This window comes from Anoplopoma fimbria, chromosome 17, assembly GCF_027596085.1.
Source record: "Anoplopoma fimbria isolate UVic2021 breed Golden Eagle Sablefish chromosome 17, Afim_UVic_2022, whole genome shotgun sequence".
Classification (NCBI taxonomy): domain Eukaryota; kingdom Metazoa; phylum Chordata; class Actinopteri; order Perciformes; family Anoplopomatidae; genus Anoplopoma; species Anoplopoma fimbria.
Genome location: NC_072465.1, coordinates 743,539 through 797,410, shown reverse-complemented (window position 1 = coordinate 797,410; position 53,872 = coordinate 743,539). Strand labels below are relative to the sequence as shown.

The 53,872-nt window shown below is 38.1% G+C and overlaps 5 protein-coding genes across 6 annotated transcripts; 3 read left to right on the top strand and 2 right to left on the bottom strand.

Annotated features, from left to right (window-relative positions):
* Positions 1–596: 596 nt before the first annotated feature.
* LOC129105272 (natural resistance-associated macrophage protein 2-like) lies at positions 597–15,902 on the bottom strand. Of its 2 annotated transcripts, XM_054616202.1 has the most exons (17): positions 15,751–15,902; positions 12,673–12,757; positions 10,835–10,971; positions 10,507–10,626; positions 9,884–10,003; positions 9,534–9,640; positions 9,370–9,440; positions 9,216–9,283; positions 8,948–9,103; positions 8,359–8,517; positions 8,127–8,213; positions 7,306–7,425; positions 7,067–7,216; positions 6,849–6,922; positions 6,270–6,423; positions 5,781–5,834; positions 597–3,363 (listed from the first exon to the last, which is right to left on the bottom strand). In XM_054616202.1, the coding sequence occupies exons 2-17, from the start codon at positions 12,704–12,706 to the stop codon at positions 3,292–3,294; spliced, it is 1,683 nt and encodes a 560-aa protein (XP_054472177.1). In that variant the 5' UTR covers positions 12,707–12,757; positions 15,751–15,902; the 3' UTR covers positions 597–3,291. The 2 variants fall into 2 exon arrangements, with proteins under 2 accessions (XP_054472177.1, XP_054472178.1); XM_054616203.1 differs by lacking the exons at positions 12,673–12,757; positions 15,751–15,902 and adding an exon at positions 12,047–12,137.
* Positions 15,903–17,071: 1,169 nt separating this feature from the next.
* On the top strand, positions 17,072–31,333 carry LOC129105548 (serine/threonine-protein phosphatase 6 regulatory ankyrin repeat subunit C-like). Its single transcript, XM_054616623.1, has 28 exons — positions 17,072–17,236; positions 18,316–18,399; positions 18,567–18,660; positions 18,815–18,885; positions 18,989–19,189; positions 19,558–19,645; positions 20,780–20,922; positions 21,460–21,672; positions 21,837–21,915; positions 22,069–22,183; positions 22,419–22,501; positions 22,633–22,735; positions 23,255–23,326; positions 23,414–23,554; positions 23,686–23,739; positions 24,007–24,118; positions 24,213–24,284; positions 24,390–24,591; positions 24,824–24,911; positions 25,579–25,696; positions 25,823–26,042; positions 26,799–26,886; positions 26,979–27,062; positions 27,340–27,485; positions 27,673–27,755; positions 28,154–28,236; positions 28,885–28,976; positions 29,091–31,333. Exons 1-28 carry the CDS (start codon positions 17,210–17,212, stop codon positions 29,279–29,281), a joined length of 3,147 nt encoding a protein of 1,048 aa, XP_054472598.1. The 5' UTR covers positions 17,072–17,209; the 3' UTR covers positions 29,282–31,333.
* Positions 31,334–31,919: 586 nt separating this feature from the next.
* npepl1 (aminopeptidase like 1) lies at positions 31,920–39,339 on the top strand. The gene is made up of 12 exons (XM_054616851.1): positions 31,920–32,139; positions 33,615–33,800; positions 34,035–34,205; positions 34,343–34,432; positions 34,541–34,622; positions 35,492–35,634; positions 36,531–36,608; positions 36,702–36,802; positions 36,940–37,063; positions 37,267–37,443; positions 37,889–37,999; positions 39,027–39,339. Exons 1-12 carry the CDS (start codon positions 31,990–31,992, stop codon positions 39,183–39,185), a joined length of 1,572 nt encoding a protein of 523 aa, XP_054472826.1. The 5' UTR covers positions 31,920–31,989; the 3' UTR covers positions 39,186–39,339.
* Positions 39,340–40,480: 1,141 nt separating this feature from the next.
* ctsz (cathepsin Z) lies at positions 40,481–45,677 on the top strand. The gene is made up of 6 exons (XM_054616621.1): positions 40,481–40,705; positions 41,502–41,665; positions 43,121–43,300; positions 43,386–43,536; positions 43,725–43,887; positions 44,639–45,677. Exons 1-6 carry the CDS (start codon positions 40,584–40,586, stop codon positions 44,762–44,764), a joined length of 906 nt encoding a protein of 301 aa, XP_054472596.1. The 5' UTR covers positions 40,481–40,583; the 3' UTR covers positions 44,765–45,677.
* A 51-nt stretch (positions 45,678–45,728) lies between these two features.
* On the bottom strand, positions 45,729–53,192 carry nelfcd (negative elongation factor complex member C/D). Its single transcript, XM_054616620.1, has 15 exons — positions 52,948–53,192; positions 52,243–52,349; positions 51,976–52,085; positions 51,749–51,858; positions 51,502–51,609; positions 50,705–50,857; positions 49,025–49,155; positions 48,696–48,861; positions 48,478–48,612; positions 48,107–48,246; positions 47,358–47,472; positions 47,177–47,272; positions 46,943–47,083; positions 46,242–46,371; positions 45,729–46,061 (listed from the first exon to the last, which is right to left on the bottom strand). Exons 1-15 carry the CDS (start codon positions 53,005–53,007, stop codon positions 46,027–46,029), a joined length of 1,737 nt encoding a protein of 578 aa, XP_054472595.1. The 5' UTR covers positions 53,008–53,192; the 3' UTR covers positions 45,729–46,026.
* Positions 53,193–53,872: the final 680 nt, after the last annotated feature.

Sequence of the window (53,872 nt, the reverse complement as noted above, 5' to 3'; positions counted from 1 at the left end):
ATGATAATTATTTGATGTAAGACCATGTAAAAAATGGGAAGTTTTGAAAGTCAGACACTATTCATAAAGTAATTGCTGGTAGCCCTATCCCAACCCTGCATCATGCTTATTTTGTGCTGTGATGCTTAATGACAATTACCTTCGAGCTGTCAAATCAGAGGGACTAATGTATGTGTTCCCCAGCAATAGGAAAAACAAAGATGTACAACATGAAGTAGCTAAATGGAATTCAACTATCATTAATTAAAAAAAGCATATTGGGTGGCAGGATGGATAACCAAAAGCAGTCCAACAGCATTAATAACCACTACTGATAAAATTACTTAGAACACATTTAATGAGTCCATCAAGAGGCAATAGCATTATAATATAAGTATTAAATACATAACAAAAAAGTTAAAAACAATGTAAAACTGATAGTAAGTCGGTATACTATATATTCCTTTGTCCTAAAAGAGAAACATGGGGTTTGGTCTTCAGAACCTATATTTTCTACGTAGGTAGACATTTTTATAAATAAGACCCAAATACAGTTTTTCAATGATCTTTTTCACTAAAAGAAGAATAAATTGAGATTCAGAAACAATAAGGATTTATAAAAGTATTTTTACTTTTTATATTCAACAAGAAAAAAAACAACATTAAAAAAACATAACAGAGACGGCAGATCAGATCAACAACAGATCTGGTGAGAAAAATAAAATATCATACTGTATCATACTGTTCACTTGAATCAAATAAAATAACACATTTCATCTATTTTACAATACAGCACAGTGCCAATTTACTTTCTGGCAATGGAACCAGATAATGGTCTCTGGCAATCGCAACAGGCGTTCCCATATTCAGACACTTTACAATGCAACACATTATGCAGTAATCAATAAAACATTTGGTATAACTGAGGACATTACCATGTTTTGCATACATTTCACTAGAAGCTATTATATAAAACAGCCAGACTTACATTCTTGGACCAAATGCATGTGTCCTGCAGTGAGATATGTTCACTGAATGTTGAGTCCTCCCAACATCAATCGCTCACTGCTGAGCATTGATTTTTTTTGCTGTGATTTCATCAATGCTCCTCCAATATGTGAAAATATTCGATAATTATTCACTATATATTCAGTTTTCATGTATTTAATAACACCATGGCCCATTTCTTTTGTAATTAAGTGCTGGTTCTTTTATTATTTTTAATTGTTTGTTTACGTTGCTTTGCAAGCATGAAATTACCAAAAAGGTATTTTGCACAAATGTATAGAAAGTATGATGACAAATGCAGAACACAATGGCTAAAAGAAAACACATTTAAAAACATGTTTCACTTTAAAAAAAAGCACTCTGTACCTCAACCCTACCACACATATTATTATAATGATTCTAATTGTTTTACTTGTGTACAACAATATGAGATTCTTGTATTGGTTTGTAATCGTTTTTGACTGGATCGTGTGCTAGAGATCAAAGAAATAAGGCACAATGGTGAATACAGGAGGCACTGTGGTCATCTGCACAGTAATGATATCATACAAGTGCAGTTCAGTGTTTGGTCAAGGAAAAAGTTTGGTTTATTTATAAGCCCAAACCAGCAATGCACAATCTTAACACTCAAGTTTTTTAATTGATTCTTTTGTTGTTTGACATTATTATTATATATCACTTTCTGTCTTTTTCTCTATTGTCTTTCCTGCACTCTTTTTAGTTCACATTATAACTACTTGTCTTATTTTCTGTAAAATGATGTGTTATATTAGCATTCTGTTGCTAAGCTAACACTTGTCTCCCATATTTGAAACAGTCTTTTGTACAATTACAATCTCCCATTATACTCCTGGTACACCGGAGTCGAGTAACAAAAGCATCTTGTTAGGACACAAGAAGCCCTGGGATACAATGAACATGACAATGCTGCTTCTCATGATGCAACACATCATCACGTCATATTTAGCATTTACTGTACCTCACATATTTGCACCACTGCCAACTTTTTCTTCCATATTCATTTCAGAAAACAAATGTCATATTATTCTGTAATAATATGCACTTTTTCTCAACAAACCCTCTCGCAAATTTTGCTAAATGAAAAAAGGCTGAGGATATAAATCCCCCAAAAGCTGAAGTTAAAGAAAATGAAAACATTTGAAACCAATCAGACATCCACTAAATAATTTATGAAAAAATTAAACTACGCATAAATAAAAATATTTAAACAACCTGGTCTAAGCTTAACTGAGAAGGAACTTTAGGAGAGAAAAAAATAAATAAAAAATAATAGAAGATACCAAAATATTAGATTACAATGTGTGAGAAATCGATAAATAAGATGCCTGCGACTGCCTCAAACAGCATTAAAATGAGTGTCTGCTGCCACAGTGTCTTTATGAGATACTAGCACAAAGTAGTCCTACACATGTTGACTTAATTCAAAAAGAAATTATGACTGGCCCTTTAAAGATTTTGGAAACACAAAGGCCTTATGTTTCAGACCTTATCTCCAGGAACGGAACTTTGCAGCATCTAAAATAGATGCATAACTGTGCATGTAATGACATAAAACTGTCATTCTCTTTATTATTGTATAAAACACAGAAAAAAAGTTTCACATAAATATTTAATATATTTCTCAAGTGTTAAATTCATATTTTATATATTTATTATTTATTTGACTTTTGTTAACATCTAGATACATTTTTTACATCAATTAAGATTTTGTCTGAATGTAAGAAGGAATAAAGGGCAGCTGTTCAGTCCCCAACAATTTAAAAAAAATATTTTAGCATCATGCTGCAGCTTTGGTTATTTTTAATAATAAAACATACAGCATTCACATCAGACTTTTTACTTGGTCTCAACACAACTGTGCCTCTGAGATCAAGACTCTGGCTTATCAATGATGTGGAATAGTAAGTTAGTTATTGTGGGATTTCTGAATGGAAACCGATAATTGAATCACTATAGTGTGAAACATGATATACTGGACCTTAAGGTGTGATTGTTTTGCCAAAAACGTCAAATAGTTCCCTGTGTCACAGTCACTTAATTCTTTCAGACATATTAAACCATTATTTGCGTAAACAATAGTTAGTTGAGGTGGCTGAGACATTTGCGATGGAAAAACATCCATCATTGGATTAGACATGGGTGTGTGTACTGCACTGTGTACTAAAAGGACACTTTAAAAAACGTGTTAGGCACAGAGAGGCGAGGACAAACACATACTGGCCGAGCTTCAGTGGTCCCACGCTTCGGTCGGTTCATCAGGTCAACATTGGCTCATAATATATCCTATCTCTCAACAAGAGTATCAGTGTCCATGTCCGTCAGTAAGTAAATGTCTGTGTGCCGTGACAGCTGCATCTGAAAGAGAGAGAAGAGATGGAGGTCGTGTCAGTGAGGACAGAGCTGCACACAGATGGTCAACCAAACACATAAATCAGCAAAAAAATGTTGAGGACAAAAAGAAAACAATTTTTCCATTGAATTTTCCATTATTTGCAGTGTTATGAAATTTAGAAACTGCTCCCCCATTCTGCTTACTTGAAAAAAAATAAAACTCAGCTATCTGCTAGCTAGTTGTGGTAATAATGACCTGTGAAAGCCTGTGTTACTGCAGCTCTTTTTATAGAACTCTAAATATACAGTAGCTTTATTCTTTTTTTTTTTTAGGGAATTAAACTTAGAGACTGCAGATACACAGAATGAAAAATGGTTTACTGTATTGCAGTTTAGAATAAATATGCAAAATGAAATATATAATATTTAATAATTATAGGAAAATCAATGCTGTGTTTTGATTTGTGGTAAATAGAAGGCAATCAGGTCACAATTTGAATTAGATTTTTTTTAGAATTACAGAAGGGTCTCACCTTGGGTCAAAGTGATAATCTTCAAAATTCAACTTTCCTCATTTAATCCTGGAAAGTCCTGCAAAAGAGCGTTTCTATAGACTGCCATAATGTTCTATCATCGTAAATTAAAAATAGAACAAAAGGATTTGGCCCCTTTGACCCTTTAATGATTACTTTATAATTAGCAGGTTGTACAGTAAGGCAAGTTATCAAGTTTAATACTTTATTTACTACATTTACATTTTTATCACGAAACTGCAACAAAACAGGAATCGTTACTGTATTTTAAAACTCAAATACATTTTTTTTTCAAATATGAGGTTTGATTACTTCATCATTTGTTTAACATTATTAATTCATAAACATTATATGGCTCAGACTGTTCGTTTTTCTTTATTTAATGTAGACTAACAGGTAAAACACAAATCAGAAATTCTTCTTCTTTAGACAGTCAGACAGAAGACGCCAACAAATGTCCATATATCCAGTATTTCCCATTTATTTTGAACACATTGGATGCTTTATCCAGTAGCAAGGACAGAAGCTTATTCATTCAAACCCAAAGAGCAGAAATGAGTGATAACTTCAGTGAACACATTGACATTTTCAGTTCAAATGTGCTTGTCAGTGAGGTATTGATATGAAGTAACCGTAGCCTTAAAACCTTGAGAGAAACTTTATGAAAGCTTTCTAGAACTCTGAACCAGAAGGCTGCAACTGTACCACTGTTAACGGTTAATACGATAACCTGAGGTCTTTACTGTGATCACTGTATGAACTGTGAGCTACACAGCTCATGTCCAACATATTAGTTAATATGCACATTTTACTTGCATACTTTGATTAGACAAACAGGACAGTGTTGTGTCGTTGTCCACTATTAATTTCCACATCAAACAACTTGCTCAACTTATCTTGATTTAAACCAAGTTGGACAGATTGATACAAAACTGAAGGTAGATTGGGTTTAGTCTCAGCTGAAAATCTACTAATGAGTCTGAGAGTGGACATGATGGCACTTGTCTTACATTAAAATATGAGTTGTTAATTAAAAGAGGGCTCACGGAGAGCAGAGTGCTTGATGCAGCTAGCATTAGTGTGTGTCTTAGGGAACATAGGAAAGATTTAAAAAACTATTATGTTAACAATAATAGTAAATAACAATTTAAAGAAATCAAACAGTTAGAAACATTATAAGCTCAACAGCACAGAAGAAATGCAAAAGACATTATTGTCGTGCTGCAAATGTGGGATATTTTACATCTTTCTGAGCTGCTCTGCTTCTCCCACACTCAAGTTAACCAACTTGTGGTCTGGTTAGATTAAGTTTGATATCGTTAACTTTTAACTGATGTCAGCCATCATCATCCTTGTGACGACCAAAGTATGTGAAGTGTGTTTTCACAAATGATGCGGTGAAAATACAAGCTGAACTGCTGGTTTGTCTAGTGTAGCTAACTTTTTATAAAAATTGAAAATCTTGTTTAGAGATACAAATAATTGGGTTAATCATCAATAGAGGTGCGTTTTATAAACCACTCATGTCACAGTATGTTGCTTTCTAAGCAGAGGTGTATACAGTTATTGCGTTTTTAGGATTGTAACAATTATTGATTTGCCAATGATTTGTATTTGCTTAGTAGTCAAACACTGGCCTTAAAATAATCTGTGCTATTGTGCTATCGGTTTTGTTTATTGGGTACCTAGATAGCACCAAATTCTGATACCCAGCCCAACAAAACAAACATGTGACATTAGCAGCAAAAAGGTGCTTTCATCATCCTACATGATCTAGAAAAGTATTGGTTGTGTACAGGGCTCAGAGTGTCCAAGAGGAAACAGGAATGCTGGTGGTTACTGTCCTGTTCGGCTCTAGGAGTCGTACTCAGACTGCTCCTCAATGAACACAGCAGGTGGATTGCTTACCCTGCTGCCAAAGTCCAGGCATGAAACCCCCAAGGCAACCAAACAATGCCACACCTGTAAACAACGACAAGAGGAGAGAGCAGTCAAGACACAGCCAGGTTTGAGCACACTGCAGTGTAAAATATGTTTTTAAAAAAATGCTTGAGATAAGAAGTTTAAATACAAGGAACAGTCCTATTTCAAAATTAAACTTTACAAACAAAAGTTTACTCCAACACTGAAATCCTGCAAACAAATAACTTATTGCATCTGAATAGGAAACCAATAGAATAAATCACAACTAATCTTACATCTGTATCTGTAATTTAACTATACTGGTAATGTTAAGGGCTTAAAAACACCTTTAAGCATGCTCACACTTCTTAAGTTGGCACCTTATTGTGTCTGTGCGTGTGTGTGTTTTATAGCACTATAGTTTGTCATCAAAAATGTTCTAAAGCCAAAACATTGTCTGAGAAGTGAACGTAAAGTTTTAGTAATTTGACTCACCAGGTAGCCTACAAAGCAGAGATAGGCTACGGTGAGCAGAGCAGCAAAAACGTAGAGCAGGACACTGTTCAGCGCCGTCACGTAAACCACCACAAAGTACATGTTGATTGCACAAACCACCAGGATGATGACCCCTCCGGAAATCTTCCACACCCTAAAGAAAGAGGCAGTTTATTTAGATCATTAGTCTCCTGGAAATACTTTCTTCTAACAGTTACACTACTGAGTAAATTCCTAGTTTGTTTTTGGCCTTTCTACAAACAACATTGGATATTTTTCTCATAAACAGCATCCAACGAAATTATTTGCCAGAAAAAGGACGAACATTCGGTAAACATCAATTTAAAAATAACTGGAACAGAGTCATTAACATGAGCAAACAAGTTGCATTTTAGTTCTCAATGAATAACTAAACAGAGACCTCCACCACAACAAATGCACCAGCTGGCTGTCAAACTGAAATAGATCATGCCTTTCACTTCTTCATTTTCAAGCTGAAATTACTTTGATCCTAAGACACATCCTGAAAATACAGATACAGGTATTACTGATTAAAAAAAAAGTAAACAATTCACTCACAGTCCGTTTGCAAAGTCGTTCATTATTGATGTCAGACTGGTGAAGGTCAGAATTGGGATCAAAGCAAATGGTAGCTGTTGAACAGAAAGAGAAGGCAAAGCGATTATTTCTACAGTATTATGCACTAAATAATAGGGCAGAGTAAATGGCTGGTTATGTTAAAGTACTTTTTTGGCCGATGGATTTGGTAAGGGCTTTTAGAAATGATTCTTCCTGACCTGCATGCTTTGAAGTACGTTGAGGAAGTCATTCATCCCCGTCAGATGTTGAACGTCCTGAAAAATGGCTACCAGCAGTGTAGGCGTGATGGCGATGGAGCGGGTCAGCAGCACACGAGCAAAACGGGACCACCGCAGGTTCAGGAAACCCTTTGTAAAACACAAAATTAAAAACATGAGCATACACACTTCTCTTTTTTCAACACATTTCCTGCTCAATAACCAATAGGAACTCTTACCTCCATGACAAACTGCCCAGAGTAAGTGCCTGTCATGGTGGAACTCTGTCCAGCTGCAAGGATCCCGATAGCCCAGATGTAGAGCGCTGCAGGGCCAAAGAAACAGCCCAGGACCACTCCCTGAACACACAGACATACCCACAGAAATAAATGATAAATCACACATCTATCTATTATCACTTAAAAGATAAAGAGACTTGGTTCATTTAAGTTTGTTATGTTCTTAACGAGATATAATCCTTATTGTTATTAGCTGCACCCGTTTGCTGTGACAAAGTAAATTAATAGCATACAATATGTGTACTACACTAATTGTCACAATATCTCGTTTCTGGTGCACATATTGCATAATTTCTATAAAATGGTTTAGTGTGTTGATTTATTGTATACTAACAAGAATAGTATATAATATAAACTATATACAATATGTATGTAGTATGGAAATAGGACACAGCTCAAATGTGGATCATAAAAAGGTCTACAAGTAAATGTACTGTGTCCTTTTTTCTGTGTCCCTATTATATAAATGGTGTAGAATTTGTACTATACACTAAAATAAATGTGCTTTGTCTCAATTTGGATACTTCCGTTTGTACATTTCTATGTAGTACACTGTGAACACTATGTACTTACTTGCGGGTATGTATAATACTCTGTATTTTGCCATACTTTTCAGTGCGATCCTGCTCATGCACTCAAATAGCAAGTATAGTTAAGGAAGAGCGCAAATTGTGATTTGTACTAACAGGAAGTGATTTAATATGTCCTCCAACGTCAATGCAGCTATAATTTATTGTTGTTGTGGTGAAGACCAAACGTACCCCTTTGTAGATGTCCACCTCCAGTGTGTCGTTGTTGAGAGGGAAGAGCTGTGTGTGAGGGCTGCCGGTTGCATTGCACTGACTATGCTGCAACCAGGAACACAAACATGTTGAGCCACAACTTAAGGCTCTGAACACTTAGTGTCAACAGTAGTAGTCAGAAAACAATTATTACACTGTGTTTAAGCATCGGCAGTAAAGAGATAAAAGATTGTTTATACTGTATACCAACCATTTCAATATTGGTTTTATTGAAGAAGGCCTGAGCAAACACTGCTACGACGAAGACGTTGATGAGGAAGGAGATGAAGAGAGCAATAGTTGACTCGATGAAGTAGTACTTGTTGGCTTCCTTTACGTCGTTCTTATTTTTGCGATCAATATCCCGAGACTGATAGATATGAAAATAAACAGAACAGCACTTAACTTTCATTGAACACCCAAAGTCTGCGTTAAGAATGTTTTAAAATGGCATTCATACTAATGAGCTTATGGTATAATTTATACGGTTTGTCAAACGCTGACAAATATGCTACAAGTTTTCTATAAGAAATATGCATGAGTCCACTTATCAGTTAATCATAGCTAAGTGAAGGGTCAAATTGATAAAAAAACATCTAAATTTAGAACTATTGTAAACTCAATGTAAACTTAAATTCTTAACTGGGTTCCTGGGGTTGTGACAAGTTCTACCTATTTTGTAACACTTATATTCCATGTTGTTATTAAAAACTCTTCACTAACCTGTACAATTCATCTGTCAAATTACTTCTAACTAGAAAAATTCACATTTCTCAAGATAAAACAAATATGCCTCTAACCTTGACCAGCGCTGAGTGCAGGTAGATGTTGTGTGGCATGATGACGGCTCCTACAATTCCCACCGCCTGCTCCAGCTGCACAGGCCCACAGTCGGCACAGTAAGGTGTGAACATCCCCTTCAGCAGCTCCGCTTGGTTTGGCTTGACCAGCACATACTGCAGGCAAAATACAGTCAAACATGTCATGGTGCAATAAACGCTGTGGCAAAAACCCTATCAGCTGTCAACAAACACTTGAATTATATTGCAATTGGTAAGGGACTATTACCTCGTAACCAAAGCTCAGAGCCATTACAGTGATGAGAAAGCCAAAGAAAGCTTCAAGTTTCCTCAAGCCTGCGAGGAGATAAAAACTGTATCAACACTGGGATGCACAGCTTTCTTAAACATTGATTGACAAGTAAGTGATGGTGGATCCATACCGTATTTGTCTAGAAAGAGAAACACAAACGTGTCTGTGATGGTGATGAGAACTCCTGCCCAAAGTGGAATCCTGAAGGAGATAGAGAAAACCTACAGTAACTCAACAACATTACAGAAATACATTCTTTGCAATCTCTCAAAATGTTTGGAAGACAGACGGTACCTGCCCACAGAGAGAAGGTTGAGAGCGATGGCACAGCCAATGACCTCCTGCATGTCTGAGCCAATAATCGCCAGCTCTACCATCAGCCAAAGGATGACCCGAGGAACCTGAAAAAGAAAGAAAAGATTGAAGATACTATCAGTGAGCAGATTTGAATCATCTCTTTTGAAACTGAAACTTTACTGAAGCTGATATATCCTATATGTTTGCTTCTCATTATCCAACAAAATGTAGGAATTTGAAATCAATAATGGACGGCTCTTATTGACTACAGTCACATTCATTAAATAAGTTAATGTCCAACAAGAAAAGGGAAGTTAAGATATTTGATAAGAATGAGGAACGCTTACTGTGGGATATTGGCGGTTGCAGACTTCAGCCAGGTGCATCCCAGTGACGACCCCAAGGCGTGCAGCTAACCTCTGTAACAGCAGCCCAATGATGGTGGCTCCAAGGAGAATCCACAGGAGCTGTGACAGAAAGATAAACATTAAGTCAAATTTGATACTTTCTTTCTATATGGGACATTTACTTGGGCAGACAATATCAAAAAAGCTGCACTGCATACATTTTGGTCTCTGTTATGCTCTAAAGCTGACATTAAAAACTGGTAATTCTTTTTAATCATACAATGAAAAGTGATAGCATAGCAAAAAACCATTTCACATATGATGCTTTGTGAAATATAATGATGCAGCTCATTGTGTCACTGCCACACCAAAAAATGAAACTTTTAGCAAAAACTGGAGAACATATATATCGGCATGAAGAGAACAGGAAGGAAGGAACTGTGAAATCACTTCCTCAAATATGGAATAGAAAAAGCTCAAAAAGATACTAATAACCATTATACTGTATAATGGTTAATGTTTTGTCATTAATCAACAGCCATTAAAAAAGCAAAGTAAATTGGCAGAACAAACGTGTTTTGTTTGGATGTCTAGATCAACATTTCTACAGTTTTGTTTATCACCTTAAAGCCAGCTTTAGCTCCAGACTGCAGGTCAGACTCGATGTTCCCTGGATCCAAGTAAGCAATGCTCATCAAAAACCCTGGTCCAGTAAACGCCCAGAGCTTACGGAAACTGAACACCTGAATAGAGAGACAGCATGACGGATTTGATTAATATGGAATGAAATGAAATTATTTTGCTTCCCAAAAACTAACAAATTCTAATAAACTGAAAAGGGTAAAATCATTATACTTGATCATTCAAATTGATAATCACAGCTACATGTATGTGATTACATATGACTTCAGTTCCTTATTTTTCTATGACACAGCGGCTGTGAGACAGTACCTGGCTGACATTGTCTGGAATGGCCACCTTGTCTTCAAAGTATGTGGAGAAGGGTTCGTCCTGGGCCTCTGGTGAGGCAGGAGGAGAGATGGAGCTGTACTGGTCTGTCTGGACTCCATTCTCCTCAGGGGAGTCCTCTAACAAAACCACAGAGAAGAAAAACTAAAGTTAGTGACGAGAGAAGAGTAAGAAGAAGAAGTTATGCATTGCTGGAACACCAATAGGCTTTTCCATCAGTTGACAAACGCAGATAAAGTCTCTCAGCAACTCGTGTGCCATCAAGAAGTTTTGCTTTATTTTTACCAAGAGCTCATTTTTGTAGTTCTGATCATCATTCTGATTAGTTATGATAACCTTTTACTGACACGTTCATTGGTGAAATTTGGGGATGTGGCGCAATCACGACAACAATGTTCAATTGGCCACGCACCAGGATTTGAGTAATCTTATTCTATATCATGGTGCCATCAATGTAGAAGAACCCTAAGGTGGCCAGATATTTAAAAAAAACAAAAAACATTTGCCTAATTAAACCTTTTGGTCTCATCAAAAAAAAGAATCATTTCTAGACCTTTACTTTGCTACGAGCCTAATACTCCTGCTTTTCCGCAAATCCGTAAACAAACTTTCAAAACAGTCACAAACTTTTCTTCTGAGCTAAACTCAAGTTTTATAACGTTAATATTTATTTTAAAACAAATTGAAAGTGGGTTCTGACAAAACATGATTTTTTTTATCTGCATAAAGAAAGACCAGTGAGATTTTATATTTGAACAGAGGTACAGCAGATACACAGGAAACAGCAGCTTTGCCATAAAATATAAACCAAACCAGACATTTCAAGTTTTATTAATAACTTTAGAGAGCACAAAACACAGCTTTAATAATACTTTACTCTGGGAAATGTTTATACCAGTCTCTAAGACCTGTCTGTAGAGGTGCTTTAGTCTAAACACGTAAAGATTAAGTCATTTGTGGCAGTTTAATGACCAGAAGCAACCAATGTGAAAACCTCACTGCTGTTAAGCTAAAAGCAATTCAACCTCAATTTCAAAGCTGTGCACTCAGTAGTACAGTAATAACCTGCAATTAGGGCCACCTTATTCAAATAAACATGTATTATGAGAAACAGAGCTAAAGGAAAAGGATTATATACAAAAGATCATAAACATTTCTGACAATTTATACCAGTAAACAATGTGTACTACTCACTGAGTTTAGACCTTTCATTCTTCCCTTCCTTCATTTCCAACTCACTGCTGGTCCCAAAGTCCACTGTTCCCTAACACGGACTCTGCTTTTATATGACTCAGCCTTAATCAAGCATTTTTTGTCCTTAGATGTCACAAGGACATACTGGCATCACGCTTCCAAGAATAACCCGCAAAGAGAGAGAAGCAAAAACCAACACCCAGGCAGACACTCAATAATACACAACCGTAAGAACAAATAATATGCAGAGTGATCTTTTGTGCCTTTAACCCTTTAATTATTCACAGAGCATCACACAAGCAGTAATAAAGTTGATAAAAGAAGCAATGAGAATTAATAGCACTTTGATTCTCAAATAATTCCAAGGAATAAAGAAAACAAATTTTCCTTTTTGTATATATGTTGTCAGAGTTTGAATTTTCAAAAGGTTAAATCATGGCGCTGTGGTTACATGCATTGAGATAAAATGTACGTTTATTATTCTTTTAAGCTGCTCTGTCGGAATGGACACCGACACAGAATGTCTTTAACAGCCTTAACCAAAAGCCAAGAAGGTTTAATGTTGGAGAACATGGCAGGCGTGTCTGTAATGTGATGATCATGTTTCTGTTATCTTAAGCAGTTACCTTCGAGGAGGTCTCCTTCTTGCTCGGCCTTCATCAAGGAAGGCTGAGGGATCCCTGGGAACTTGAGGGATGAATTTTAGCCTCCCTGAAACAACAGTTAAATAATATGAAGGAGCATGAAAGACATGATGTTGAGGGTAAAACAGTAATTATCACGTAAGTGACGCTTTGCTTTCTTAAAAACAGACAAGCATTGAGCTAAAAAAGACTTGAGACTGGATTGATAAAGAAAATAACTTACTTTTTTCACAATAAGCAACTTAAACATGAGACATGAGTCATGACGGTGCAAGATTTTGTCATCCTTTCCCCCAAACAACATTCAAATTCACGAGTCATAAAAATTGACTAAGCAATATATTAACAGCATGTGAAAGGTCACTAAATTAATGGAAACCTTTAACAAGAAACCTTAAGTTGATCACTGGCGACGGAGTTTCACTTCTACCACATACATCCTTCCTCTCACACTCACAGTTTCAGAATAACATTAGTACTTCTTGAATTTCCCACCCAAAAGATGAAATAGAGTCCAGCTAGACAACTGTGTTGTAGAACACAATGTTCTGTGAGACAGAGAGCGTAGCCCCTCAGAAAGCACATGACTTTGGATCATGTGAGGCAAAGGACCAGCTTAGGCTGCAGACAGAGCAGCTTTCCCAACAGTCAAAGTTTCCATCAAAGTGCCACTTTCCTTAGAGCACAACTGACCACTGCTTTGAATAATTTAAATTATCAAATTGATAAGGCCCTCGGTACTTCGTTCAGTAGCAACAATGGATCTTACAAGATTATAATTTGTAATAATAATAAAGAATAATAAAATCCTTTTGGTGGATGGTGAAAGTGATCTCACATTGATGTTGTTTATATAAGTCATATCTCACTGTATGTTTGTCTGATGAATATGTGTACAAAAAAACTACAGGTGAACTACAGGTGTCTCGAGACATACTCAGGTTCTTTACGTACACATGAAGGAATAATTCTTTAGCTTTATTAATATTTAGTCCACTATTATGCTTATCTACCCTACATCTGACATACTGGTCCATGCACTGGTCCAAGCATGAACGCGGTTCCAGTCCTGGATTATGCAACTGTCTTTTACTGTGTCAGCATTAATCTTGTTAAACTCCAAGTCAACCCTGTGCGTGTGGTGATAAAAGAGATTTAGATAAAGTTTCCCAGCAGCTAAGAATTTGGTAAAACGGTATACATTATCCTCAACATTATTTAATGACTGCAACAGCACCATGAAGTTCAGGTATTACAACATATTTTATCAACTGAATGATTCATTTTGACTTTACCAAATGTTGTAAAGTTGGATTGGCCCATGTTGAACATGTAAAATTAAAATTAGAAATCCAAGTTTCCAAGAAACCACTACTCTTAGTCATTCATTCATCTGACTTCCCCAAAAAGCGTCTGCATCAACGAACACATAGTGACTTAATCAGCACAGAACAGCTTTAATAATCACTAAATCTATGACAACTCCCAAACTGGCAAATAATCTCTAATGTTACACCCTAGAATTATGGCCCTTGCAGGCTTTTATACCAGACACCAAAAAAAACTCAACACCCTAACACTGAAGTAAAAATCAAAGGAAACTGATTCTAAATGTTAACCAAGAATCATACATGACAAACTAAAATGTATTCCTGAATTAATGTTGACACGTTAGCTTATGATGTTATTGTCTGTGACAACTAAGTACAAATATTATTACAATTTCAAATGAGGACTCAGCAGCTCCAAAAAAATAGAAGACACATCCAACGCCAACACGGCTCTGCTCAACACATAAAACATTCAGCTGCTATGACGGTTTAAAGAAGAGTAATCTGTGGCTCTGTCCAACCAGTAAATCAAATATTCAAAGACTTGACTCGCCAAAAATTGGTCCATCAAGAACATACACACACCTCACAAACAGTACTACCAAAATGAACCATTCATTCCTACATGTAGAACCAAGAGCTTGCTTTGTTGCCCATCTTGACTCAAGTGATTGGTTTCTGATGTCCAAATGCAAATAATGAGCCATACTGAGGCTTGAAATTATTTAAAAGTAAAATTCAATACACATGCACAGGTCACGTTTTATGCCAAAGCAATTTTCTTTCCCGCTGACAACAGGCACATTTAAACCGACTTCCCAAATAGAGCGGCTGTGACTACAGATGGCAGTTAAGTTGTTGTGGCAGATTCAAGGTAGGTGAAATGAGGTGATAAATAAATATGTAAAACACAATTATGCATATAAACACAGAGTACACAGTTGATCAAGGTCTAGTAAATGACTGTAAAGATCCTAGAATATCCTAGAACTGAATGAACCTGTGATTTCAATAATACTGTAGTTTATTGGTGAATCTGAACAACAGTAATGACGACATGACGACTCACCTCTTCAAGAAGTGCTACCCTGAGACTTCCACTTAGCACTTATTGTATTCGTATTAGTTTGTTGCAATTATTGTTCTCGTAGTAATTTGCCTCTGCACTATACTTTTGCTCTGGTTTATGCTTTAAGATGCTTGTTTAAGAAAGGAGATGCACTTATGACTTCTGGTGACTAGTAGTTCTCTTGAATACCTATGTTGAATACACTTATTGTAAGTAGATTTGGATAAAAGCGTCTGCTAAATGACTGTAATGTAATGTAAATGTAATAAAAAAAACGTTGATTTTACTGCTCACGACTACTGGAATCCCAAAATAAATGATGTTTAAGGCTTGAGTTTGCCTTTAAGTGCAACACACCGGTGCACTATGAGAATGAAGTCTACCAGCAGTCAACCCTGTGTGCAAGTCATAATGTTGAAATAGTTTTAATGCATTTCACAAACTGCCAGTGTTTGAGGTAACTGGGGACGTTTGACCAAGCCTGCCAGATAATGAACACTGTAGACATGTGAACCAGAGCAGCCTCCATCAGATATGAACCCCTACACGGTGGATCTCCTGCTGCTACATAAGTGTGATCAAGCTAGCAAGTGTCCATGCTGTGTTAGCTGCCTGCTTGAATCAGATAGTTACCCTATCAAAGTGTGAAAACGGCCTTACCTGGTTACACGTTATGGGAGGGTTGTGTTTTGGCGATTAAATCAGCTTTTAAATTGACACCATGTGTGTCAATTTGAAGGAAGCAAAGTCGCACATTGTCAAGCTAAATCCTGTCAAAGTCGTGTCTTTCCATCTGAACTGTAAGTTCAAGAAGACTCAATGCGCATGTGCAGTAAACCGACTGTTCTGATTGGTTGATGCATTTCTCGTGTGACGCGCTGTACCCTGGGTTTAACCTGCCAGGCGCTGCTGACGGTCTAAGGCTCAACTCTGAACAATACAAACTGTAGTATTTATAATTAAACTGTTTGCTTCCATAACGTTACTTTTCACCCCTGGCTCTTATGAACATTATGCTTTATTTATTCATTTTTGCCATGACCACAACTTTTCTAATGGGTTAATGTTTTTATGAATTAGATGGATATATAGATTATTATATTCCTTTATTATATTCCTTTATTGATCCCCATGGGGGAAATTCAAGTGTTGCAGCAGCTCAACTACACAGACAATAAATACACATACTATACAACTACACAGACAATAAATACACATACTATACAACTACACAGACAATAAATACACATACTATACAACTACACAGACAATAAATACACATACTATACAACTACACAGACAATAAATACACATACTATACAACTACACAGACAATAAATACACATACTATACAACTACACAGACAATAAATACACATACTATACAACTACACAGACAATAAATACATACTATACAACTACAAGACACATACAATGAATATACACATACTATACAACTACACAGACAATAAATTATATACAACTACACAGACAATAAATACACATACTATACAACTACACAACAATAAATACAACTATACAACTACACAGACAATAAATACACATACTATACAACTACACAGACAATAAATACACATACTATACAACTACACAGACAATACATACACATACTATACAACTACACAGACAATAAATACACATACTATACAACTACACAGACAATAAATACACATACTATACAACTACACAGACAATAAATACACATACTATAAAAACAGTTAAAATAGTTGTTTTTTACAACTACACTGTAAATAAATACACAACTGCTAAAAATACAAAAAAAAAAAAAATAGATAGTCCTTTACAAGGCATATACATGAATATGGATTTAATAAAGTAATATCTAGATTGATTTGATAAACAACCTAAACCCATACAGAAAAGTACCTTAATACAAGGACCAATACTTGGCAACTTAAAGTCCAAATCCCGTTTCTTCAACTTCTCTCGCGATAGTTTGCCAACTGTGGCGGACGGTAACTACACCTCACACATCAGGAGCTAACTAAGCTCAGGCTAGGCTAACTAGCTGCTACACAGTGACATGTAGTCAGCTTCACACTCAGTCTCAATGAAGGAGCTCCCAGAGTGATTGGGACATGGAGTTAAGAAAGATCAAGGACCAGGTAGTAAATAAAACACAACGTTTGAGCTCACGGTACTTTGTTAGCCCTGCAAACAGAGCCGGCTAAGCGTGTTAGCCACAGGTCGAGTAAAGTTTGCTACGAGGCTAACGGTAGTTCATCTTGCACATTCTTTCCCATGAAAACAATACGTTTCAGTGTGATGTTGGATGTTTGAGTTGTTAAACCAGCTCATCAAACCCTGAGAAACTTTTTGATGTGTACATGGATCCACACTTCTCTTCTTTATACGTTTACTGAACGATAACTTAAAGATGCATCTTTGCTGATAATTGCAACACTTTCTAACAGTGCAGGAGCTTTGCATGAATCAAACAAGTAACGTTAAGTCAAAGTTTTCCGGTTCTTTTGTCAAATACATGTCAATACTTAAAAATGCCTGAGGTCGAAGGTGGTGTCCTAATCTTCTCTAAAGCAGATTGCATCATTCCAATCAAAAAATATTTGTTATTAAGTATTTTGGCAATTTTGTAATCTCACTCTGACAGCGAGGAACGAGACAAACATCTCTTTTAAAGCTCAGAGCATGATACACCAAACAGGAGTTAGGTTAAAATGTGCACCCTGGTGTGAAGTTGATCTCCCTCTTTACACTTTGGCTTGGTCGTCTGTTTCTGGTTGCTTCTTTTAGTTGGTAATCTGCATGTCTTTGCTTAAGTCTAATCAAGGGCTGATTAGCCTTCTGATCATCTTCTTCTGACATCCAGGTGGGAAATCAGGCCAGGATTAATTCAGTCAAAGGTTACATGATCAGATTCAGCATGATCAAACATAGGTGAAGTTAACATGATTATATAGTGCATGATCAGAAGAATTTCCCTAACACTCTCTACTCAAACATGTAACAATTTGTGGGCATCTCAGCAAAGGCATGAATGTATTTATTTTCCCAGTGGGTTTTAACAAGTTTGCTGATGAAAGCTGTTCTGTTAGAACTGTGTTTAATCACTGCTCCTATTGGTCATGTTATGCAAAACTATTATCAAAGAAAACATAATGACCTCCACCTATTTCTGATGTCATTTTAAACCCTTGTCCGATTTGTCACATCTCTCTTTCAGTCTCCTTTGGTCCAGGCTATATTCAGCCGTAATGCAGAAGAAGTGACATTTTTGTTGAACCATAATGAAGATGTCAATTCACTGGTAATATTTTCCAACAATTAAAGACATTTCCTGCAATAGTTGTAAAAAGTTGCAAGTGCACATTAACTGTGCAAACACTTTTGTGGTCACAATATAACACAAATATTGAATGTAATGCAATGTCAAGCTTATAAAATAGAGGAACATTTGTTTTTCTTTCCTCTCAGGACCAAGACCAAAGCACACCACTTCATGCTGCTGCTTATTTGGGTGATGTCCACACGATGGACCTACTTATTACTTCAGCTAAAATATGTCAGAGTAAGTTGAAAGCTTATCATCAATGAACATACACTTTTTTACAAATAAGACTTTCTAGTAATTATGACAAGGAGTCAATCAAGAACAGAGGAACTGAACATTATCCAAACACTCAAAAATGAATGACTTACTCTGTTTTTGCTTTCTGTTACAGGTGCGAATGTCAACGCCAAGGACCAGGGTTCACTGACTCCTTTGCATCGAGCAGCTGCCTCTCGAAATGAAGTATGCTATTATCTCAAAACACAGAGGGAGAAGGAGTTTTCTAAGGACTTAACCACATGATAGTAATGTTTGAGTTTGTCTTTGAATATTGTGTTTTCCTCAGAAAGCCGTTGAGCTGCTACTAAAGCACAAAGCAAAGGTCAACGCACAGGACAAATACGGGCATACACCTTTACACATGGCAGCTGCAAAGTGGGCCACGAGCTGCGCTGAAGCTCTGATACCACATGTGCGCAGCCTGGATGTTGCCGACAGGTCAGGAAGGACACCACTGCATCATGCAGCGCACAGCGGTCATGGAGAGGTAAAGTTGATAGTATTAACCAAAGTCTTCCTCCTGATCTTAAGTTAATATCAAACTTATATGTTTGATGCTGAAAAGAAGATTTGCTTTAGGAAAGTTAATGATGACTGGGGGAACGCTTTCTTGTTTTTTGTGTTGCATTATTATGGGAAAATACATTTGTCTAATAATATATTTACCAAGTTTCACACAATGTTTGCTCATCTGTGTAGCCAAGATATAACCAGAGCCCCGTTTTAGTAAGTGTTCAAGGATGTTACGAGAATGTTTTCAGGACAAAATGACACAATCCGCTGGACTATAGTTCTCGATAGAAACAAGATGAGCTGATAGACAAACTGATTGACCCACTTTTTATGTTTCTGCAGATGGTGAACTTGCTCCTGAGAAAAGGGGCCAATGTGAGTGCCAAAGATGAGAAAGAAAGGCAGGCAATCCACTGGGCTGCATACCTTGGTGAGTAGTGTCATTCTCCTAAGAAATACAAATATAGTATCACTTTTTACTTTACTAAAAAAATGTTGGTTGCAAGAATTAGAAGAAAAACAGATGTCTGTCATTAAGCACACAGTGATATACAATAAGGAACACGCTGCCAAAAAAATAATAACCACCTAAAAAAACAAAAACAGTTAGAAGGTGGAGCCTATTATTTATTAACTTTATAACATTTTGTTGCTTGTATGGGTTATGGATATGAGGTTTTTGAACAAAAGGCATATAATGCATGTGTATATTGTGGTTGTGGGCTGAAAACAATAATCTAAGCATTTAACATCACGCCCTGTGCAGAACTGATTATTTTTCATAAAGACTCAAGCAAAAGTTTAATTCTCTAACGAACAATAATTAATCAACCTGTGTACCAGGGAATGTACGTGCTGTCTCTGCTAATTCACACCTTTGTCTGACTGGGTGGCTCTGACCTCATTGCACAATTGATTGGTCAAGCTGTGAGTTTGATTATATAGTTGAAACTTAAGTTATGATACATAATCTTTATTCTGACTTAAAAACATAAAGAGACTAGGGCTGCAACTAACGATTATTTTAATTGTCGATTTATCTGTAGATTATTTTCTCGTTTAATCGACAAGTTATTTGGTCTATAAAATGTCGACCCAAGCTTCCCAAAGCCCAAGATGACGTCCTCAAATGTGTTGTTTTGTCCTAAACCTCAGAAATATATTCCGCTAGCAGTCACAGAGCAGTCTAGAAAGTATTCACATTAAGAAGCTGGAATAGGATAATTTAAACTTTTTTTTTGGTCCAAGCAAATACTCCAAGTAACTGAATATCAAATTCAGCCCATAAATAGACACATACAAATATTGCACTTTTTGACTCCATTTCTGCTTACAATATACAACTGGCTTAGCATATCAGCACCACCTCAGTCTATTTGAGTTAGACTGGTCATTCACAAAAAAAGTCTGTCTTACCAAGAACAAAATCTGGTGAATAGTTTATCAAAATTGTCTTGTATGCTAACTCAGCTATAGTCCGCAAACAGGACAACAGGAGCGATTGGTGCGCTGTGATGTGTGTGCATGGCAGAGACTTGTAATAAACATTGAGCTCTTCTTTCAGGACATGTGGAGGTCTTGAAGCTGCTGGTGTCTCACAGTGCTGATGTGATGTGCAAAGACAAATGTGGTTACACTCCGCTCCACGCTGCAGCTGTCAGTGGACAGTTAGACGTGGTCAAATATCTATTGAAGCTGGTGGTGGAGGTAAAGTGGCTGAATCACATCACTATAAGAAAACTCAGATCCTAATAAATCAGCTGTCATGTATTTTCTGCACTGTCTGTTCTGCTGCAAAGGGTTTGTAGAGTATTTGTATAAAATTGTATTTGCTTTAAAGTCAGAATCAAGATCACAGCACAGATCAAGATCGCAGCAGTCTGTAGTTATGAGTGGTCTGATATAAGATTAGGCCTCAATAACATGGTGTTCTGCAGAGCTCCAGCCTTGGTTTCATGTTGATCCTGGATCATGTCACTAATCATGCTGCAGCCACATCAGTAATCTGCTTATTGCTGATGTTACCAACATCTGGTCAGATAATACATCTCTACACTCACAGCTGAAGCTAATATACGTTTAAAAATCTCCCTTTGAACAAGCCACATCTTTCCAACCAGACAAATTTCTTCCATTTTTTTTCTGAAGATGCTGCCAGGCATCATGGGCAAACTCTCTTGACTCTTATCACTGGTAATAAACTTCAGTGTATAATCATCTTTGTTTTCCTCCTCTATCTCTCAGATTGATGAACCTAACAGTTTTGGGAGCACAGCGCTCCACATGGCCTGTCACATGGGTCAGGACGCTGTGGCCACTGAGCTGGTGAACTGTGGTGCCAACATCAATCAGCCCAATCACCACGGCAGCATGCCGCTGCACCTGTCCGCCGCCTCCTCCAGCGGGGTGTTGTGTCTCGAGCTGCTCATCAACAATGGTGCTGATGTCAACGTGCAGGTAAAGAGCTTGTTTTTATTGAGTGGATTTGAAAAGAACAATTAGAAGGAATCCTCATTTTTATAACTGAAGTCATTGTTAAGATTAAATGAAAAATGTGCAGATTATCATAATGTATGTAATTTTTTTTAACTAAACATGTTAACTTTTTCTCTGTTCAACAGAATAAAGAAGGGAAGAGCCCTCTTCATGTTGCTGCTATGTACGGGCGCTTCACGGGCTCCCAGATTCTGATCCAAAATGGTAGCATATTTACACTATCGCCATCATTGTCTTGTAACGCATGATTGATTCTAAAAAAAAAAAGTCAAATCGTGCCCTTCCAGTATATTCTGACTTAAGATATCAGAGCAAGTCCTCAATTCACATCTTTTTTCCTTGTTCCTCTGTACACAGGGGGGGAGATTGACTGTGCTGATATGTTTGGAAACACTCCTCTTCATGTTGCTGCCAGATATGGTCAGGAGCTGCTGATCAGCACTCTGCTTACAAACGGTGCTGATAAGACCAGGTGAGACTGTCCAAACCAGACTGTTGCAAGAGAAAAGCATTATTACACACACACATGCTGACCCAATTATTACCCATGATCCTGTAATAATCTGCTTCCTCTTGACAAAATATTAAGATGCAAACTCACCGTTTTATACTTCAACATCCAAACCAACAAATTCCAATTTCATACAGAAAGTTGTTCCGATCTTTGCACACACTAAATAAAATCCTCTTTGTACTGATCTCTAAAGACAGGGGATTCATGGGATGCTTCCACTGCATTTGGCGGTGCTCTACGGATTTCCAGACTGTTGTCGAAAGTTACTGTCAAATGGTGAGAATCAGTTTGAGGCATTAAACTGTGGTCCTCAATTAATCCTCCCCCTTTTTTTACATTAAAATAAATGACACAACTGAAAATATTTCAACTTAACAAAGTCTTATTGTTGGTCCCGTATCGTTCAGGCCAGTTTTACATCATGCCGTCTCAGGTGCCGTCAGCTGGGGATGATATAAACATTTTAGACGACAACGGAAGGACCTGTCTGCATGCAGCTGCCTCTGGAGGGTGAGAGCGCACACACACACACACACACACACACACACACACACACACACACACACACACACACACACACACACACACACACACACACACACAGTCATGTTTTTACTCATTCTCAACTGATCATAGTCAAAAAATATGTGTTTTCCTGCTACATTTACAGCGTGATGTACATCATCTAAACAGATGACTTTCCATGTCATCTGTTTAAGTATTGTCTTTAGGAAGGTCTGCCTGCTGTGAAAATTATATTCTCCATATTTTTTGTTGGATTTTGGTGGTTATGTAATCAATTGTGTAGCCTAAATCTCTTCTTGCTGTTTTACTGTCAGTATTTTTTTCTGTACTTATTGTTCATTTTTGTAAATTAATATAAATAAAAATCAAATTTCATATGGTATAAAAATGCAGCAATAACTGATACACTATCATTTTCTTTCCCCAGCATTTGAGAGTATTATATGTTCAAATGTCCTGTCTTTTCTTGAAACACTGCTGACTACTTATTTCCTCTCTTGACAGAAATGTAGATTGTCTGAACTTGCTGTTGAATAGTGCCGCTGCTAAGCTGGATGCTAAGGATCATTTGGGAAGGTAAGCAGCGCTGAATACCTTGAACTAAGACTTTAACGCTTCTTGGCGTTACCTGATGACACAGCTGTTTCGTATTGTACCTTGCAGATCTCCTTTGCACTATGCTGCAGCTAACGGGCACAGCCAATGCACAATCTCCCTGGTGAGAGCTGGAGCTGAGGTCAATGAGCTGGATCTGACAGGCTGCAGCCCTCTGCACTATGCTGCTGCTTCACACACCTTTTGTGGGTGAGAGAGCATTTATTGTAGTTTTAATTTCTTACTCACTTTACTCTGCAACATCTTGTGAACAGTTTTTTGTTTGTTCCCTGAGTTCATTCAAGACAGTTTTAAAGTGTCCGTCTTTCTTTCCACTGAAGGGAAACAAACTCTGAGCCCGACCACTGTGATGAAAAGCAACAGGAAGCCTCTCTGTAAGACACATATTTCTATCATATCACACATATTCTTAATCATAGAGTAAATCAACTTTTATCTTTACAATAGATGTGTTCTATTGTGCAAAAAAATGTGTAAAAGAGGAAACCGCAGATCAGAAAAAGTCACAATTAAATCTGTGCAAATATGATATTAAATAGAAATAAAATAAGACCTGTATTATGTTGGATGATGTCAACAAATGTAAGTCTTTGGACACTTTATACAGACAGGATTCTTAATGTTGTGCTCTGTGTGTTCAGGTGTTTAGACTTCTTGCTTGACAACGGAGCAAACCCAACACTGAAGAACAGTAAGGGTTACAGCGCCGTCCACTATGCAGCAGCTTATGGGAACAAACAGCATCTTGAACTGGTCAGTGAAGTCTTTAATTGTTTTCGTTTCTTTTTAAAGCAATTGCAGGGTGGTAGCAGTTTAAGTTTTCTGTTCTCCTCTCTCAATCTTGCAGCTCCTGGAGATCTCGTTCAACTGTCTAGAAGAAGTTGAAAGTAATATTCCAGTCAGTCCTTTGCACTTAGCTGTGAGTGGCACATTATGGCAATTATTTCATTGGACAAGACCTTTTACCAAGACCACATGTTTACAAGCCCTTGACTAACTGTTATTATTCATTCTGCTGTTACAGGCGTATTATGGTCACTGTGAGGCATTGCGTTTGCTTTGTGAGACATTAGTGAGCCTGGATGTGCGGGACATTGAGGGCAGAACTGCCCTCCACCTGGCTGCTCAGAAGGGTTTTGCCACATGTGTGGAGGTGCTTCTGAAGCATCAAGCTTCCTACACACTGAAGGAGCAAAAGCACAAGTGGACGGCTCTCCATGCTGCAGGTGTGTGTGTGTTGGATCCTGGGATTTTTAAGGAATTTGTACAAATATACAGTATAAATTTGGTTGATTTTTGATGGCCACTGCTTTGAGAATAAACCATAATGTTTTATGGTTGAGAAGTTTTTAGTTTAAATGTTTTAACTAAGTTATTACTTTATCATCTATTACATTTTTTTCTGAACTGATATTGTTCTACTTGACACTTTCCTTTTACTGTTTTCCCGCTGTACAGCTGCTGAGGGCCAAATGGACTGTCTGCTTTTATTGGTCAGCGGGGAACAAAGTGCCGACATCATCGACAGTCCAGATACACAGGGACAGTAAGTCAGCTGATATTTATACTCTGATTTTGTAATTATTGGTTAATTAGGTAAACACCTGACATGTGCAGCATTTAAATGCATTACTGTTTATTTGAGTTTAAGATGTTTTGTCTTGTTGTGACATGACAGAATATTATTATATTATATTCCTTTATTGATCCCCATGAAACAGGGGAAATTACACAGACAATAAAGTGTTGCAGCAGCTCAACTACACAGACACAGACAATAAATACACATACTATACAATAAAATAAAGATGGAACAAAAATAAGAAATACAAATAAAAATGTACAGTATATCCACATACTATACTATACTCACACATACTCAGCATGTTGACAGACTGTGGTCTCCGCTGTTGTTATACAGTCTGATGGCAGTGGGCACAAATGAGCGTCTAAAGCGCTCCGTCCTGCTCTTTGAATATAAAATACTGCTGAATCCTGTGTAAAATGATTGATAAAATGTTTATATTATCTTTCAAAAGTAGTATAAAACAATGACTTAAGGTGCTGCTGATAACAGACATAGAGGTGTAGGAGAGAGGGAACCAAACATTATGGTGATTGAATCTTTGGTGCATTTACTTTAAAGTTGGAAGAGAAAGATTGTTGATATTTGAATGCAGCACCCAAACAAATACTTCTTTTGTCGTACGCAGGACAGCTCTCATGCTGGCAGCTCTTGGACGTCACACAGACTGTGTCCACATCCTGTTGGAGAAAGGAGCAAAGGCAGATGCTGCAGACAAAAAGGGCTTCACGGCATTACACAGAGCTGTAAGTGTACTTGCTATACTTGCTGTACTTTCTATACTTGCTATACTACTGTCCCTTTACAAAATCCTGGATTTTTCCAGATGGTTTTTTTTCTCTCACATCATATCTTGTGTCCTCCTGCTGTAGGCCACGTTGGGCAGTGAGGACTGTGTATCTGCTCTGTTGGAACATGGGGCCTCTGCTCTGTGTAGAGATTCTCAGGGAAGGACCCCACTGCACCTCGTAGCGTCCCGTGGACACACAGAGCTACTTCGAACTTTGCTAAAGGCTGCTATGAAAGCTGACCCTCTAGACTCCATATTGGACTACAGAGGCTACACACCCACCCACTGGGCTGCCCACCACGGTGAGCCCTCAGGGCAAGAATTCATGTTGAATGTACTTTAATAGCAGCACCAGCGCAGTCTCTCATTAATAGTTTTATCCATAGCATTATTTTAGCTTTTCAATTATTTCTCTCAATTTAAAGTTACTACAAGGAACTTTCATTTGTGTTTATTTTGGTGGTCCCTGTGGACAAAAGCACTGAGCACCAGTGCTTAAGATCTGTAGCTACCAGATTCCCTTAAGAAAACCTCTCATTTTACTGCCAAATGGTTTGACAATCTGCCCCGATTAGTCCTGGTTCTTGTTTTTCCGTGCCTCCCTTCTTTCCAGCGGGCCTAGCAATACGGACTGGGCCTCCGACAGCGGGGTGTCAGTTTTTGCTCCCCGGAAGCATGCGTTGGGCTTCAGGTAAAGCCGCCACAGACGAGCTGCTGCTGCTGCTGGATCAGCGTCCTTCTCCTTCTGAGCTGAAGGAGTTACTGGCGAACCATCATGCCGAAAATCGTTTCATCTTATGTTGCAGTGAAGCAGACTCGATGGCGGGCATTAAAAGTATCCACCATCGCTATATAGGAATAGCAAATCGTCCGGCTGATGAACTCCATTGCTTATGTAGGCCGTAGAGTGGCATCAATGTTACCTTTAGTTAGTTTCATAACCAGTAGAAGTTCCTTGTAGTAACTTTAAACATTTGCTTGTCTTGTTAAACACTTGCATGTTGAGATACTGTATTACCATCATTTTAATATCAATCATTTGTGTCCTGTGTCTGTAGGGCGTGAAGGATGTTTACACATTTTACTTGAACACAAACTTTTTAGCAACCAGGAGGGAAATCTCTTCACCGCATTGCACTGTGCTCTGTGAGTACTGTAGTAAAAGTAAATACATACATGTGTTTATTGTATATTAAAAACAATACATTAATGATGCTTGTGTCCTCTGTCCTACGCAGAGTAAATGGACATGATGTTGCTGCTGGACTTCTAGTGAAGACTGTCGGTCCTAAACTTGTTAAAGTTAGCGATGCCAAAGGAAGGTGGGTTTTGCTCTGAGCTGAGCTGCATTGATTTTACACACACATATGCAATTTATTCTCTTATTGCCGTACATTTGAATCCACAAAATTTACTCTTTTTAATGCAAATATTGGTCAAGAATAGGTAATCGTATTAAAATCCTCAAATGTACTGTAAAATTTGTGTAAACTTGCATTATTTTTTTTATTTAGAAAGGTACAAGAAAGACCTTTCATGGCTTGCAGAAATATGTTAATTGAGCAGTATTTTTTAAATGTATATGTTGTTTGAGTGCAGGACAGCGCTGCATGCAGCTGCTTATTCAGGAAATGTTGCTGGGCTCCAGCTGGTCCTGGCTCAGGGAGCAGAAGTCAATGCTGTGGATCATTGTGGATGCTCTGCTTTGATGGTTGCTGCTGACTGTGGACAGACTATGGCTGTTGGTATGTGATTGAAATTCATGTGGTCAGTGTCTTTTAAAATGTGTCAACCTTATCCACACCTGGAAAACCTTTACTTTTAATTCACCATGTGATTCTGTTTCCCTTTTGCACTGATTAAAAGTTGATAATGTTTGAAATCTAAAGGTTCTTGTTCGTTGTGAAAGGTGTCTTATTTTCTGCATTTCAGAGTTCTTGCTCCACAATGCGAAGCCTGACCTGACCCTGGTGGATGTCAATAATAACACTGCCCTTCACTTAGCCTGCAGCAAGGTCACATACACACACACAATTGCATGTACTGTATGCATGCAGTGGCACAGCAATAACGTATGCATGTGTGTAGCAACAGTAATGTAACAACTGTCAGATAAGGTGGTAACCTTTCAGAATATAATAAAACCCCTGTTGAAAATCAAGTTAAGAATGTAATCAAATGTCTTTTTAAAATCACCAATTGTTTTTCATTTCCTACTACCTAATTTAACCGTGCAGTGGCTCATTACCTTAGGAATGCTGTGCTCTACGATTTCATGTACAATTTACAAAATAATGCAAATGAAGAGAAAGATTATATGACATTTTCAGCTACAACTTATTATATTTCCAGGAAGTTTGTTCTAAGTGATAATGTGCTTTATCAATATTGTACAATGTGTTTTACTCTGCAGGGTCATGAGATGTGTGCCCTGTTGATCCTCGGGGAAATCAACGACTGCTCCCTCATAAATGCAACAAACAGCGCTCTCCAAATGTAAGTTGTCTAAATGGTCTTGACGTCGATGCTGTTTGTTAAGAATACAAAATGATCAGAACTGTGAAATGTTGAAAATACTTAGCTTGAATTTTATGAATAAGGAAATCAACCAGTATGGATTCCAAAGTTTAGTATTTAGACACATTATGCAGCGTGCATTTAAAGAATATATTTTAGTGAGATGTACTGTTTGTGTTGCTAGATAGATTATACAGCTTAATAGTGCAGGGAATTGAATTATCAATGTTTTCTGTCAGACCTTTAACCTGTAAAAAGGATAAAACGGGTACAACAGAGGTTTAGAAAATGAAGTCATAGACTTGTGTGAAAATCTCGGAATGTAGATCATTGGAGCTGCAGGTTGGTTATCCTAGATGCGGCAGATTGTTTTCTGTTTATCTGCCACTTCTTTTTTAAATGTATTATTAAAAGGAAACAATCGAAATAATGCTGGTGAATACTTTTCTTAAGTTTTGACGGAATATCAATAGTATGTTTTGTACCTTAAGAAAGCACCCTTATATCAAATAAAAAAAGTTTTCCATGTTTACAGTATTGACTCGCATGCCATCGGCCCCAGTAACACTGCATGAGAATCTTTATTTAATATGGGTTATTAAAGAGTTATCTTTCTTTCTCATGTAGGCCCCTTCACATTGCAGCAAGGAAAGGCCTGGCAACTGTAGTGCAGGTGTTATTGAGCAGAGGAGCTGCAGTCATGGCTGTAGATGAGGAAGGTAAGCAGGAATAATTATATTTCTATGATAAAATACCGTAGCAGTCCGTGTTTTCTGCCCAAAAAAGTTTCTGAGGGGCACTGTGGGATAATTCTTCCCATTGGCTCCCTGCAGGCCACACTCCTGCTCTGGCCTGTGCCCCCAACAAGAACGTGGCAGACTGCCTGGCGCTGATCCTCTCCACCATGAAGCCTTTCCCACCCAAAGAGGCGGGTGCCGGTACGGCCTCCCACTTCAACCCAATTCTCAAGAACTACAGCATTGCAGCCTCATGTGGGTCCAGCGGTAACTTGTGTCACGCCTAAGTCAAGGTCCCGCACTCAAGGGCTCCCACTCAGGCACTGTGGTCCTGTATGGGTGTAGCCCAAAGTGTCCATACATGCCTAACCACACATACAAGTCTTCAGGAACATGTGTGGCCAAGCATAGCTATTTGTGTGTGGTGACATTTATGTGTCATATGCAGCTGCATGCACACCATGTGCTTATGCACCGGTAGCATAGAGGGCTTCTTTGAAATATAGTTTTACACACTATTAATATTAGCAGGCCTCTTAGATTATTTTCTCTGTCATGAGTTGAGTTTAGCACACATATAGTTATTTTAATGAAGTAATTTACCATGAGCACAATACACAAGCCTCTCCACTTGAACCCGTCCGCTGTCAGTATTGGCTTAATTTCTCATTAACCAACAAAGCCTAAAATCTCCATGTTTGTGGAGTGCAAGAATAATCGGATGATTGAGTGTTTGTTTTACGTATGTGTGTGTCTGTAAGAGCTATTTTGCATAGTAGACATTGCTTCTTAATATACTTGTTTTAAAAATATCTAACAGGTGCTTTAAACCTTTTATGCAATTAATAAGACTCTATTTTTCTATCCTGTCCAGAGTGCAGCAGACAGTTCACGGATATAAATAACCTTATTATTCTAATATGATCATGATTTAAACTATGTTACATTTCAGTTAAGTAAAGTCACAAGCATGTGTATAGTAGTAGTTTTATAGTTTACAGAGTCTAGTATATATGTATAAAGTTCTTGAAATAGAGTTAAAATTTTACGTGTATTATCTTGAAGATCCCAAATGATTGAGAATCAACCTCAGGTCACTACGTACTGTACTGTGGGTGCAATAAAAAGTACATTTTGAGCTGCATGTTCCATTACAAATATATTACAGTAGTATCATATTTCAGTTACATGAGCTAGAGAATAAAAAAACAACTGAAAGGACAAATAAATAAATATAATATGTGTTGATATGAACCGTTTCCAAGCATGGAAAAAAAATCTTTCAGTCTCTGAGCAAATCTGTCTTTTCACTATATCTGCAACTAAAGATTATTTTCATTTTTGATTAATAGGTTAATTATAATCTTCTATATCAATAATTAAGAGCACATTGCAAGTTTCAAGAGCCCAAGCTGATGTATTTAAAGTGCTTGTTTTTTCTGATCAGCAAACTAAAACCCAAAGATATTTAATTTACACAGCAAATCCCTCATGGTTCAGAAGCTGAATCCAGAAAGTATCAAATTACATTTTTGCTTGATGAATTAGTAAAATTTTAATTATTGAATGGTCAATTAATTTTCAGTTGATCAACCAGTCAATTGATTGTTTCAAAGCCAAGTTTGACTTTTGTTGTCGCTATAATGTTGTCATTGTGCATTGAAATGAAACGGCAGAAACCGCTCACATCTAATGCCACTAACAGTCTCTGTGAAACACTAGAAACTGAAATGATTGTGTGTCTAGTAAATATGTAACATAATTTATGAATAGAGAGAAGAATTCATCATTTTTAATTTCTTTAAAAAATAAACACAATGGTACAAAGATGTCACTGCATCTCTCTTTAAAGATAATGTTTTCATAAATGGAGGTTTGCATTGAATGTTTATCTTTTTACAATTTGAAAACTGTATCCACACATACTCTTTGATATTTTCCCCTTTAGCTAATTGATTAATTTTGCCTAGCAATAGGTGCTGTGTCATCTTAAAATGGCTTTAAACTATTTGCACTCTGACATGAAAGTTTACATTTTACAGTAAGATGTCCTTCTTAGGTTTATGCAAATATATTAAATCTGAAAGTGCATTTTACAAATTTAGAATCCAATTCAGTTTGAATGTGTCCTTACTTGTTTAATTTGGATGGAATTACCGTGAGAAAATGGTTTGACATTTCTTAACAAAAGCTTCAGTGACATTTTTTTAATAATGTTTGTCTTTAGGAAGTGCCCTGTTGCAGCTTTTCATGTGAACAAACTGTGTGTAACTCCAAACTTGAATACTCTGTGTGATCTAGTTGTGGATGGCCTTCACAGGAGAGAAAACCAATAAATCACTACAATGAAATGTTTTTTTGTAGTATTTATTTGTCTTCCGTTTCCCATTTGAGTTCCATGAGTTTTTGCACAATGTTGATTTCAAGCAGCACTACGCTCTGCTAACTGATATCTGTACAAGGCTGTCCTGCAGCTGTACAAGCAAATTAGTGAATCGCTTTAAAATGCTTGAATATTTTTTTTTTTGCTGCAGGTCATTTTGAACAATTTCTTTTTTTGGATTAAAAAAATGGATTCTACTAAGTTTTGCTACAAGCTAAACTGTTTTATGGCTCAGACACTGGTCAATCAGTTATGGGTGTAACTGTTGAGAATATCTGACAATGTATGCATTTGGTGGTGGTTTTAACCAAAGTGCATATAAGGGGCTTATTAAATGAGCACATATATAATAAAGAAAGATTGGTGTTATCAGATACTTTTTTATCAGTGTCCACAAAATAAAAAGTTGCTTTTAAGTGTAATTAGGTAACGTTATTAAAACGTGTTGGAGAAAGGAGAACAGGTGTGTAGTTCAGTCCCTGCTGGTCACCAGTAGAGTTCGCTAAAGAGCGCTGAGCCGCTTGGTCCCTCCCGGCTGCCGTCGCCGGTCGCTAACGCTAGCTTAGTTAGCTTAGTTAGCTTAGTTAGCTAGTTGTCTGTCTGCCGTCAAAGATGGCGAACGTGGTGCTGGAGTTCAAGGCTTCTGCCGGTGACTCCGAGCCGCAGACTCGTCCTGTCCTGATCCTCGGACAGCAGACCCACCTGCAAAAAGTCGGATGGAGCCAAATGAAAGGGAAGCTGCAGCCTGCTGTTAGCAAAGAGGTACAGTCTATAGTGTGAATGACAACAGTGTTCAGTGACACCTCGCTTTAGAGCTATGCTAACCCTATGCTAGCTCACAGCACTAGCGTTAGCTGGACGACAGTAGCTGATAGTTTACGTGAAGTGTTTCCAGGTATATATATATGAACCAATAACAGCTTATTGACTTCTCAGGGCACAATGTTCCTGTTCTATCTTTCTATCTTTATTTTGTTGTATAGTATGTGTATTTATTGTCTGTGTAGTTGTATAGTATGTGTATTTATTGTCTGTGTAGTTGTATAGTATGTGTATTTATTGTCTGTGTAGTTGTATAGTATGTGTATTTATTGTCTGTGTAGTTGTATAGTATGTGTATTTATTGTCTGTGTAGTTGTATAGTATGTGTATTTATTGTCTGTGTAGTTGTATAGTATGTGTATTTATTGTCTGTGTAGTTGTATAGTATGTGTATTTATTGTCTGTGTCTGTGTAGTTGAGCTGCTGCAACACTTGAATTTCCCCCATGGGGATCAATAAAGGAATATAATAATGTGCCGGTAACAATATGCTGTTTACACCCAGTGATGGGCACTGGAGTCATTTAAACTGGGTGGTGTCCTGTTTATGTCACTTACCCTGACTTAGTAACGTTAATCAGACTATGACACAATACTATTTTCTCATGGTATGTAATGGAGTTGGTTGTGCAAAGGGGACAGCCAGTCTATACAGAGAGACTTGAGAGTCTCTGAGGTCAAGGAGAGGTTTCCTGTCCTTCCCAGAGCTCAATATCCTCTGACAATGATTAACCAGGATTCTTGTTCTTCCTGTAGTGATCTAATATTCCATGATGGTCAAAGGTCTTTGCCACACTTAATCTGGTAATTGGGAACCTGTTTGGAAACTTGGAAGAATGTAAATGTTTTTAAACTCCTCGTCACATTCACGGCTCACACTCCATCTGCTTATCGACTGTCCTGGTCACTCACCATCAAGAGTGAGAGTTCCCTCATTTCACACACGCTAACTACTTGAATATATGGAATGAATGTCCAGGATGGCAGTGGAGTAGCTGCGGACTATGCTACCCGTCAGTGAACTTAACTTACACAAAATGCATTAGAGTCTACTGGGAATTATTATTTTTGTTATCGATGACTGTGCTTAATATTTCAGACTAGGTGTTTAGTCTTTAAAATTGGTTTAGAAAAATGCCCCACACTTTTTCCAAAGCCCAAGGTGACAACTTCAACTTGCCTTTATTGTCTGACCAAAAGACTTAAGTGCAAAGATAATAGGTTTATTATCCCATAAGACACAAAAAAAGCTGCAAATCCAAACATTTGAGATGTAAACGGTTTTGCGTGATAATTGATTTAAAAGAATCAAATACCAAAAGTAATCGCAGTTGAATTTTCTGTCAATTGGATCAAGTATTTCTGTTCTACTCTAGAGTGAATCTAAAATGTCGGTTTTGTTTCATGTTTTCTCAGATCTGGCAGGCAGCTCTCAGTGCATTGAACCCAAACCCCACGGACAGCTGCCCACTGTACCTCAACCATGCCGCGGTGGCCGCTCTTCCTTCACGGGTCAGCAGGCACAACAGCCAGTCTTCTGCCCACTTTGTGTCCCGTCTGGTCCGTTCCTGCCTTCCTGGAGGGAACACCCGCTGCATTGTGGTCAGTATCTTCAGTTTAGTTGTTCTCGCTTGTAACATCATAGTTAGTAGATGTGGGGCAATATCAATTTTCTTTCCACCTCCTTCAGGAGCAATTTTAGCGACAGAACAGATCGGGATACCATCCCTTCTATGACTCCTTCTGGTAGTCCTACAGCACTTAAACCTGGGTCATCAAGTGGAAGGTCGTCTTGTGTGACCAAGTGGCTGATATGAGTGTTTATTTCATCTCCAGATGGTGTGTGAGCGTTCAGAAGTATTTGCGTCCTCCTGTGCCATCGCCAGGGCTTTCCCCATCTTCTCTCGCCGCTCCACATCTTCACGCAGGGCTGAGAAGAAACACGTCACAGTGGAGATTGTGATTGTCGGGCAAGAAGGCAGTTCTCTTGGTGTCGCAGAACTTGAGGTCTGAGTTTATAATCTTTTGCTCTTCATTATACTTTTATAGCCTCTAAGACTCTACTTAGAAATAGCATGTTTTTAAACCTCCATGGTTCATGTTAGCTGCTGTCTGCCGTAGCTGAAGGCTTTTCTTCTGTTCAGTGTCTCTCCAACGCTGCTCATGGGGTGCGGATGGCAGCCCGGATTGTGGACACACCATGCAACGAGATGAATACCGATCACTTCCTAGATGTAAGTCCAACTATTTCTCTTTTGTAAATGTTGTTGAATCTACTACAGTCACATGGCTCCCGTTATTTTGCTGCAGCCCCCCATCACAAACATTCATTGCTGTTTCAGGAGATTAAGGCTGTGGGAACTGAACTTGGAATAACTCCAGTGATCATTCGTGGAGAGGAGCTAAAGCAGAGAGGATTTGGAGGTAGAGTCTGCAGATGTCTCTTTTATGTCTGTGATTATTTTGACAACTTGCCTTTAGAATAACTGATTCATATTTACTGAATATGATCTTTTTGGGAAATGTTTTTTGTTGTTGAAAATGCCAACAGTAACTTGACACAAAAGAGTATGCATTAAAGCTAATTTAGCCATGTTGCTCCAAAAAAATGGGGGTTTTCCAGAGAGGAGTCGCAGCTGGCTACTGTGGTTAGATAACTTCAGTTGTGCAACTTTTAACATAAAATCTACATATTTTGTAGCTAGATAGACAGATGTCAAAACTGCAGCATCAGCTTGCGGAGTTTGGCGTGCCACCACACCAACATGCCACCACACCAAAACTCTGTGTCAACAGTATCTGTCTAAGGGGTCACTGTGGCTCTGCTTGTCCATGTCGATTTTTCTTTGGGTAAGACTATTAACCTAACTAAACCCCAAATATGAATTGGTGTGAAGGGTTAGTGCCCATCAGGACAGGGTGAATGATGACACATAGTGATAAAGCGCTTTAAGTGGTTGAGAGACTAGAAATATAAAAGTACAGTCCATTTACATACTTGTTTATCATTTATTCTGGCAGTTTATCTTCAGCAAATAATAGAAAATTATAATGAACATCGAAATCAATTAACTTTGCATTCATCTTGTCTGAAATCCAACTCACTGACATTTTATTACACTTTGCCTCAACATCTTAGTTAAAGCCATTGTAACTTTATCTCTATCTCTGTAATCTCTATTCAAATTCTTATATATCATATATATCCATAACCATCCAAGAGATGACAGATCCTAAGATTGATCATTGGTAGTTACGATTATATATCTCTTTTCTTTCTCTCTACCTGTCAGGTATTTATGGAGTTGGCAGGGCAGCCGAGCATCCTCCTGCGTTAGCAGTCCTGAGCCACAAACCAGAGGGTGCAACCCAAACCATTGCATGGGTCGGCAAGGGCATCGTGTATGACACTGGAGGACTGAGCATCAAGGGAAAGGTACGTTTCTTCTGGAGAAGGGATGGTTACTATTGTGCATCATTTTAAAAATAGGTTTTGTCATGCTAATGTCTTTGGAAAATCACTGCAGTAATCGAGTTCAATTAAATCTGCAGATCATTCTTATGTTTTAGTTCTTAGCATGCAACTAAAAAAACAAACATTTGAATTTGACTGTAGATGTGTGAGAATTGCTTGTGACTGGTATCTTAATTAAGGTTTGCAATTTAGGAGATATCAAGTAGTAACGCACATCATACACGTTTAAATCAATTGATGGCACTCGCACGGTGCATTTATTCACTAAATCATGGTGTTATTTTCATTAAACTGTGAGCTTTATTTTACTGGATGGTAATCTATTGCACTCAAACAGATACAAGCGCTAAGCATTGTGTGCTCTAAAAGTTGTTGTACCTCTCAATTTGATGTTGATTGTGATCCCAAAGACTGAAATAATTTTACAGTTTAAACCACACAACCTCTTCCATGTTCACTGGCAGAACCATAATGTGGCCAGCTGCACAGAGTGTTTTGATCCAGTCACTGTACACCTTTCATAATGCCGCCTTCAAAATACTGAACTCTGCAGTCACCTTGGTGATCATGAAACATGCACGCTGTCACACCCCTGATCTGTTCAACTTTAAGCCTATTCTCAGTAATCTTTTAACGCGTAGCTGCCATTGCATTCAAGTGTCATGCAAATAGAAAGGTTGAGCTCACTTATTCTGCAGGGACAAGGTGTAGAAACCATCTGGTAAAGCTTTCTGACTGTAAATACATCGACTGTTGGATCACAGTCCTGGTCAATGCATGCTAGAGGTGCAGCATTGGAGTGACATCAGAGATGAAATTACATTCTATCACACGTAAATATGTTTATTTTTTTCTAGACCTCAATGCCAGGGATGAAGAGAGACTGTGGTGGAGCTGCTGCCATTTTGGGAGCTTTCAGTGCTACTATTAAACAGGTGAGCTTTTGCTTTATCCCTCATTAGCTGCCACCTCTGATTCTCTGCAGAAGAGAGTTATTTCAATCAGACTCTCTTCTCTGTTTGCTCCAGGGCTTTAAGGATAACCTCCATGCAGTGTTTTGCCTGGCAGAGAATGCAGTTGGGCCCACAGCCACACGACCTGATGATATCCACACTCTCTACTCTGGAAAGTGAGACTCTCTTTGATAATTATAATAATAATAATGTGTGAGACTATCATTTTACAAGCTAAGTCAATATGAATGTGTGGGCAGTGGTATTAAAAAAAAAAAAAGAAAAATCTGTCATTTTTGTTTTCTCTCTCAAGGACTGTGGAGATCAATAACACTGATGCAGAGGGCAGGCTGGTGCTGGCTGATGGAGTGGTGTACGCCAGCAAAGACCTGTCAGCTGATATTATTCTGGACATGGCCACACTGACAGGGGCACAGGTGGGTGACAGCCACTCACAGACTGTTGTTAAACCGTCAACGGCAAATATGAAAATGAGTATTTGTCAACATTCAATAGATATAGACTCAAAACATTGATAGGATATTATTGTCTCCCGAAGGGACCAGAAACGACTACAAATTTAGCCATCTAACAGATATTGTCTTTGTATCTAAAACTTCCTTTTGTTTCTGTTGTCCAGGGGATCTCAACAGGGAAGTACCATGCAGCTGTGATGACTAACAATGAGAAGTGGGAGGTTGCATGTGTGCGCGCCGGCCGCAGCAGCGGAGATCTGGCTCACCCTCTGGTCTACTGCCCCGAGCTGCACTTCAGCGAGTTCACCTCTGCCATGGCGGACATGAAGAACTCTGTGGCAGTAAGTGACAAACTACAAGTTCCATCAAAACCAAATGCTTAAACAAGGCCTGCACGATATGAAGAAAATCTGCAATTTGCGACCCTTTTCTTCATGTTTACATCCGGTTTATGCTTGTTGGGAGATGCTTCAGCATTAAGCACTACTCAACTGCTGCTTGTTTTTTCCATTTTCCACTGAGCTACAATCAATTGTAGCTCTAAGATTTGCTTTAATTGCTAAAGGTTGGAGGTAGATTTACAGTAAATCTGCAAACGAATATATATAATACCATATTGTGTTTTGGTGACAACAGTATTTCCTGTGAACCAGCACTTGAAAAACGGCAACAAAGGGTAGTTCATAGATTAGTTAGTATTTCAAGTATAATATTGGTTTGATTACTGATGTTCTACTTTATTTTGGGGAGATCCTGATGTTCGTCATCCTTTTCTTGTTTTGGCAGGACCGAGAGAACGCCCAGAGCTCCTGTGCTGGCCTCTTTATTGGTTCCCACTTGGGCTTTGATTGGCCTGGTGTCTGGGTCCATGTTGACATCGCCTCTCCTGTTCATGTTGTGAGTAACTGGGGGTTTGGTGTTGCTGACAGATATTGTGTTTATTAGTAAGCACTCTGATTATTACCATGGAGCAAATCAAATCATGGTTATAACTTAGTATTATACATTTTAATTTGTATAGCTCCTTCCATACAAGAAATGCAGAAGAAAGCTTTAGAAAACAGGGAAATAAACATTAAATGAACATAAAAACAGGGGAAATAACATGGAAAATAAAACACACTTAATAAATTAAAGAAATAAATGAAATAGAATGCAAAACACGACATGGAAAACAAAACCCACTGAATAATAAAAAAATATTTTAAAATTGGTACCTGTATTTGCAGCATGCATGTATACATCAGTAAAAACTGCTGCCAAGCTAAAAACTATTTATTCACTTCTACCATGTTCTCATTAGTGGTGAAGTTTGAAGAGTCAGCAAAATGTTTAAGGAAGTTGGCAACAACACCACTAAGCCTAATATCTCATCTTGGTTTGACTAAAACTTAAATCTAACTTTAAAAGATCCACAGTCTTTATAGTCGCCCTCATAAAAAAAGTCAGGTGCCAACATGAACACTTAAACAAGTTATTCTTGCTGTAATCATTCCTCCTGTTCCTAGTGGACATTAAAATATATGTTTATAATGTAATTGAAAAGACAAAATCCACATTTTTATAACTTACCTGCAGGTGTCAGCTTTCCATTAAAAAAAGATTATAAACATTTTTTTTGCTCTGTCCTTGTCTTGTGGTTCAGCTCATAAAAAAAACTAAAAAAACATGGCTCATAATCACTTATGTTGTGCGGAAGCCCAGGTGTGTGTATATATAAGTAAAAGTATGTATTTGTTCTTATTACCAGTTCATTGTTTTGAGGAGGATTGGGTTTTAGACCAAACTTTGTCTCATGTTTCAGTCACATTCATTCTGAATGAAAAAGATAACTTGAAAAAGATAACTGCAGGGTTAGTTTACGGTAATGATGCTAGAATCTGACCCTTCCTTTTCATCTGAGACTTATGTTTTGTCTTTGCAGGGAGAGCGTGCCACAGGATTTGGCGTTGCTTTGCTAATGGCCCTGTTTGGTCAGGCATCAGATGACTCCATGCTGAACCAAGTGTCTCCTCTGGGTGCAGCCACCAACATGTCTGAAGACCAGATGGAGCGTGACTGCAAGAGACGGAGACTGGTGTAGAACACACACCGGTTTACTCCCCAACACTGACCGCTCTGCTGCCTACATCCAGCCGAACCGTTATTACGACCGTCCAGTTGTTAAATCATTTTAAACTGTGATCCAACTTCCTGTGTTTGATAAATCTCACTGAATAAATCGGTCAATCAGTGAACCAGGTGTGTTATATACAGTTTATGATAAAACATTTGTCCTCATGACTTGGCACTTGCTGCACTGATGACCTCCATAGCTTCTCCATTTTTCAGCTGCTCTTGATGAAGATGCATTGATTATTATGAAATATGAAGTATCTTTGATACTTTATTGAAAATAAAGGCTAATAGAATACATGTTGTTTTTGTGAAAAATACTGGATTGAGATCAGTAATGCGAGTTTTTTCTTTTTTGATAACCACTGCACTTTGTATTCACACTGCGTATAGCCGGATTGTGTGAGCTCTTGATCAAACTGAGGTGTTAGTGCTTACTGCAGCTTTTCACAGTTGCACAATGGAGTGAGATGAGTAATTGACAAGCAATGCCACATATGCTTTGTCAGCACAAAATACACATATAAAATGTCAACTGTAAATTCAAGTAAAAGACCGATTCCAGTAAGTATGATGTTATTCCACCCTTGTGACAATCATCTTGTCCTCTAATAAAGACGGTGCCGTCTGACCTCTGTGTGCATGTGAAGTTAAACATTGACAAAGTTATCTTAAGTTGAGGGCTGCACAGTAGCTTTAGAGACCTCCATCTGCTGAGAGACGCGGGTAAAAGCTATCAAGTGGACCTAAATTCAGATTATTTTTTTTGTTTCCCGGGTCAACAATTAACTTGCAAGTTTTATCACACTTAAAATTAACTTCAGTAAATTAAATTAAGAAGTAATTCTGAGAGTTTGATTGCAGGCACCTACATGATGACCATTATGGGGTTTTAAGACTAGATTTTAACAAATCTTTCTAATGTCTAATCACACAATAACAGTTTAGTCACATTAACTGTACTCTTAATGGGACACTGATGGTTAACTCAAACTGCTGTGGGTTTGCAATAAACTACAAAACAATGATGCAATATGTTGCATTATACTGATTGTATGTCTATTTTACATTTGTATTATTCTGGTCCCCTCTCTCTGAACGTGTTGTCGGTATAGGACATTAGAAAGAGGGTTTTGGTGTCTTGTGGTAAAAGGAAACTTTAAAGAATCATCTTTAAATGTTTTCCATTGTGTCCTATTCCGGGTGAACAGCCTGTGACTTCCTTGTGAAGCATGTGGATTACTGGTCACATGACTGTAATCTCTGCACCGGTAGTCTTGCCTGTAGAGTCCACACAGCACACATCTCCTCTTCCTCTTACCGGCTCCTGGTCTGTGATCTACCGGCAGCCTGCTCGGTGTCACAGATGTCTCCAGCCGGGTTAGTGGTGCTGTTTTCGGCCGTGCTGTCCGGTGTGAGCGCCGGAGTGTTCTTCAGCCAGAAGCAGCCATGCTACGTCCCCTCCCCGGGGAGAAGCTCCGGACGGCAGTAAGTCAACGTTTAGGTGTGTTTAGAGAGGAAAGCTAACATAAGGAGGAAGGAATACATTATAATACATTATATAATGCTTCATCTAAGGCTTCAGCTCGATAAGGTTATACAAAGTAACTCAGTTAAGTTAAGTTAAGTTAAGTTAAGGGCTTTAGGTTTATTGTTTTTGTTAGGACTTGTTGTAAAACGAAAGAAACATAAATATATAGTTACTCCTTCAAGATGTTGTTATTGTGGATAAATCTCGTTATTACTATAAATCACTACACGTTGAGAGAAACTGTGCAATAATAGTTAATATAGTTTTTTTTTTTTTTTCTGTCTGTAAATATTATATTTCAGTTATTGTGTTTTTCTACTGTTTTTATTGCTTATTTATAATACTTGTTTTTTTATTTTATTTTTTTATTTTCATTTTTATTTTTTATCTTGTCTTTCTTTACTAAGTCTCTTGTGTGCACTTTAACTCTCTGCTGTTGTAAGCCTGCAAATTTCCCCGCTGCGGGACTAATAAAGGATTATCTTATCTTATCTTATCTTATCTTAAACAGCTGCTCACATTCAACTCTGACTCATTGTCATACAAACTGCATTGCATGAAAAATGTATCAGCACCTTTTTTGGTAATCCATCAAACCAAATGTCCTTTTTCATAGCTTGAATGGCATTACTTGTATTATTCCAATTAAGACCTAAGATATTTTTTTGCATTTTAAAGTAATTTTAAAAAAAACAAGCATTGAGTGTGTTTCTGCTTCAGAACTCATATATGTAATCAACTGACCGTTCACAGGACCAGTCCTCGCCCTCATGAGTATTTAAACATTTCTGATTTGCCCAAATCATGGGACTGGAGGAACATCAATGGCACCAACTTTGTGAGCACAACCCGCAACCAGCACATTCCCCAGTACTGTGGCTCCTGCTGGGCCCATGGCAGCACGAGTGCTATGGCAGGTATGAATCAGCATTTTTTTCCTATTGGGAACTTAAAAAGATTGAATCGTTGTGGTTTGGTGACGGTGTAGAGAAACAGGTCCTCACATGACTGCCATGTGAGGACTTCTGAGTTTTACTTCCTTTTTGCACAGAAGTAAAACTAACTGGTTTAGGTGTCTGTATGTCTCAGCACCGGCTGGGAATCTTTCCAAATGTGGCACAAACGTCTACTTGGAGTCGAGGACGGACTGATTTGATTTTGGTGGTCAATGGTCAAGGTCATTGTGACCTCACGTCCGTCTGATTCACAGAATATCTCAGGAATGCCTTGAGAGAATTTCCTCAAATTTGGCAAAAATGTCCACTTGGACTTAAAAGGATGAACTGATCTTACAAAACACATTTTTTTTGCCATAACTCCAGACTTCGTGTAGTTATGTCAATTCTTTTGGCATGACATAGTATGACTTTTTAATGGTATACTATACAATTACTTTTAATGGCATTTTCTATGACATTCTGTACTATAACTTTTTATTGCTTTTTTTATGATATACTATGACTTTTTAACTGTTCCACGATGGCGACAGCCGTAGATGGAGATTATGTTTTCGGGTTGTACGTCCCATTCTCTTTAACGTGAAATTTTAAGAATAACTGGAGGGAATTTATTCCAGTTTCGCACAAATGTCCACTTGAATTTAAGGATGAACTGAGATGGGATTTTGGTTGTCAAAGGTTAATGTCACTTTGATCTTATGTCTGTCTGTCCCATTCTTGTGAATGCAATATCTCATAAACTACTAATAGTTTGGTGGTCAAACGACACACTAAAATATGATTTACTATTCAATTACTTTTTTTATGACACACTATACTACTACTATACTGCATTTATTTACTTTTTATGACATACTATATGCTATGATCTTTTCAATACTTTTTTATGGCATAGTATGACTTATCGCAAAAGTTAAATTATAAAAAATGTCATGAAGTTATGACTGTGTGTCATAACAAGGTAAAAAAATGTCATCGTATAGGAAAAAGTCATAGTAGCAAAGTCAGAAATGTGTCATATAATAGTATGCCATAAAAAAGCAATTGTAGTATGTTATGAATAATTAATAGATTATGCTATAAAAGCATAGTATGCCATAATATTTTTTTTAAGTAAAAGAAAATATTAAAATGTCGTAAGCGATAAAAAAAACCTCATGTAACAGTATGTCATTAATGCTTCTAAAAAATATCATAGTATAGTATGTCATTAAAAAACAGTAGTAGAGTATGTCATAAAAATGTCTTAAGAAATGTATGCCATAAGAACGTCATGAAAAAAGTCAAAGAATATTTTTCTATGAAAGTCATAGCATAGTATGCCGCAAAATTGTACGCCATAAATATGCAATAGTATATAGTCATGAAAAATAGTCATAAAAACATCAACCTCTGGGTTTTCTCTCTCACCAGATCGCATCAACATTAAGAGGAAAGGAGCGTGGCCTTCTGCATATCTCTCTGTCCAGAATGTGATTGACTGTGGTGACGCAGGCAGTTGCCATGGAGGAGATCACAGCGGAGTCTGGGAGTATGCAAGCAACCACGGCATCCCAGATGAGACCTGCAACAACTACCAGGCTAAAGACCAGAGTAGGTGTACTTCAGTGCACAACATAATGGTTACAATCACTTACCCCGTCTTATTTTGTAACATGTTCTCTGACCCTCTCTAAAGAATGCAAACCCTTCAATGAATGTGGCACCTGCACCACCTTTGGAGTGTGCAATATTGTGAAGAACTACACCCTGTGGAAAGTGGCAGATTTTGGAGCTGTCAGCGGTAGGGAGAAGATGATGGCAGAGATCTACGCTAGAGGACCAATCAGGTTTGCACCTTTTTTGTTGTACAGCAGTAGGCAGCCGATCTGTTACTTGTTTCTTATACTGCTGTGGAACATTGGATTATCGTATATCCACGTCTTCATTCCAGAGCAACTGTACAGTTTCTGATTTCACTAATTGTTTCACCTTCACTCAGAGGAAGTAAGTAATCTGTGATGTCTGTTTTATCCAGCTGTGGGATCATGGCCACAGACAAACTGGACGCCTACACTGGAGGTCTCTACTCTGAATATCAGGAGGAACCTTTCATCAATCATATCGTGTCAGTGGCAGGATGGGGAGTGGAGGAAGGCGTTGAATACTGGATTGTACGCAATTCATGGGGAGAGCCATGGGTAAGTCTTTATTAACCAGAGAACTTCACGCAGTGAAAGTAGTAATGGCTGTCAACTCTAAGGTCAAAATAAATAAAAATACCCTGCTTCCTGACAGAAGACTTGCAACGAGTCGTTTTCATTCTGTTTACAGGAGCATGTCATTTAAACCCCCTACAACTCTTGTATATTCAAGAACAAATATCCTATTTATTAAGAGATTAACGGTCATAAACTCAGCTCATCTGCTTCATCAGGACTGTGTGGTTTAATCTGGTTTGACTGACAGTGTCATCTCACTGACAGCATAAGCAACCAGCCCCATGTCATAACATTCAAATATTTCTAAACTTTGTTCTGGTGTTTGGTTTATAAAATGTCAGGAAAATTGTGGTGGCCATTTTGTTGTTATTTCATAAGTAAGAGGTGACATCTTCAAATTAATTAATTTTAGCAACATATATCCCCTTCCAGCCTAGAGTATCAAATCTTGAACGCTATTACGCAACGTTCTCGCTATTACACAACGCTTAACCATTATTAGCTCGAAATCCATAAAACAGCCTGAAAATGAAGAAATCTTAAAAGATTTAACAGAGCCTAAAAGTTGTCGGAGATGGCAGATGCTGCTCTACGATTGGCCAGTCTGTATTTGAAGGGCGGGGCATAAAGAAGGGTCAACTGAGAAGCTGGATCTGGGGAACGTTTGGTATTTTGGCTTGAAAAATGATAACGATAGTAGTTTTTGATACATTTCCCCTTTCCCCCACAGGGTGAGAAGGGTTGGCTCAGGATCGTGACCAGTGCCTACAAGGGAGGAAGCGGAAGCACATACAACCTGGCGTTGGAGGAGGACTGCATGTACGGAGACCCAGTTGTCCCCAAGGCCTACCTGTAGAGGAAAGCAGCACCCAGTGTCAGAGGCTGTCACTGCACACTCTCACGTCTTCCCGTCTCCGGCAGAGAGAGACTTTCTATTTGTAAAATAATGAAAAGGGAATAAATTCAGATTTCCCTCAGAGATCTATTTTTTACACTTGTAATTAAAGGGTCAAATTGGACCTACTTGAATCGATGCAAATCTTAATAGATTTTTTTTCCCAAGAGGACATTTTTCTAGATTACATTTTTCAATGCAAACTGACTCAGCCAAAGAACAGTTTATAATTTGTCCTACACTGCTGCGACACTGAATGTGTGGTGGTATAGTAATGACAATATCGCACCACACCGTGTTAGAAAGATTGACTTTAAAGTGTGCCTTACATGCACTGGCAGGTGAATACAACTGTTATTTCCTTTTTGTGTTCACAATTATCTACACAATAGAAATTCAGGAAAGACTGCAATCTTTGTTTTGTTCTTTTAAATTGTGCCAATAAACACAACACTTAAAGGTGATACTCCACAGAAAACCTGTCCTTTGAGTATGAATCAGTCCGTCAGTAGGCCGGAAACATGCTGTAAAAAGCTTCCTATGGTGACATCATTATATAGTTTACTGCATGTGCCCAGTACTTATGTGCCATTTGTATTTGCTGCAAAAATTCAACGAACTAGCTCTGTGCAGTGCAGGAAATCACGTGATGTTGCTTTGCATATTCTGTTGCTTTTAGATCTTTATCAATATTCGTTGACGTCAGATACGAGAGATTGCACTCTCAGGTTTCATCTGTCTCCACGTGTGAAGAGTTGATCCACAATGGGGAACTAGTTTTACTGCTGCACTTCTGACCTGTTGCATGTTTTTACAAACTTTGATAGTCATGTCTATTTGCAGGACAGCTCTATCATTTTTACTCTAAGTAACATTAATGAAAAAATTCCAATAAAAGCCATTTTATAATTTCAAGAGTCAAAAATACAGTACATATCCAGGTTTTTATTTTAAAACCACATGAACCAACATAAAAATATAGAAAATCAAATATACAGGTGGAAAAAAAGAAAACGTTTAGCTGCATCTTCAGAGGCGTCTCCTTAAACCAGTCTGTCTACTTACTGTACTTTTGCAGTTACCTCAAAAGAAACAAAACGTTCACTTTGTCATATTGAATAGTCCATCTCAAGCTTTGTGCTTCAAAATCAAGGAGAGCGTTTGGTGATCACAGATCTTCTTACGCTGTTTTGTCTTCCTGGTACATCTCCAACATTTTCAGTTCAGTTTATCATGATGAAGTTTGACTTGCAATGAGCTGAAAAAATACAGATAGTTAATTACTTACTCGACCATGTTTCAAGAGAAAGTTTACAAATTTAAACATTAGTTGGTTTTACTATCCATGTTCAGTCATGAAAACCACCCAGACTTGGAGAGATATCTCTCTCCAGTATGGCATGATTGTACTGACTTAAAATGCAAGCATGTCACTTACCAATGAACTCTGCTACAGGGTCATGGTCTCCCTCTGTGCGGATCGTTCCTGCGATGCTGTCGTTCTCCAGGATGGGCAGGAAGAGCTGAACAAAGTCTGATGTGTAGGGAGGTGCGATCACATCCAGCACCTAACAAGATGAATATTCAAGTAGAATCAGTTTGTTTACTTCAGTTACAAATGATTTATGATGGTGTTAAAGGTTTGTTTATGTAAACAGTATTCATAAAAACAAGTTTAACATTCTAGTTTTTTATCATGATCACCTGACAAACATTAAGACTGCAATGCTTCTTTTTTTGGCCACTTGGGGAGCAGCAGAAATAAGTTGTCAACACACCATTGACCTACCTTTTAAGTAAATATGGTGAAATTGCTTATTTACAAATACAAAATCTAAGGAAGCATCATGATTATTCATTGGGAGTGATATCAACGAATGATGAATATTTACTCTCTTTTAGCTGTTTTAGTCTCTACCAACTCCTGAAGGGAATATCTGCTAAATGCATTGATGTCTACCAGCTTATTGATAGCTTTAAGGTGTTTTCATTTCATTTCTTAAAATGTGTATATATTATTCATGTAAGTGTGAGCAATACCAACTGAAATCAAAGTCTGTTATCTACGGAAAACAGAGTTCACTTTCTTTCCCAAGTTTTATCCCTGGACCACTAATCGAGATCAAAAGAAGCAGTTACCTCAGTGACAAAATATCTAATGAGGGAGATGTCCGTGTTGAGTTTCTCCAGACACTTGCGAATATAACCAACTACTGGAAGGACGTAGCCACGGCTCAGCAGGTGAACCATTCGATCCAGCAGAGTCTTCTTCAACTCCAGCTGAGGGGTAAATGAGACCAACACGCTGTCAGCTAAGAGGTTGCACAGTTGCAACATAGAGAAATAAGAAGCGTTACAGTCACACAAACAGACCTGTTCCATGACGTCCAGCTGAGAATGCTCCGTCTCAAAAAGCTTGATGAGCAGCTGGAGGACCTGCGGGTGTAGCAGCTGGTGGCACGTACAGATCTGTGTGGAGGAAGCATTCATTTTGAATTTAGCTCCTGTATTAAAGACTGAAAATGTAAAGTTTAATCTGGTAGAAATGTTATACCTCGTCCAACAAAGCTAAATGTACTGGAGTGTGGTCTGTCTGCAGCTGGAAGTACCGCGGCTCAGACACTGTCCAATCCACCCATTTCAAAACCCCCATAGCAACTACCGGAAACCTGAATTCAAACAAACATGAAGTCAGATAGTAGAAAGGCTGGCTGTCAAATCGCAAAGTGTCCATATTGAAAAGTGCCAAAATGATGTCACAGAGTGGATAATCTATATTTTTGGAAAACCTAATGTATTTTCCAAATTAAATCACACATAAATAATTTTTTTGTTTTATTTAGTTATTCTACAGCTGATAGACAATAATTATTTTGCAATTTGTCTCATTTTATTAAACTTGTTTAAAATATTTATACTCATCATAGTAAGGTATTGAAATATATACTCATATCAGCCTTATCTGAATTTTTTTTACTTATACCAAGCCGCTAGCAAAGAGTAACCGTGTTCAATGAAAAACATCTGGGTGATATAACAGAAATATTCACTTAATTCCCTCACAGATGTGGAGTATCAAGTTAGGTAAATCTTACATTTCCAAGTCAGATCAGCTGGTTTATTAATGAGCCTCAATGTCTTCATTTAGTCTAATCACATCTAATTGTATTCATTTATGTTTTACCTTTTACAACCATCAACAAAGCCAACATTCTAAACATGTTTCTCATCATGTAGAACACATCCTTGAAATAATAACAAGTTGCAGGCTTTTGAGGAATGAGATCTTGGTCGTCTACTCACCGGATGCACTGGTACAAAGTGCCGAGTTCAGCCACCAGCTCCGTGGCTCCTTTGTTCTCGTTGCAGCACAGGTTGTGCACCGTCTCTATGGCCTTGGACGTCGACTTCAGCTCATCTTTATTGATGTTGACTCGCTTGTTCTGGAGTTGAACAGAAAGAAGAGTGTAAAGAAGGTGAAACCGGGAGGTATAAAGACAACAAATGAGCATGGGGATTCTGTATAGATATAAGTAGATTACATTACTTTTCTACCTTAGTCAGTTAATCTAAATAAAAAAAACTGCCATGAGTTTAATTAAATTGAACTACCAACCAACTTTTAGTGTCTAACTTTTACAACATGACGCAGACACATCAGCTGCTCTCTGTACCTTTTTCCACGTTTCAACCACACTGGCAGCGTAGGCCAAGATGTGAATGTATTTGTGTTTATGGTCTTGGTTTATCTTTGATCCCGGCTTAAACAGCGACTGCATGAACAAGTCCAGAAAGGCAGGCACTCTGATCTGAAGAGGAGAAAAATACACATCTCAGCACCTTAACAAGCATGTAGTGGATACAAACACGGTCAAAGATGCTCCGTCCTCACCAGCTCCACAGGCGGCGGGTCCATGCTGCTGAACATCTTGAACAGAACTGTGATATCTGCAGGATTTAGGGCTCCTTTGGACAACATGGCACCGAGCGCCTGGCAGGCTCGAGGGTAGGCTGCTGCTGTGCCGAGCGCCAGGGTTATCTGACTGGCATCGTGACCTCTGTGATATAAAACAAGAACCACAGAAATTATGTCATCCAGATTTGAATGATTCTTAGCTGTATTCAGCAAAGTCAGCCGCACTGTCAATTGTCTCCACTTGATCACTTTTGATTGATCTTAATCTTCGTAGTTAGATTCTGATGAAAAAAAGACAAAGTTACCTCTCATGCGCTGACTTCTGCACCTCCTGGCCGATCCTTCGAACAGCTGAACCGCCTTGTTCCTCCTGAGAGAGGATGGACATCATCGCCTGGGCAAAGAGGTAGGTGTGCTCGCCGTGACACACCATCTTCTACAGGAGAGAAGAGGACAACTCTAGAACAACGACTCAGCAAAGATGGTCGGTCACATGCCGCAAACTGAGGAAAAGAAAATCTAATTTACTGATAGACTTTTATACAATGTGGTGTTAAACAGGCCCTATTTGCTGTTACAGTTACAACATGTTTACATGCGTTAATGCTCAAAATCCACCTTGTTTTTCTCATCCTGGCTGTCCTGCAGCACCTCTTCTCACCCTCTCTCTGAAATGCTCCGTAGCGCTTGCTCCTCCCTCCAGAAAGCAAAGTCTGCCCTGATTGGTCAGCTAGCCTGCTCTGTTGTGATTGGTCAACGTTTCACATTTCAACAGGTCTCAGCGGGATTCAAACTTGGGCCACCTGGGTGAGAGACCTCTGTCTTATCCACTACACCATGGTAGATGCGAGCTCTATCTTTTTCTTTTGTTGTTTGATGGCCAAACTAGCCGGAGAGTTTTAACTTGTCTTTCTGCTACATTGTGACCTCATTAAGTTAGGGAAGTGAAGGAGAGAATTCAATGGAGTGAAAGACATCACAGTTTCAAGATGACTTCATCAGATGGAACAACGGTCCAAAATTCTGAGATTCAATTTACAATGATATAAACAGAAAAGCCGCAAATACTTACATTGAGAAGTGCAAATAAGTGAATGTTTGTAATGACTTAAAACAATCCACAATAGAAATAGTTGATATGGAGACTAATCTATTGAACGTCTCAGGACTACAATCAGATTTATTAAATATCAATCATGTCTGGGTTCAACATGAATGTTCCCTGAAGTAAATTTTAACTTGTCTTTAAGAATTGGTTTTATTTATTAGTGGTTATCAAATAACAACATACATTGTCATGTTTAATCTCTACATGAATCTGGAGTTTCCCCAATCTCTTACTCCACCCAACTAAACTCCTGTCTCCAGGAAAATTGAAACTTTCGCTTACGATTCAGCTCATCAACTTTGTCTTCACCCCATTTTCTCGCAAGAGCCCGATTGGTACAGCGCATGTTTAACTCTCAACAGAGAGTAGAAGGAAGCCAGATGGCTCACTCCTTAGCTACTTCTATCATCAGCTCCAGCAAAAACAATGTGTTTACTTCTTTTTTGATTGGGCAAGGAAGTTGCTAGATTTACAAGCGCATAGTGGCCTTATACTTGCCCTGGACAATCCTTATTGTTAATCCCTGCAATGTATTACAAAAACTGTAAGGTACTAAAGTAAAATATAAGTATTTAATATTAATACAAATCTGGTTTCATATAAATGTTAATGGTTGTGTGTCTCTATGTGTCAGCACTGTGGTAGCCTGGCAACCTGTCCAGGATTTACCCTGCATTCGCCCAATGTCAGTAGGGATTGGCTACAGACTCCCACTACTCTGAATAGGATAAGTGGTTACAGATAATGGATGGATGGATGGTTTGATATTATATAAAAATCTGACACCACATTTAAAAAAATGTATAACAAATAAATGTCACCTTTAAAATATTTTATAGCACCATGGTTAATGAAACAGATAAGCTAACTAGCTCACAGCAAATTCTGGCAGGTTCTTCTCCAGGTTTTCTTCTCCTCCATCCAGCAGCGTAGCCAAAGATGTCCTCAATACTCGGGAGAAAACCTCCAGCTGCTGACAAGCTGTGGACACACTGGTGATCTCACCCTGATACCCTGCATCTGAAATGAGCTAAACAAACACACAAAGTATATGTGACGTGACCATGACCCACACAAAGAGAATCTTCTGAAGGATGAGTATTTATCTATTGAGGCATTAGAATATAAAAAGTGAGTTGTCAACCTCACAAAACATAAAAGAGGCATCTGTAGTTTTATTTATTGATCTGTCATAGCATTGAACTATTCATTATTTGAATGGGTCAATGATTAATTAGTCTATATAATGTTCGAAAACGTTGACCAATGCCAATCACAAGTTAACAGTATACAAATCCTAAAATTGCTACTTTTAGTCAAAAAATCAAAAAAGAATAAATTAATAGTGATATCAAACTTAAAAAAACATATCCAGTGAGCAAACATTTTAGTTTATTTAATTGAAATTCCCATAACAAATGTGACAGCTGTAAGCACTAATCTATTATCCATTTATCTGATTGAGTCATGTAATCAAATAAAAACTTGCTTACTTTATTTCTTACTTTTACAGCAAAAAGGAATAAAAGATAAAATGTTTGCGACTTGAAATACTTCATATTGACTCCCTCCACTCTAAAGCATGATGAGCATAACTATGTGTCCTGAACTTCTGAGTCAGGAACTTCTCCACAACTACTACTACTATTACTACTACTACAGTTACTACCGTACCTTTACAGTGAAGTTGAGCATCAGGCAGTCTGGGTGAGCCTCTGCCAGTTTATAGAAAAGATCTCTCCACGTAGTGTGTGCTATCATCTGCTCGAGCCAAGCTGGCGTCTGAAAAAACAAGAGACTGGATTGGTTTGGTTGCACTTAATAGTGTAACCATGGCAAATAAATACTTTTGCAAAAGACGATTAGGATTTGTGATCACTTGTATTTAGTAAAATGACAGCCTAGTGTTCAGAAATCTCACCTCTCCCTCAACAGTGAAAATGGAGTCAGCTTTTTGGGGGTCAAAGTGTTTTATCAAGAGACTTTTGAGGTGATTTTCTACTCGCTCTTGGACCTGAGCGGGCTCTACACCTGCAGTCAAAATAAAGATTAAAGATTAATGAACAGTCACCAATGGGACATGGAAACAGTCAAACCAATGATTCTAATCCCAGAAAACACTGCAGGATCCTGTAGTTGTCTACCTACCCATCTGGATGAGCCACTCGGCCAGCAGATTAACGGTCTGAGCCACAGCAGAGTAGTTTTCAGAAAGCAGCTGGATGACGTGTTCTGGAGAGCCACCCGATTGGAAATACCTGCGAGAAAAATATGGTTTCTATCATCAAATCCTCAGTATAGATTCACGGTTGCTCTCACATTGGTCAAACTATAGTCATCCTGTGCAGTATTCAGTGAATTTTGTTGTCTCATTTTCATTTAAAAATGCTGTGTTTGCAAGAGGCAGGTGCTTACGTTTTAAGGGTGTTGAAGATGGCAGGCTCCATGATGTAATCCCTGCTGGAGAATTTCTGAAGGCAGTCTTCCTGGATTTTACCATCATTTTCCCCTTCCACATAGTCCTCCACAAAGGAACATTGACACATGTGTTTATGCTTCTATAATGGCTCTTCTCTCTTTTATTTATTAGATGTGTGTGACTGATTGAGCATTAACTGGTACAAAGCACACTAAAATGTAGATGACAGCTCTGTGTTACAGCTCAATGACAAGCTAAACAACGAAGACACTTTAAAACAGTTCAGTCTTTCTTTATGTCCTTTCTATGTGAATGCATTAGTGGAAACACTAAATAAAACATGTTTAAACATTTTCTCATTTGGCTTCTGCAGCAGACTTTCAAAGGTCTGAACAACCCACCATTTAACATTAGGCCATAATAGTTTAATTAATGGTTTATTGCAGGCTTATACACAGGTCGCTTAGTAACAGTTAACATGCAACTTTAACTTCCATGGCAACCAGCTGTGACGCTAGCTAGCCTGTCAGTTAGCCGGCTAGCGGAGATGTGTGGACACAATTATATCTCTGCACATCCCATGTGTGCAGGCTGGCCGTCTATGTAGCATTGTAACCACAACAAGCCAGCAGTGTGCGGCTAGGCTAAGCTAGCTGACTAACTGTAGCTGCTGTAGCTCCGGACAGCAACAAGTCTCTCACCATGGGACCCTCCCCAGTGCCTTCCCAGTCTCCACCACCGCTGTAATACTCGTCGTCCATGTCGACGGGAGAGAAGTAGCAGTAGAAGTTGAACTGGCTACAATAATCCACCTGTAAGTTTTAAATATTGACGTGACTAAGTTTTACCGCTTAGCTGCTAGCCCGTTTAGCTAGCAAGCTAACAACCGCTAACAACAACAGGAGGAAAATGGCGATTCCGTTAGCATCAGGCCACGCCCCCAACACCGCGTCACCGGCCTTCCGCCCTGAGTTCATCCTGTCAGGCAACTCTCTGCTCACTGAATGAGTCAAACCTCTCAATATGAAACTAAACACAAACAGAGCAACAATTTAACCAAGCATGATGATTTATATTTTAATAAAGTCGCTTTCTTTATGTGATTAATGTGAAACCTGTACAAATGCCAGGTCTAAAGACTTATATTGGAATAATTAGTGTAAAAATACCATCAGTTGCCATTTTTTTTAAGGCACACCTTGCTGAAAATGAAGAAATGTTTCTGTTATCTAGCTTACCTCACATCTATAAAATAACAGACACATCCGTCAGTATAACGCAATACAATTCAACAGCACCACAAACTACAGCACCCAAATTACCATACAGTTGAGGCCATATTAAACTCTAAAACAGATAAATCAAAAATTATAACTTTAATGGAAAGTGCAGATGAGAATCTCTTTCTTTAATTTTTACTATTCCTTTTACATCTACTAGTAAAGTATATATACAAGTATCTCTCAGGTTATTAAATTATGCTCCATTTTGTTTTGCCCGTGTTTATTTGTGCATACTGGAGCACTTTGCAGAATTAGGAAGTTACCTCCATGTGGATGAAGAAGATGAATTTAATATATTCAGTGACACTCTGATAATGTCTAGAATGTAAACATAACTTTTGTT

What these genes read in the sequence shown, in the direction of transcription:
- LOC129105272 (XM_054616202.1), bottom strand. Translation starts at nt 12,706, where the DNA reads ATGAAGGCCGAGCAAGAAGGAGACCTCCTCGAAG. An exon ending in AGGTGGACATCTACAAAGGG is followed by an intron (nt 7,426 to 8,126) that starts GTACGTTTGGTC and finishes CTGTGTGTTCAG; the next exon opens with GGAGTGGTCCTGGGCTGTTT. An exon ending in ACGTACTTCAAAGCATGCAG is followed by an intron (nt 6,923 to 7,066) that starts GTCAGGAAGAAT and finishes TCTGTTCAACAG; the next exon opens with CTACCATTTGCTTTGATCCC.
- LOC129105548 (XM_054616623.1), top strand. Translation starts at nt 17,210, where the DNA reads ATGGAGTTAAGAAAGATCAAGGACCAG. An exon ending in CAGCTGCCTCTCGAAATGAA is followed by an intron (nt 18,886 to 18,988) that starts GTATGCTATTAT and finishes TGTTTTCCTCAG; the next exon opens with AAAGCCGTTGAGCTGCTACT. An exon ending in GCTAAGGATCATTTGGGAAG is followed by an intron (nt 23,327 to 23,413) that starts GTAAGCAGCGCT and finishes TGTACCTTGCAG; the next exon opens with ATCTCCTTTGCACTATGCTG.
- npepl1 (XM_054616851.1), top strand. Translation starts at nt 31,990, where the DNA reads ATGGCGAACGTGGTGCTGGAGTTCAAGGCTTCTGCCGGTGACTCCGAG. An exon ending in AGCCTGCTGTTAGCAAAGAG is followed by an intron (nt 32,140 to 33,614) that starts GTACAGTCTATA and finishes ATGTTTTCTCAG; the next exon opens with ATCTGGCAGGCAGCTCTCAG. An exon ending in ATACCGATCACTTCCTAGAT is followed by an intron (nt 34,433 to 34,540) that starts GTAAGTCCAACT and finishes TTGCTGTTTCAG; the next exon opens with GAGATTAAGGCTGTGGGAAC.
- ctsz (XM_054616621.1), top strand. Translation starts at nt 40,584, where the DNA reads ATGTCTCCAGCCGGGTTAGTGGTGCTGTTTTCGGCCGTGCTGTCCGGT. An exon ending in GGGAGAAGCTCCGGACGGCA is followed by an intron (nt 40,706 to 41,501) that starts GTAAGTCAACGT and finishes GACCGTTCACAG; the next exon opens with GACCAGTCCTCGCCCTCATG. An exon ending in TACGCTAGAGGACCAATCAG is followed by an intron (nt 43,537 to 43,724) that starts GTTTGCACCTTT and finishes TGTTTTATCCAG; the next exon opens with CTGTGGGATCATGGCCACAG.
- nelfcd (XM_054616620.1), bottom strand. Translation starts at nt 53,007, where the DNA reads ATGGACGACGAGTATTACAGCGGTGGTGGAGACTGGGAAGGCACTGGG. An exon ending in CAGAAGTCAGCGCATGAGAG is followed by an intron (nt 48,862 to 49,024) that starts GTAACTTTGTCT and finishes TTTATATCACAG; the next exon opens with AGGTCACGATGCCAGTCAGA. An exon ending in TGGTTGAAACGTGGAAAAAG is followed by an intron (nt 48,247 to 48,477) that starts GTACAGAGAGCA and finishes GTTCAACTCCAG; the next exon opens with AACAAGCGAGTCAACATCAA.